Source organism: Epinephelus fuscoguttatus, linkage group LG7 (genome assembly GCF_011397635.1).
Source record: "Epinephelus fuscoguttatus linkage group LG7, E.fuscoguttatus.final_Chr_v1".
NCBI lineage: Eukaryota > Metazoa > Chordata > Actinopteri > Perciformes > Serranidae > Epinephelus > Epinephelus fuscoguttatus.
Window position 1 is genome coordinate 32436982 of NC_064758.1, and position 58151 is coordinate 32495132.

General features: G+C 40.3%; 3 protein-coding genes and 1 pseudogene across 3 annotated transcripts; 1 reads left to right on the forward strand and 3 right to left on the reverse strand.

Annotated features, from left to right (window-relative positions):
* Positions 1 to 239: 239 nt before the first annotated feature.
* On the forward strand, positions 240 to 29312 carry rbm38 (RNA binding motif protein 38). The gene is made up of 4 exons (XM_049581166.1): positions 240 to 755; positions 2150 to 2273; positions 5696 to 5750; positions 27711 to 29312. Exons 1-4 carry the CDS (start codon positions 534 to 536, stop codon positions 28060 to 28062), a joined length of 753 nt encoding a protein of 250 aa, XP_049437123.1. The 5' UTR covers positions 240 to 533; the 3' UTR covers positions 28063 to 29312.
* Positions 29313 to 34289: 4977 nt separating this feature from the next.
* Positions 34290 to 35536, reverse strand: LOC125891711 (lens fiber major intrinsic protein-like; annotated as a pseudogene).
* Positions 35537 to 37109: 1573 nt separating this feature from the next.
* LOC125891710 (lens fiber major intrinsic protein-like) lies at positions 37110 to 39161 on the reverse strand. Its single transcript, XM_049581164.1, has 4 exons — positions 38363 to 39161; positions 37891 to 38055; positions 37729 to 37809; positions 37110 to 37646 (listed from the first exon to the last, which is right to left on the reverse strand). The coding sequence occupies exons 1-4, from the start codon at positions 38720 to 38722 to the stop codon at positions 37461 to 37463; spliced, it is 792 nt and encodes a 263-aa protein (XP_049437121.1). The 5' UTR covers positions 38723 to 39161; the 3' UTR covers positions 37110 to 37460.
* A 3297-nt stretch (positions 39162 to 42458) lies between these two features.
* LOC125891709 (aquaporin AQPAe.a) lies at positions 42459 to 57542 on the reverse strand. The gene is made up of 6 exons (XM_049581163.1): positions 57481 to 57542; positions 56971 to 57162; positions 55134 to 55295; positions 54879 to 55043; positions 47284 to 47364; positions 42459 to 45820 (listed from the first exon to the last, which is right to left on the reverse strand). The coding sequence occupies exons 1-6, from the start codon at positions 57493 to 57495 to the stop codon at positions 45605 to 45607; spliced, it is 831 nt and encodes a 276-aa protein (XP_049437120.1). The 5' UTR covers positions 57496 to 57542; the 3' UTR covers positions 42459 to 45604.
* Between the last annotated feature and the right edge of the window lie 609 nt (positions 57543 to 58151).

The window sequence follows — 58151 nt, forward strand, 5'->3', positions numbered from 1 at the left end:
TATAGATATAGATAGATAGATAGATAGATAGATAGATAGATAGATGATCTTATGAATCATATCTTGGCAGTCTTAGCAATGGCATTTGGTGCAGGCTCATCAGTATATGAAATTATTCAACAGTTTCAGCTGCCGTGTGGGGGTTTCCTGTGTGTGTGTGCGTGCGTGTGCGTGTGTGCGTGCGTGTGCGCAGGGTGGAGCAGGAGGCGGGATGCGCCAATAAAAAAGACGCACCGCTCCTCTATTGGACCAGACGCGGAGTGGGCGCACACAAGACGCACCTACCGAGGCTTCAAGTCCTCGTTTTTTTTTTCTTCTTCTCCGAGACAGGAGACATGAGGTTCCGAGACACCTGTCAGGAGGACTACACATCCACAAGCTGTGTGTGATGCAACTGGAGGCTGTGTGTTTAACCATGGACGCGCTGTCATCGTTATCATAGCCTCTCGGCGACCAAGGAGCGTAAAGTTATTCTGCTGCTTTCTTGCTTTGCTTTGTGTTATTCCTCTTTTTTTAGCCCTCTCTCAAGCCGCATGAGTTCACCGCTGTTTTTAGGTCAGCTGGTCGGGGTCCCGTTAGAAATAATGCACCCCACCATGGAGAAAGACACGACTTACACCAAGATCTTTGTCGGCGGGTTGCCGTATCACACCAACGACGCTTCACTTCGGAAATATTTCGAGACTTTCGGAGACATCGACGAGGCGGTGGTTATCACAGACAAGCAGACGGGCAAGTCCAGAGGATACGGCTTTGTGAGTTCATTTAAGTAGTTGTTTTCTTGGTAGAATAAATGAGGAGTTAAACACATGCATGTGGAGTGAAATATGGGCTTTAATTAAGGTTTTATCAGCCGCTCTGACTTTAATTGGACAGTCAGGGAGGCTGGAGACACAGTAGATCATGTCTGTGGCAGCCAGTAATGAGTTAGAAGTGACTTTATCTTTTGTGGTTAATTGTATTTTCTTTTGTTATTGCCTCAGAGGCTGCACATACTGCCACTGTGTTCCAGCAAGCTGCAGACATGTGCAGTGTGTCTGGTGGTGGCAGTCACATGCTTGAAGCATGAGTAGCAGATTATTTCTTACAAGTGTGTCATCAATTATCTCTGTGGTCCCAAAGTGAGCAACAAATGAGCTCACAGATAGACACACAGTAGAAGTGTACAGTGTGAGGAGAAGCTGTGCAGAGAGGAGACACACAGACACACAAGTTGAGTTAAGCTGTGGACAGATGTCTTTCTGCTGTGTGTTTGTGTGAGACAGAGAGAGATGGGGAGAGGAGGGGGTCCTTGGTCACAGAGGTGTGACATGTCAGTTGGCTCTGCAAGATAAGGCTGCAGTAGTTTCATTTTGACTTCCTCCCGTGCAGCCCTTCCCCCCCCCCCCCAGAATGTGTTTGGTTGTTTCTGTAAGTGACTGAGTTTGTGTGTGAAAGAGAAAGAGATGAGATGTGAAATCAAAGATAAGCCTCTGCATCAGCTGAGGCGACTAGTGCCGTGTTGACTTCTGTAAGGACAGCAATGCTCATTTCATCCCTGACTTCCTTTCAGCGCTCTTAATTCCCTGCAGCAGCTTTTTGAACCCCCGGTGATCTCAAACCATCCGCCGGCTCTGTTTGCATAAGAGTCCAGAGTCCGACGCTGCGAAACGAAAGAAAGCGGGGGCAGTTTTACTTTCACTGTCCCATTTATTGGCACTGGAGCTGTAGTTTACCTCACATATTAAGTGTAACTGCACTGTGTGTGTCTTAACCTTCAGCACCCCCTTCCCACTGCTATCTGCCCACTCCTCAACTCACTCCCTCAAGGTAGATTCCTGTATCTCATCCTTGGCAGCCCAGTCTGAAATAACAGATCTGCCTCCCACATAAGCTCCACTGGAAGCATTAAAACACACTGATGGCTGTCTTCATGTGGTGGAGTCAGTGTCTCCTCATGCATTTAGCAAAAAGATTGAATCATTCGAGGAGAGACAAGGACAGCAGCTACCTCAGGGCCAGCCCCCTCCTCTCTCTGCCCGCTCTGGGTCTGCTGCTTCATCATGTTGGAATCACTCCTTCAACACTGGGTAGAGAAGCTTTCACATGCAATCATGCAGCTGTAAAGAGCGATTATTATTTATCAGTAATGCTTTGACTCTGTCAACAGGTGACCATGATGGACAGGGGAGCAGCAGAGCGGGCATGCAAAGATGCAAACCCTATCATTGACGGCAGGAAGGCCAATGTGAACTTGGCGTACCTGGGAGCGAAGCCTCGCAGCTCGCAGTCAAGTAAGTGTGTTAGATTGCTGCTAAACAAACAGGATGTACAGGGTCATGTTTTAACCAAGGGGCAATCTCAGGGGCTGAAAAATGTATCCAACATGAAGTCCAAAAAACTGCAGTTTCTCTAATGGCCACTTGAGGCTGGCTCCAAAAGCAAGTCAATCCACTTAGACCCCCTTGTTAAAATGCCCAGCTCTACATAGAAATAAACATGTTTACAGTCTAGGACAAAAACAGTTTTGCTGACAACTGCACGGGGGGTTAATTTTTAAATAACTCACCCGTTTACATTTTAATTAGGCTTAAAGTTACACATATTTGATTATTGCAATACATAATGACAGTCGCACAGTCTATAGCCCCCTTTACTCAGACTGCTTAAGGTGAGAATGTTGCACCACTATTCCGCCTCGCCATTCTGTATGAAACGTACAATTGTGGAATGGGGGGACAGCGTCGTTTGACCGTTAAGCCAGCATAGGTAGTAACAGCGCCATATCGATATCTGTGTGAAAGGGATAGCTAGTAGGATGGAGCAGGTGTGATGTTTTGAAGACATGTTATGTGTGCGACCTACTGCTAGGAGATTCAAAAAGCAGCTAGCAGCAGTTAGCAGCTAACTCAAAGAAGAACAGCAACCAAAAATGTCTGCAAACTGGGGATCCCGGAGCTCCAAGTAGAGGAGGGATGAACTGCCATATAACAGGGATGGCAAATGATTGTTACTGCCATGTTATGCTATTGTTACAGTTTAGAAAGTGCTCCCGATGCCTATGTTATATGTCACACTACAGGCTGATGCCGTTGTGTTACATGTCATGCACATCATGCCTCTTTTGCTTCCAGAATGCCAGCACGCCATGTGAAATCACACACTGGGGAGGCATGATGCCGCCACTGTTTGATTCTGTATAAAAAAAGGCAAAGCCGGTGTAATGACGGGTCTTTGTCGTGGCAGTGTCGTGGGATTTCTGGGTAAAAAGGGCTTTTGAGTCAGATCCACCATTCGATCCTTCCCAGCTCCACCTTCTTGTCCAAATGTAGTCACTTCTGGCTCAAAAATTCAAGATGGTGACGGCCAAAATGCCAGACTAGAGGCTTCAGAATGGGATTCCACAAAGTAACGTTGTGGTAGCCACATTTATTATCTTTATACAGTCTATTAATTTACCAAAAAAAACCCTACAAACCATGTAATGGATAAAGCTAGTAAGAGATCACAGCCAGGAATGTGTTGGTACTTCTCTGAATACTTTATCACTACTGTACTCTCTGTGGCACTCAGTCCTAAGCCCAAATGATTCCCACTGAAGAAATCTTTAAAAACAGGTCACACATATGTAGTTTCACTTCTAGAAAAGGCTGAGAACTGCAGTTTTGTAAATTGATGTCCTAACTTCCAGATAGTCGATGGCTTGCAGGGAGTTGAAGTTCTTACTCAAGAACTGCAGTCAACTGCAGTAAACATTAGGGCTGTCCGGAAACCATGGGGCTTCGAAGCTTCAGTGATAATTATCTGCAAATATTTGAGGCTTCAACTGGACATGACAGGAGTAGGGAGTGGGGGTTCGGGTAAGCAATCATATTTATTTAGGCTAATCAACCACCTAAACCCAACCTAGCTTTGGTCACACTTAGCTCTGCTGCGTGTGTGTGAGGCAGAGAGGGTCAAGAGAAGGTGAAGAGAAGGTAGACCATTGCATGAAATGTTTCTTTAAGTTAATAACTTGAACGCCGCGGGTCGGGCCGCATCACTAGGTGCAAAGCAAGCTCTTCTCTGCAGTTGCCAACCACACATATCCATCCACAATTCATTACATCTGTTCCTTTTCCTCATCAAACAGCCAACAGAATATCTTGAAGCGGGGGTCTGTGACTGCGCTGAGGATACTGACCTCATCCATGTCTGACACTTGCCGCCCCCTTTCAGCTTCCTCCACCAGCTAACTGATGAAAAAACAACAACAAAGCATTCGAATACTGATTTAGACGTCAGTTACCGTGGCAACGATTGAGGTTTCTGTGCTTCGAAACATTCAAGTCACCCCAGTAAACATGAAGGTTTCTGTATTTTTAGGTCACAGATACTGTTTACTCCTGCCTAATGGGAAAGCTTTTGCATTCACAAACTACTGCATGTTCTGGGGAGATTAAACCTGGAAGGACAACCTGGAACATCTGGATGTTTTTGGATGAATTAAGTAGTTTCCTGCATGAAAAGGTTTGGTGTTCAGAAGCTGGCTGTCACATCTCAAATATCACAGCATCCCACACCTGCAGCAAAGGAAATGACATCCAAATATTCCTTGCTTGTGACGACATTACCAAATGATGATAGCCTAACTTTGATGAAAGAATACAAGCGGCTAAATGGTCACAGTTGACAAATCTCGCCAAGTTTCAAGTCTCTACATGTTGGTTTCCGGGCTGCACTGAAATGAATGGAAACCCACAGCTGCATTGGAGAGCGGAAATCGATTTAAAAACCTGTACAAATGTTGAGGTTAGCAGGATAAAACATGCAAAACAACCTGTATCCTCCTTTTATCCAACTGTCTCTGCTCATTCCCACCATACATTCACTCTTTGTGTACTTGATTTAATGCACAGCTTTCATGCCGCTGGGCTTTTTCAGTGTTAACCACCAGCACACACGCTCCGTGCTTCCCCTCCAACATCTCGCTGCACACCAGACCTTGACAGCAGCACTTCCCTCGCTGCTTCATTTAAAGCTCGCTGGCTGAAATCCCGTCGAGTGTAGGTGTGATTGACAAACAGCAGCGCCAACAACAACTGACTGTGTGTCCTTATTCTGGGGCCGCCGCTCGCGACGCAATTCCCCAAGCATGCAGCTGATGGGAGATGGCAGTGCTTGGTATTTTGTTGTTTTGTGTGAGAGAGAGAGAATAGGAGAGGGAGAGAATAAGAAGAGCAGGAGGGGATGGGACTGTTAAGAGCAAGAAATAACAACGTGTCTGTGTCCTCTTTGTGCTACTGAAGAAAGAAAGTGTGCATTTAGATATAGGTTTTAACAAAAAAAGGGTGCTGATGGAGTCATGGCTGTGCTGTGAAAGGAGGAAGAACAGAATAGCTGCAGGAATGTTGACATGAAGTCAGAGGAGGGGCAGAGAGGAGGAGGATAGGTTTCTCCTGTCTTACCCAGCCTCAGCTGATTCCTGGTGAACTCTGGAGGCAGAGAGGTCACAGATGTTTGTGTTCAATAGAGTGCATTATTATTTGTGTGAGTGTGTTGAACATGTGTGTACGCTGAGGGAATAACAGATAGCCCTGTATACATGCAAACATCTGAGACAAACAAGCAGAGGCAGAGAGGCAGAGAAGCGGCTCTGTCCTTGTCTGCCCGTCTTTCTCGTTGTCTGTGCAGCCGGTAGCGAAAATATCCCTCCTCTCTTTCTCTTTGTCTGCAGGTCTCTCTGTTGGAGTTCAGCAAGTCCATCCTACGTGGGCTCAGAGGCAATATGGGTAAGACGGAGAAGAATCAATACCTCTATTTCCACCTCTCTCTCTCTCTCTCTCTCTCTCTCTCTCTCTCTCTCTCTCTCTCTCTCTCTCTCACCTGCCTCCTCCTCCTCAACACAATACATCTCACTCCTCCGTCCTTGACATTTGTGAGCGCTCGCTCCTGTTCTCCACTCAGGTTGTGGTAGTTAATGCCACTCTGCAATGTGAAAGAAAGGAGGGGAAAAAAGCCATCACATCCAGCACAAATGATGCTTCAAAGATGTGTTCAGTCCCTGCACCCCTATCTGTATCTCTACATCGTATTTGGATTTGTCTTCTGTTGTCTCTCTCTCTCTCTTTCTGGGCCATTAAACACGCGAGAAGCTCAATTCTGAATTTCTCTCTCGCATGACTTGGGCTTTACTGAGGCAACAAGCCATTTAGTCAAACTTCCCTGCATCCCTTCTCTCTTTCCTCTCCATACAGACACACACGCACTACTGCCATTATCTTACCTCTCTTTTCTCCTCATGTTTGTGCGTGCAGAGACATGCTCTTCATATCTATTTAATATCTGCGGGTGTACTGGACCACTGGTTCCCAACCTGGGGATCAGCAATCCCACAAGAGGTCACGAGCTGAATTCATAGTCCTGCGTTAAGGGGTTACAGATGTAGGCCTAAGATATGTTACTATACGCCAGGGCTACAGTGGCCACTGAGGTACAGTGCCACACGGAGACAACAAGAACTGTGATTGGCCAGCTTTTGTTTTCTCCATGGATTATGCTAATTGTAAAGAAAACATTAAGGAGGTTGAAGGAAGACTCTAACATTGTCTTCTCCTTTCTCCTGCAAACCTTCTTCTTAAAGGGAACCTGTTGTGCTTTTTCTTATTTTCTGTCATATGTATAAGGTTACAGTGTTGGATCCTCATATAAAACGTGGTCAGTTACGTAAATGTATGTATAAGTAATCCCTTTGAGCAAAAACCTCAGGCCTCAGACAGCTCTGAATACTCTGTTTCAACAGGTTTTTCTACTTTGGCTACAAGCTGATGTCAGCTGGACAGATTTCTCTATCTGCTCCATGCACGTTGCTGCAAGTGTTTACGTTACATACACTGCTACATATAGCGACATGCTAATGTCAGGGAAACAAGTCATCTGGTTGCTGGTGTTGTTAATTTCTCCCAGACCTCGTATCGTATTCCTTCTGGAACATGTGCGATTGTGCTGAGAAGATTTTATTGGTGATTTTTCACGGTAGAAAGTGCCGCTATACTCTATTACAATCATTCTCCGGCTGAAGGAACACTGCTACATGTAGCTACATGCTAACGTCAGGAAAACATGTCATCTTAGTTGCTGATGTTGTTAAGTTCTCCCATATTTCATATCATATTTGTCCTGGAACATGTCCGGTTGTGTTTAGAAGCTTTCATTGGTGTTTTTCACGATAGAAACTGCTGCTTTACTCTGTAACGGTCATTCTCCAACTACAAGTACACTGCTACATGTAGCTACATGCTAACGTCAGGAAAACATTTCATCTTAGTTGATGATGTTGTTAATTTCTCCCATATTTCATTTTGTATTCCTCCTGGAACATGTCTGATTGTGTTTAGAAGCTTTTATTGGTGATTTTTCATGGTAGAAAGTGCCACTAAACTCCCCAGCTGCAATGACGGTGCTGAGAGAACGCAGATACGAAAGACCTGTAAATGCTGACCAATCAAAGCAGACTTGGCTTTTTTTGAGAGAGGGGTTTAAAGAGACAAAATGGAGTGTTTCAGACATAAGGTGAATGCAGGTGTTGCAGCACAGACAATATGAGAAAAAATAATGTTTTTTGTCCATTAATGCATGTAAACGTGCTCTAATAGAAACCCAAAAGACAAGTAAGAACCTGAAAATGAGCGTAATACATGATGCATGTGTCTGTAGCATTACAGTGGTGCAATTAAGAGGTGAAATCCATCTGGCAGGACTTAAATTAACAGCTTGCATCAAACAAGGGGACACAAGATGAGCAGGATAACTGAATAAAATATTTCTGTAACACAGAATTATTTATATTGGTTTAATCTCCAGCTGTTTTTTGTGAAATACTGTATAGTTTTACCCTTTTAGACTTCTAAAGATGGTTTAAATCAAACAGAGAAGAGAAAATCGACAACCTGTGATGAGGGCTCATAGACCTGTATGACTTTGTGTTAAGGACTCAGAAGCAAAAATGGTCGGGCATCAGTGTATTCCACTATAGGCAATATTGAAAATCAATGATGACGGCTACTTTATGGCCATATTGGATTTTTATCTGAGTTTTGCAGCAATGTAATCAGAGCTGCAACGATTAGTCAGCCAATCAGCAACCATTTTTCAAGCAGAAACATCAAACACTTGCAGGACCTTGTGCTCTCTATTGTCATATATGTTAGTAAAATGACTCTTTGGGTTTCAGCCTTTTGGTAAGATAATAGAAGCAATCTGAATACATCTCCTTGGGCTGTGGGGAATTATAACAGGCGACACTCAATAAACAAAACAATTAACTGAGAAAATAATCAACAGATTAATCAGTGATGAAAATAATTATCTGTTGCAGCTGTTATTGTAATAAGGTAGCTTCACTTGTCAGGTGTTTAGTTTACTGGATAGTCAAAAACAGACTCTCCTGTTGGGTTGTTTAATCCAAAACCGCTCATTTGTCGATTTCCAGAAAATTTCCAGTATCTCAAAGTCTATCAGTGTCGCAGTATAAAATTACACCCACCCTGATGAAGGATTGTTCCTCCTAATGTTCTGGAAAGCTGAACAGTGTCATCATGGGAGCCGCCAGTGGTTTTTCAGAAACTTGACCAGCCCGGAAACTCGCTGTAATCCACATGTGACGGGCGTTCGGCCTCCTCATCCAGTTTCTCGATGTCAAATGTGAACTCAAAAGGAAACCTTAATGACTCAGTTCCTGAGTGAAGCATCATGCAGGGATGATTAATACCCAGGGCTGTTGCAGACAGCAGAGTGACGCTGCAGGTCGAACACCTACAACACCTACTGAGACTTGACTCAGATATTTGGTGTATGAGTGTTGTTTAGGTGATCTTAGACGAGGATACTGTCAACCAGTGTCGCAGCTGTTCTGTACATGTGGGCGTGTTGTTGACTTTAACAATGAAATATCTGCTCTTTGGAGAAAAGATTGCAAAACATGTTTTGGTCTTTGGTTGATGAAGTTTTACAGACTGGATCTTCTATATTTTAGAAGTGTTTTTTTTTTTTTTTTTTAATAATATGCATGATGTGGTGTCTTCACGCCGACTTTCTGGAGGATGACAAGTTTTGATCCTGCGGCTACAGAGAGTCCATTAAAAACCTCAACTGTTCTGAGTGCTATTAATATTGCAGTCCTCAATTTCTGAATGAGTGATGAGGGAATTGAAGCTGACCCAGATGAGTCTATGAATGAGTGATGATGGGTTGATTGAAAGCCTCCCACAGTGAAATCGGACGTTTTAAAGCAGAGGGAGTTTTAATCTCTGCTTCCAGGAAGAGTCGCAGAGCTTTGACACCTCACAAACCGAAACAAAAGAAGTAGACACATCACCTGGCACATTAACTAACTAACACGCCCAGAAGGCAAACACACAGAGAAGGCACTTTGTTTATCAGCTTAGAAACACCTGCAACTCCAAGCATTAAAGGGACAGTGTGTAAATGCATGGGTTCTTGACCTTTATGTCACATTTGTTTGGAGGATTATACGACAATGATTTAAACTGAAAACAGTAAACTTTAGTTGCGTTTTAGCCGGTCGTTTACAGGACAGCGGTGTTTTGGGTGCCTGAAAATGCAACGTTTTGAAAACGGGTTCCAGAGTGCAACTTCTTGGAAATGGCAGTGTCTCTGTTGTCATGTAAACTTGCAATATGCAGTTCCTCTGAAAACGGAGACTTTTCACACATGCGCATTACGGTTCCAGTCACTAGGCATGCGCGAGAAAGTCGACCGTCACAACAACAATGCCGAGCTCTGTTTGTGCTGCTCACCCTGTTGATTTGAAGTGAAGTGTAGATCTGTTACTGTAGCAACTCCACCTCGTCGTCCATCCAGACAAAGTTATCTGTGCGTGCTTTCGCCATTGTCTCTTCTTTGTTTTGGTTTGTAATCACCGCGTTGTAGAGGAAGGTGCTTCAGTGCAGGCGCATGGCGTCATGGCGTGTTGTTGCTTTGCAAATTTACACTGCCACCCTTTGGCCTGGCGTGCATACTACAGCGTTTCCAATAGATTTTGCGGCTCCGTGTGAACGGGGATCGTTTCAATAAGGTCGTCATATAAACGCAGAAGTTTTTTAAAACGCAAAAGACAGACTTCTCCATTTTTAGAGAAACCGTTGTTGTCTAAATAGGGCCTCAGTCAGAGGTACAGTTCACCCCCAAATCAAAATGTTTCCTCTCACCTGTAGTGCTGTTTATCAGATTGTTATGGAGTGAGCTGCTGAGTGTTGGAGATATCAGCCGTAGAGATGTCTGCCTTCTCTCTAATATAATGGAACTAGATGGCACTCAGCTTGTGGTGCTCAAAGTGCCAAAAAAATTAATTTGAAAAACTCAACAGCAATGTCTCCTCCAGGAAATCATGACTTGGTTACTCAAGATAATCCACAGACCTTGTTGTGAGCAGTTTCATGAAGGACTATTTCCTTTCTACTAGGGCCGTAACGGTACATGTATTTGTGTCGAACCGTTCGGTACGCAACTTTCGGTTCGGCACGACCCTGTACCGAATTATTGGGCGCGGGATTTTATTTTATTTTATTTTGTTTTGTTTTTTTTAATTCCGTTTTTGCGAGCCGAACCATTTAAAATATCTAGTTCTCCGACGGACATAATTGAGTGACGGACCAAGTCCGACCGTAAATCTCCGCTTTCACTTTGTGCAGCGCACTCTCGCATTTTGACAACATGGCAAGTGAGCCTGACGAACCTGAAGACCCACCCGCAAACCTTAAGTCCTCCGTTTGGGAACACTTTGGTTTCAGGGTAAAATACGAAGATGGAAATAAACAAGTGGACAAGACAAAAGCAGTGTGCCCACACTGCAGAACAGCAGTCGGGTATGTACTTGGAAACACGTCTAACATGCTAACGCATCTAAAGCGACACCACCCGAGTTTGAACGTTAACCGGCACAACTAGAAAAAGCAATCTGGTGCAAACTACGATATCGTTGTCATTTAAAAAGAAAGAGCGTTTCCCTGACCATCGCGCTAAAGAAATAACCAACGCCATTGGAGTTGAGTAAAATTGTTTAAGCTGCACTTTAGATATAAGCATGTTTTATTTACTGCACTTTAACAAAGTGGGAAAGCTAAGTAAGTTCCTAGTAAAACTGAATCTGAGCAGGCTTTAAAGCTGACCAGCTGCACTATACTTTTTATTTTAATTGAGTAAAACGGTTTAAGCAGAAATGTATATTTATATTTTTCATTCAAAAAATGTGTTAAAAAACAGCAGGATTTTATTTTTCACTTTATATTTCTATTTTCATTCAAACAATGTGAAAAAGCAGGATTTTATATATATTTGTTTCATTCAAAAATTGTGTAAAAAGAGTTAACTGCTATGGTGGTATGTTTTAATAAGGTTACCAATAAGTAAAAGATATTTAATAGTTGTCTATTTTTTTCATTACTGTACCGAAAAAAAACGAACCATGACTTGTGTACCGAGGTACGTACCGAACCATGATTTTTGTGTACCGTTACACCCCTACTTTCTACTAAATTACACCCGTCAACTGTATCGTTGCGCAGAAGGAAGTGTGCATCTACTGCTAGCTCGCCTAGCACCACTGAGCTAGCTAACGTTACAGCTCAGCCGAGGAGGACGCCATTAATGTTTACATCTCACGCTGTCACAAGCACAAGTCTCTTGTCCATGAGTAGATAGATGCTTCCTTCTACACATTTTTATGGTTGGCGGGTGTAGTTTGGAGCTTTGAGCACCACAAACAAAGTGCCATCTAGTTCCATTATGTGGTAGAGAAGGCAGACATCTCTACGGCTGATATCTTCAACACTCTGCAACTCACACTAAAGCAATCTAGGCTGATAAACAGCACTACAGGTGAGAGGGAATATATGAATGTTTGGGTGAACTGTCCTTTTAAGATGCTTGTAACAGATGTGTGTTTAAGCTCTTCTGTCCTATATTATCGTAAAGTGGATATCTTTGGACTGTTGGTTGGACAATGCAAGACTTTTCTACAAGTGATGGGCATTTTTCATAATTTGTTTAAATTTCACAACTCAAAAAAAGAGGAAATTGAGGAAATAATCAGCAGATTGACTGATAAAGAAAATAATCAGCTTGCCGTCTGCTAAACAGCACAGTAACACAATTCATTCAGACTGTTGATGAGGAGATACAGAAGACCTGAACTTAAAATTCTCACCAATTCTCCAAAAGCTGCTACCACTTCACAACCTGGCATGCTGTGAGTAATTGTATCAGTGATTAAAAATTAATTTAGTGCTTCACAGAGCAATAATATGCTGTTATGAAAAATAAAAAAACACAGAACTTGAAGAGTTGAGGATTTTTTTTTCCAACCATCATCTTACTGTTATTTTATTTATTTATTTATTTATTTATTGAAGCAATACCAAAGATGAATTTCTTACTACCAATTAATATGTCCGTTTTGATTAACTGATTAATCTTTTAGTCTATGAAACATCAGGACACTGTAAAAAAACAAGCTAAAACCTGAAGTGACATTTTTAAACAACCACCAAAAACACAAAGATGTTTAATTTATATTAATGCTAAAAAGAGAAAAGAAGCAAATCCTCAGAACGAATCACTAACACACAAAAAAGAGACAGAGCTCATGTATTGTATTGTGGGTTTTTTTTTTCAGTGTGTTTTGAGAGCTAGAAGTTTTGATTTTGACCTATATTAAAGAAGGAAAGTCAGAATATCTTGTCCTCTGCTGCCCTGATTTGGACAGTTTCTTTTTTTATGTATATATATTTCTCAAAAGTCGAACAACTTCGTGGAAGTGCATTGCATAACAACTTAAGTTCCCCTTTAATCAACTAATTATTTCTGTGGCTTTCTTTTTCAACACAACACACTCTGAGGGAGAAATCTGTTTGTGATGTATCTTGTGAACCTGAGTCAGTTTCGTTGTTTGTCGGCGTATTTGGGGGAAAATCTGTTGTGGAAGAAGAAGCGATACCAGTTTTTGCAACAAGTTTAACCTCAAGAGATCTCAGTACTGCACAGCTGCAAAATGTGTGGCACTTTGAGTAAATGGCAGATTCACCTTTTCTGGCAACAGGAAACTCTCTTATTGAAGTCACTGTTTTTATTTGTCTCTCCACCTACACGTAAATTGAACAGCCAACTAATGAAGGTGTCTTCCATGTCTGAGAGTTGAGGTAATATTGACTCTTTAAATGAATTTGCGACTCTCTTTGGTTTAATTCCTCTTGATAACAAAGGATACACACGTTGCATGTTTAAGTAAAGGATAAATAAACTGTACAGCGTCCCAAATCTTTATATTCCTCAGTGTTTTATACATGCAAAGGGCACATCTGTCCAGCTCTGATCTCTCTGCTCTGAGGCTAGATGTGTCTTTGACATGATCAGTATGACTGCAGTCAGATTCAAACATTTCTTGGCGAAGTGAAGGACTTTTATTTTGGGAGCAAGCTTAGGTTTTAAACAGGCCTGTGCAGCTGATAAAGAGCAGGAGCCTTTTTAGTCCTTCACAAAATTACCAAGGACACAACGATCCAGCTTCTTCTCTCACGATACAGATAACAAATCTGATACCAGCGCTCTCTTTTGCCTAATGTAAAATCTTTATACAGTAGAGATTTCTGTGGTGTTAAAGTGGAGGCACTTTTTCTGTTTACATTCATTAACATCTACATGTTTCATCTATTATTGACGTACGTTGTCGGATTTAATTATGGTATAAGACAGAGCAAAAACATTTCAAGGACAACAAAAACAAACAGGCACATACTGAGGCATTAACATTAAACTATATTTAATGTACCAGGAACCCTCTTGCTACTCAGGTTAAGGGGTTCGAACCCCAGGGTGGGGGAGCCCTTCTCTGTGGAGTTTGCATGCTCTCCTATGTCAGCGTGGGTTTTCTCTGGGTACTCCAGCTTCCTCCCACAGTCCAAAGACATGCAGGTTAATTGGTGACTCTAAATTGTCCGTAGGTGTGAATGTGAGTGTGAATGGTTGTCTGTCTCTATGTGTCAGCCCTGTGATAGTCTGGCGACCTGTCCAGGGTGTACCCTGCCTCTCACCCAGTGTCAGCTGGGATAGGCTCCAGCCCCCCTGCGACCCCCAACAGGATAAGCGGTTTACGAAAAATGAATGAATGAATATTTAATGTGGTTGTGTCACATCTGGTAATTTACTACCAATTACAGTAAGATTTTGACTATAGATAATTGTCCGTTTAACAAAATATGTCTTCAAATTTTGCTCCTAACTTTACACAATTATGCAGTAATAGCACTCAGTCCAGTGGTATGGCTTAAAAAAGCAGACAATAAGATTTATAGGAATATTTTGACATTTTGGAGAATATTCTTCCTTGTTTTTATTGCTTCGAGTTAGAGGAGACACTATTGTCATATCTGTCAGTTAAAGGGGCTATTTATTATTGATTCATTTTTTTGTAACCACTTACCCTGTTAGGGAGCCTATCCCAGTTGACGTTGCACTCACATTCACACCTATAGCCCATTTAGAGTCTTTGGACTGTGGGAGGAAACTGGAGTACCTGGAGAAAACCCACGCTGACGCAGGGAGATCATGCAAACTCCGCACCCCCACCCTGGGGTTGGAACCAGGAACCCTCTTGCTGTGAGGTGACAATGCTAACCATGGGGGCTGTATGTGAAAATCCAGGTGTATAAATTTACTGATCAGGGTTCTCAACATGGAGGTGGCTGAGCCTGCAGCCAGCAGCTAACGGTCCATATATAGCACTGAACAACAGCAACGGTGCTGACAGAGCTAACAGTGTTGACCAGAGGGGAACCGGAAGGTTGCCGTAACATTTTCACAAGGTTGTCGTCCCAATCGATGTGGTAACTGCCATATTAGCACAGTGCAGAGTGGTGGCAATGAGCCAACCAGTGGAAAACCCATGCACTATCATGTACAAGTGGCCGGACCTGCTTAACATGTCAACAAACAGAGAAGCTTGGATCACAACACCTACATTGGTAGCGTGACTTCTACTCAGGATGCCATTACTCCGCTATATCTTAACATAGCAAATACTGGTTAGCTGTTATATTGATGTAGCATACTGTTTATATAGCCTGCTTGTGTTTCTGCATGTACTGGTAGGAGTTTCAGTTTTGTATTTGTCTTGTAAACATGAGAACTGAAAGGTGCGACTGATTTGAATATGTCTGCAGGTCTGTTGTTGCCCTCCGTCTTCACCGCTGAGGGGCTCCCGGGGGGCTTCAGGGTCTGACACTCACACAGTAAACAGCAAAGCTCAAACAAAGCACAACTCTGTCTGCTGCTTCCGTGTATTTGCTTTAAGTTTTAAGAGGACAGAGGACGGGCTGATGCCAAATGTGGCTTTGAGGTACAGCTGAGTCGTAGGGGGAGGAAGGGAGGGCTGTTCTTGTTCGGGGGGGGGGGGGGACATCTGTCGCCCATGGCTGCTGCGTGCTGTCTGCCTTTAGCACCCAACGTCGGTTCTTGGCAGAAGTGAAATTTATTTTTTCTCAAAAAAAAAAAAAAGAATTCTGGTGTTTATTTTTGAGAGAAGAAAGGAGATGGATGTGTGGTGAGGCTGTTAAAGGTGGAGGGGTGGTAGTACTTCCTGTTGAAGCAGTGGAACAGAGAGGGGGAGGAAGAGGAGGAGGAGGAGGAGGAGGGGGGTGACACATACTAACAGCACACCTGTGGCCGGGTGTAGTTGTGGCTGGGTGCAGTGAAGCTTTAGGGTCGGTGGTGGATGTGACGCTGGAGCTTGTTTCTGTGTGTAAAATGGATTTATGGTCGAGTGAAAAATGAATCATAAAACAGCGCAGACGTGTTTGACTCCTTTGATACGTTCACATCCTCAACTGTTCTCTCTTCACATCTCTGTGATTTTTTTTTTCACTCTTCCTCTGGTTTCCTCTTTGGCTGCCTTCCTCCCCCTCTAAATTATCTTCCTCTCTCTGCCTGTAGTTATCACTCTTATCTGTCTGTCGAGGGGGTTTTAGGGAGACGGTGAATCCTCAAGTGTATATTTCTCTTATCCAGGGACCCAATTAGGAGAGGCACTTCTGTCGGATGAAAAACCTAATTTGAAAAACAAAAAGAAAAAAGGTCATGTTGAAAGCTTCGCATGGCGCAGAAAGCTCCCATTTTGTTCACTTGTCTGTTTGAGATGACACATTTTCATCTGCGTTTTGAGCTTGTGTTGTTTTCTGACACTTAAATCAGCTCCTGCTTCTCAATTTAAGAGCTTTGTTGCAGCAGTAAACTGATGTTGACAAAAAGTATGTACAATTAATCCAGATTAAGGCCGCATAGCTTCGGTATATTTCAACCTGGACCCTATTTTCCCATGTTTTTGTGTCTAAGTGACTAATAGGAATAACAATTTATTTTTTTTTAATTGGTCCAGTATTGAGTGACTGGGCTGCAGACAACAATGATGAAACAGGCTGCAGTGTTTGAGGCAATTATGCACCATCAATTCACATCCACTAAAAGTGTTTGTTTTTGCCACTGACAGGCTCAGATGGTTACTGTTAGTGTCTGACAACATTATGGAAAAGATCCCTACAGAGATAGACCTTTTGTTGAAGAGTAAGAGTAAGATCATTTTTGTTAAATCAGAAACATCTCCAAAACCACCAGGCTCCATTTAAATAAATCATGATTGTAGCGTGTATAAAAACAGCATATTGTCCCATCTAACTGGGTGAACCTGATTTGTTAACATTCAAACATTCAAAAATCCAAATTTCTCCAAGTGTAAGATAGTTTAGCTCGAGTGTCAAGGAAGGTGGTAGGTAGGCATACTCAGCAGACTTCTTGGCTCCACCAAAGTGTAAATTTATTTACAGTGCTTGCCATTACACATGCAAATTAGGCAAAAACAAACAAAATGCCAAACAAAATGCCAAGCACATAACTGAGGAAAATTAACTCATAATAAATCAAACAAAAGGGCACGTGTTCACAGCAGCACAGCCTCTCCTCTCAGCCTTGAGCTCAAACCTCAACTGCCTTTATATAGAGGGACTGACTAACACTTAGACTGCCTCAGCCCCTACCAAAACAAAAGGAGGTTGCAGTACACAGTAACCTTAACAAAAGGAAATAAAATAAACACGTAGGATTAATTTACAAGCACATTTACATTACTAAATGAACTACTAAAAGTAAATAATCCTAACCAGTTCCTTTAAACTGCACTAAACAAACAAAAGAAATATTCCTACAAAAAGAAAACCCCTCCACTTAGTTCAGCCCAATGATGTCATTGATGACATCACTAAAACTATAAAAGACAGGAAGTGCTGGGCGGCAGCCTTTCAAACAATCCTGCCTGGTGGGTCTGAACAAAGGAACAAACAATTCGACTAAGTTCAAACCTGAAACACAATAACAGTAACTGAAACCAGCTTATGACTGTGTGTGTTTGTTTTAATTTACTCATGTGCATTGATGTTAACTGTAACAAAACAAGAACACAAACAAATCCAGGATAGTAAGTGGTGTAATGTTACGAAAGCAATGGTAAATTATAGCAAAATAAACGTATGTAAAAGTGTAAAACATGGTATACTGTGTACAATGAGCATGTAAGGGACAAGTGGTGAGTGAAGGTGCATTCTCACCCACTTCGTCACACCAAGAATGAACAATGTATAATTAATTTTCTTGTTATCTTAGCTAGATTTTATATTCATAAAACAAAATACTTAAAGAAATTGCCCTCATATCCTCCTTTCAAGAATTCAGATCTGGACACATATCTTAAAATAATATCAAACTAAAATATGTAATAAAAAACAAACTAAACCTATTGATTTATGCAAATCTTACAACTTTATAACCAAATCCCTGTGTGTGTTCATTGTGTCTGTTTTATTTATTTATTTGTCTGGTTTTGTACGATAACATCTATTACTGTCACATTATTTTCATTTGTGGTTTTTGTTCATTGCTTTCCACTTTGTGTGCAGACTAGATTTGACCACTGGATGCATTGTGTTGAAACCATTAATACAAAGTTTAAAATGATACAAAAAAAAAAATGGGTGAATTAGGGTCTATTTGAATCAAACCAGAGTTGGTGATTGTTGGAAAAATGGAAAGACGAACCAAGATGGTTTTTGTGGGATTCATTTTGTTTCTTTCGACTTTGAAGTGTTTTGGAATGATAAAATAACTGTTTATTTAATGGAGTCTGGTGCGTTTGGCGATGGGGATTTCAGGGCTGTTTCTAGTTAAACAAAAAGGATATTACTCTTTAACAAAAAGGTCGACCTCTGTAGGGATCTTTCTCATAATGTTGTCAGACACTCGGAATAACAATCTGAGCCTGTCAGTGGCAAAAACATGCACTTCTAGTGGACATAAATTGATAGTGCATAACTGCTCAATACTGTAACAGTTTGAAAACTGTTGCTCCCTTTTGTCACAAAAAAACAACATGGTAAAACAATGGTCCAGGTTGAAAACTACTGAAATTACCCTTTAACAAGCTGTGAATACTTAGTATTTAAGGCTAATTTCATGTGCACGTCACGTGCCTGCAGGTGTTTCACAGCAAAAACCTCTCAACTGCCAGTAAAGAGTAAACATTTAGCATTAACATGTAGTATATTAATATGTCAAACCTTTTTTACACACATTAAAATGTAGTTAAAAGCAGATATAAGGATGTTTCTGGGTGTTCATAAATGTAGTTGTCAGCTATAAACAGTTACTGAATTATAACACTATAATATTGCTGCAGTCACATAGAATAATTTATAGTTACGCACGATCAGATCCTGTGTTATTAAAAATGTTAACTGTAATTCACATGTACAGATCATTCACAACCAGGTTTAAATGCCTAATTATGTCTACGATATTTATAAATCAATATGATAAATATAAATGATAAATACTAGGACGTATGTCCTATGAAAACAACTGCACACCAATATATTGTCCAATAATAATAAATGTTTATACTTAATTTACAGAGGCTTTATTAGGAGGAGTTTGACAAACACATTAATAAATGTTGTTAAAACTGCTTACAATAACACTATAGTGCATTACAAACTCTTTAAAGTTTTATAAACTGCTTGGAAAATGTCAGTAAAGGAAGTTAACATGAAGTGTTACTGACTTACTGTGAAGCAGCTGCAGACACGTGATGTCTGACAAACAGCTGCTTACTCATACCTCGATTAGTTGATCTAAATTTGAGATCAGATTTGTTTTGGTGGTTAGGTTCTTGTTAGTGGATGTTTTTAAATTCTTGTTGATGTGCATCAAGTGAAACTGAGATTACACTTTAAACACGCACAATCTGAGACATGTTGAAATGATCATATTACACCATAATGATAATATTCAGTAAATATGCCGCGTATTTTCCTCTGATCACGCAGCCCTGTGTGTATTAATATGTTGATTCAAATGTCTTTGTTGCTTGCTGACATGAGAGCTGAGTGTCCAGCGCTGATGTTGGCCTTTCTGTCTCTCACCCTCCCTCAAGCCGTGTGTGTGTGTGTTTATCAAGATGGTCATGTGTGTGCGCCTCCATGAGTGTGTGTTTGTCTCTTTGACTGACTCACCCTCCTCACATCCCTGATCTGAACTATTAAAAGCGTGGCTGTCCTACGGCATGAGGGATATGATGGCTGATCCTTCACCTCTCAGCATCTCTCCCTCCCGCTTGCTCCTCCTCGCCAAAGGAGTCCCAGCCTCGACCCTTCTTTTTTATTCAACGCGTCCTATCTCTGTTATGCTGCTGCCGCCTGGTTTTGAGGAAGGACAGTGAGGGGGAGTGCAGAGGAAGCTGGCTGTGAGGGAGTAAACCCAGCGAGGGGAGGGAGAGCGGAGTCGGTGGAGGTTATTCTGCTCTCGTGGGTCTGTTAGTGAGCGTACACCCATGCAGCTGCGCCAATTAGCCCTGCTACGCCTGAGCCCCCCACTCATCACACACACACACACAGACACACACCCACACACATCCACATCCTCTTCTAAGCTGCTTATCTGACGACAACAGCCTTTTAAGTGTTCATTATACTTGTTTCTTTCACACTTGCATGTTCTCTTTTTCTGCATGTCTGCTCTGTAACTGATTGCGTGCATGTACATCTACACCCCGTGTGTGTGCGTATATATATATAAATGTGTGTTTGACAGCCAGCGATGATGCCAGGCACTGTGAGGAGAGAGGCGAGGCGCAGCTCCCTCTCGTACGATGCCGCTGTCACATTGAATCAGTCAGACCGGTGCACAAGCAGGCAGCGGCACACAGCCGTGGGAATGACACTGCACTTCTGCTCTAGGAGAGACTGACGGAGTTCGAGTGAGGAGGGATGAGATACAGAGGGGTCGAGGAGGGCGCCGATATTAGCTTCAGCTGTGCTTTGAGTCAGTGTGCTGCTCTACTTCATTAGTCTGCAGGTTTTTACCTGCCTTGAAGACCCTGGAAGCGTTGTTCCTCAGTCAGCGTCTTACTCTGACTGATGGGGTTTCACTTAAACATGGAATTTTCTGCCAGAAAGTTTTGGTTATTTCACACAAGAGGTTTCTGAACGCTTGTGTTTGTGTGTGTTTTTTCTGCTCAGTTGGAAAAAGGTGATGTTAACATATCTCTCAACAACATTTGAACCTAAATGTGATAACAGTTGTGGGGTTGTTTGCTGATGTTGCCAGGCCTATATCAGCCCCCTGCCTCACTCCCAAACAGCCGGTGTGTTCAGCCTAAAGGCTGAGCCAAAATCCAGATTGCAGATTCAGCACAACACAACATTTCTCGCTGGGCTTAAACACAGTCCAATAAGGCAGTAAAATATCACAGTCAATCTTGTTATCAAAAACTGGAAGCCATCGTACTGTTCTACCAATAAAAAGTGGCACAGGCATATTTCTGACTGACTATTGCACGACTCTTAGAAGCTAAATGATTGTGTGCAACCTTATTGTCTTCTTGAACACACAGACGTGTCCGAATTTACTGAGAGTTTCAAAAAAGAGAATCTACATCTTCAGTCATTTACACTCAGTTTATAAAAATAGACATTTTTGGAAATACACTTGTTTGCTTTCTTGTGGGGAGTTAGGTCAAGTCCACATGTACAGGTTTTTTTTTTTTTTTTTAAATGTAGCTTTTGGCCATTTGTCCACACAAACTATGTTCTAGGTCACTGAAAACTGGCCTTTTGTAAAAGTCCTTCCAGGGTGAAGATGTTCAAAAACTCCATTTTTAGTGGTGACTTGTAGACACAGAAAACTGAGTTTTGGGCTTTTTTTTTCAGGCTTCTGATTGACCATCATCTTCTTCTTTTTCTTTGCAGGACTGGCTGACATAGTTTTAGGGTTAGGGCACGGTCACACAAGACAATTAACACCGGTGAATATTAGCTTCCTGTTCACTTCCATTCAGTGCAAACACAGGGACGAATAAAACATTCAGGTGACAAAGCAGATTTATATCTCTGCATCACATGGAGTTCAACTTTGGTGGACTTTGACCGGCAAGGCCGCAGTTTTAACTAGCAGCAGAGACGTGTGTGTGTGGAGGAGACATCCCTTTTTACACACAGATTGTGTTACAGAGGCGCCACAAAGTCCCTTCTTCATGCTACCTTTGCATTTTTACACAGAAACAAATGGCTGCAGCATCACGCTGCTCTTGTGTGTGATTGTAGACTGCATCCTGGCATTGTGAGATCAAAAAAGGTGTGAAAGGCATGACATGAAACGCAACAAGGCAATCCAGGATCATCATGTTTTTTTCCAACTTGCCGCCATTTATGCTGCTGTTCCTCTTTGTTGAGTAAGGCACTAGCTGCTACCAGCTGCTTATTAAATCTCCTGCAATGGGTTGCATATCTAAAACATGGTCAAAATGTCTCACCCATGCCACCCATGATCCCATCCTGCTGGCTGTGCCATTCATACAGATATGGTTTTGGCGGCTCAGAGATGATGAAAATTAGAGAATAACCCATGTGAGAGATGCTGGCTGGCTGGCAGTGAGTCGAGAGACCTAAGAAAATGGAAGATGTGCCGAAAAACATTTTAAGAGGAGATTTCTTTTTGTGAGGACATATCAAGTAGATTGTCTTGTTTTTCTCTGCTCATTATTTTGCAGCTACATAATTTAATGTTCACTACATTCATACATTATTTATATTTTATTTTGCTCCTCACATTACATTTGGGAACTATTAAATATCCCTCACCTTACGCACAGGTAATAAGAGTTGTTTTGAAGTTCGGCGGAGTGATATATGGGATGTGAGATGTCACTCTAGTTGTCAATTTTCAGTTTTCCTATGTTCTTTTGGGAGATTAAGGTGGATCAAGTCACTCCTGAAAAGCGTTGCCCATGCTCTTACTTGACCCACAGCCCTTTGATAGATAATTCAGTAACTAGTAAGTTTATACTGTAGATAAGACAGGAGGAAGAAACCTGCCTTACAATATTTTTCTGTATTTATATGTATTTCACTGTATCTAGCTAACATTAGCTAGCAAGCTAGCTTTATGTGTCCTACATTCGGCATGAATATTGCCTCGGCATGTGATGGTCACTCACCTGCAGTTGCTCATGTGGGACCGTACCATAAGGGTTTAATTGCTGCCTGTTGGTTTGGCATGCCCTTGACAGCGCTTTTTGCTTGTGTGGACAGGATTTTGGTTTTATTTAGCGAGGGGAAAAAAAACAGTTTTCAAAAATACCCATATATGGGAGGACCAGGCCTTAGACGAGAAGATAGATACTGCAGATAATTGTATCTGCTCTAACTACGCTTTAATTTGGAGACGAGAGATGAGACCTTTTATTTGAAATTCGTGCTTCAAAAATACCATCTGCGTCAGAATTACAGTTAAATGTGTAAAAAAAACCCATCTACAATTAATCAGTTTTCTGTGATAGCGCAGCAGTAATTGTCTTGAATAAAGTATGACTTAGTTTGGCTTAAATGAAAACAGGCTGACACATAAATCATCATCAGGCAAGCATTTAAGGAGAATTTTAGGATTCCTCAGTCTGACAGAGTGGGGTTAAATAAGTCCATAGAAGAGCCAAGTAGGGTTGAATAACTTTAAAACTAAAATGTGGGTCGGAGAATATTAGCAGACAATCTGCACATACTGGTGTGTGCCTGTGTGTGTTGTGTACACAGCAGAGTGGGTGTGAACAGGCCCAGTCCCAATATATTTGTTGTGTAAGCACACCTGATCCCTGCTCTTGCTCTGTTTAGGGGTAAGCAGCAGCAGCAGGCCGCCTCCCGCTGCTCTGCTCACCTGTTCAGACTCTGTGACAAGGTTAGTGTCAGGTTAGTGCATCTGACTGATCACAGGAGCGCAAGTGTTAAATACTGTCATGTTCTGTTGTTTTTACTTAAGCAGCATGACCCACTTCCTCTGATATGATCGCTGTAGCTGTTGCCAGATGTAACTGAGGCAGTTCAGGTTAAGTGGGCAGCCCGAGGCAAGGGCATGAGTGAATACAGGAGGACAGCCGAGCACTTTTTTCTCTCATTACTGCCGTGGCTCGGAGTATCAACAGTCTCATGCACTGCATCTGTTGTGGCAGCTTGTGTGAGTGAGTGTGAATGAGTGTGCAGGCGTTCAGCTCAGAGACCACGGTTCTGATTATTCATTTCAGAAATACAACTCGTGATTAAAAGTTATCGCTTGTTATTTGGTGTTTTTGAATGGGTGATATTTCATTTGGAACAAAGCGTTTCTTTTTGAGCATTTCTCTGGCAGTGTGCTAATTAAACTTAAACACAAGGGAAGAGGTCTATTTTGAGGCAACAGTGCTGATAATTGCTCTTAAAGGAAGACGTCATTATAGGACTCAAGTTGGGATATTGAGAAAAGGAGCTGTTACTGAATAAACTGCAGTATGTTTGTGTTTAAACATGCGACTCAAAATGAGCGTGTGTCTCTGGTTACTGATGTTCTTGTTACAGTGACACTCGATAATCAGATTTCACTCAGAGTGGCAGCTCTGAACACATTAATCAGATTTTCTTACTCGTTATTGGATATTCAAACAGATATGAATGTGGTCAGGCCTGCTTGTGTCATTTTTATCCTCTCTATCACACTTATTTTATTCTTCAGGCTTTGCTTAGCATGAAGATGTTTTTGTTGTTGATTTGCTTTTGTACATTCTAAAGGACAGTTCACCCCCAAATTAAAAATACATTTTTCCTCTTACCTGTAGTGCTGTTTATCAGTCTAGATTGTTTTGGGTTGAGATGCAGTGTTGGAGATATCAGCCATAAAGATGTCTGCCTTCTCTCTAATATAATGGAACTAGATGGCACTCTGCTTGTGGTGCTCAAAGTGCCAAAAAATGCATTTGAAAAACTCAACAGCAATGTCTCTTTCCATAAATCATGACCTGGTTACTCAAGATAATCCACAGACCTTGTTGTGAGCAGTTTATGTAGGAACTATTTTCTTTCCACCAAACTACACTCGCCAACTGTATCACTCCGCAGAGTAAGGCGTGCATCTACTGCTAGCTCACCTAGCACGACTGAGGTAGCTAACATTACAGCTAATCTGAAAAGGATGCCATTAACCCTTTGGGAACTTAGCAAATTGGCTTGATCTCTTTTAAAAACACAGTATGAAGGCATTGAGCAACAAAAGAAGAAGTGACCCCCCCAAAAATAGCAAGAAATTATTAAAAAGAGAAAATTAAAAACAAGACAATTAGTTTAAAAAAAAAAAGCAAGTAAGAAAGAAAGTTAAAAACAAACAAACAAAAAAATGACCTGGAAAGAGTGCTTTCAAAATTATAATAATTCTGTAACATAACTTTAAAATGTAATAACAATAATTAGGAATATTTTTCCCCAGTTTTTTTTTTTAAATTTTAAATAATTTAATAATAATTCCATATTTTTACATATTTTTTTGCAATTTATGTGACATGTCTTACAAAGTTGCTCATTGCCTTTTTCCCCATGAAGAAATCACACACAAAAAAAAGAAATCACACCAATTTCCTCAGGCTTCAAAGGTTTAAATACTTACGAAATGTGTCTGAAAGCAGCACAAGAAAAGTGACGTTGCTCCAGGATTCAGATGGTTAATTTTTACTTCTTAGGCTGTCACAAGTATGAGCCTCTTGTCTGTGTATAGATGCACACTTACTTCTGCACTGTCATACAGTTGGCAGGTGTTATTCAGTAGAGAGAAAATTGTTTCTCATGAAACGGCTCTCAACAAGGTCTGTTGATTATCTAGAGATCCCGGGTCATGTTTTATGGAAAGACGCATTGCTATTACGTTTTTCAAATGTATTTTTGGCACTTTGAGCACCACAAGCTGAGTGCCATCTAGTTCCCATTATATTGGAGAGAAGGCAGACATCTGTACGGCCGATATCTCCAACACTCAGCAACTCACACCAAAACAATCCAGACTGATGAACAGCACTGTAGAGGAAATATGTGTGTTTTTGATTTGGGGGTGAACTGTCCCTTTAACTGTACCAACAGAGGAGAGCAATCCTCCAAACACATGTGACATAAAGGTCAGGAACCCACAGGTTTACACAGTGGCCTACCAGCTGAAAATGCAATAAAAAAGAACATAAATAACATCATACATAGAAACAAGAAATGAAAATATGAGGCACACAAAATGAGAATGCAACTTGAACATTCAAAAGAGCTTCATTGTCATGATCTCAACAACAGAATTGTAGTTCAGTCACCTGCCAACAAGTCATTAAGAGATCTAAAAATAACAATATAGAAGTGCCAGAATATCCAATATAAAAAATGCAGGCCAAGAACAACATGACAAAGTGTCTTAATGTATTTTAGGTTCTGGTTTTACAAAATAGAAAGTAATTGTCCTGCAGTCTAGTTCGAAAGTGAAAGTTAAAAGAAGTCACTAAGAGATGATAAGATAGAAAATGGTAAGAAGACACAGGCCTACAGTATATTTATATATAAACATACAAAGACTGCTGCCACGCAGGTTTGTCCAGTTTTATGTGGAGCTGTGAGCGTACAGTATAATTCCCAAACTAGGGCTGTAGTTAATGATTCTTTTCTCTACTCATCTGCTCATTATTTTTTTAGCTTCTCACAATTTCTTTGTCCAAGCTGTCAGATATACACAGAGCGAAAATAAAAACGCAACACTTTTGTTTTTGCTTCAGTTTTTAATGAGTTGAAATAAAAGATCTGAGACTTTTTCTATGCACACGAAAAAAAAACCCATCGCTCTCAGATTTTGTGCATGATTTTGTTAAAATCTGTTAGTGAGCAGTTAGTCAGCATGATTATAATCCATCCACCTTACAGCTGATGCAACAGTTGGTTTGCACAAACAAACTCCTTCTGCACAAACTGTCATAAACCATCTCAGGGACGCTTGTGTCAGCGGCTGGTCTTAAATGAACTTGAAAATGAAGTAGACAGATGTGGAGGTCCTGGGCTGACTCACTGGCTCCCTGTCCTGACAGAAAAACGCGCTGCTTGTGTATAAATCACTCTGTGGCTGTACACCCAAAAATCTCTCAGACATGCTTGTGACATGAAACATTTAGGACCCTGAGGACATCTGGGGCCATCCCAAGAGTCAGAACAAAACATGGTGAAGCAGTGTTTTGTTATCATGCAGCACAAACCTGGAATAACCTCCCAGATGATGTCAGGCCCTGACTCTGACTCTGCCTGCTCCACCCTGTGTGACTGTTAAATTATTTTTAAACTCTGTTTTAAGTCATTTTAAATAATTGTTTTATCTTTGTACTTCTTGTCTGCACTTATGCTTTTTAATTGTGATTTAATACTCAAGATCAACATGCCAACCTAACCCTGTCTGCATCTACAAGATCACAGTCCAAAATGTATGTACCAACACTGTTACATCTCCACACGTAGTAGTGCTCATGGTATTTTTTGTCAATCAAATAATTTAGTAATTAATTTTATCCTTTATATCTTTTTTCTTTACTCTTTTACTGTAAATATGTATCCTTTATTATGCTCTGTAAAGCACTTTGAAGTACCCTGGTGTATGAAATGTGCAATACAAATAAAGCTGCATTGCCTTGCTTTGCCGAGATCATTTGGATACACTGCTAAATTCTTAGAGACATATTATGGTCGTGAAATGAACTTTTAATTCGCGGGAAACAGCTCTGGTGGACAATCCTGCAGTCAGCGTGACAACGACACACTCCCTCAAAACTTGGGACATCTGTTGCAATGTGTCTCGTGATCAGACTGCTCATTTTAGACGGGCCTTTATCGTGACCATGCCAAGGAACACCTATGTAGTAATGATGCTGTTTAATCAGCTTGATATGCCACACCTGTCAGGTGGATGGGTTATCTTGGAGAGGCGCTGATTAATGCAGATTTACAAATTTGTGATCAGAATTTCAAAAACAGTCTTTTGTGTGCATAGAAAAAGAATCAGATCTTTCATTTCAACTCATGGAAAATGTGAGCCAAAGTGTTGTGTTTATATTTTTGTAAAGTGTACAGAGCTTGTTTTGTTCGACCAAATGCCCAAACCTCAAATCTGTTCACTTTACTGTCCATCAAATAGAGCTGGTGGACTTTTTTGTGAAGAAATGACTGAAATTATTAATCTGTTATTCAAATTGTTGCTGATGAATTCTCTTTTGCTCAGCTAATCAGTTAATTGGCTGATCATTTAACCTCTGGCCCGTGTCCCTCTGTCTGCAGGCTCACCCAGCAGTACGTCTACCCCCAGGCGTTCCTCCAGCCCAGCCTGGTGCTGCAGTCCCAGCTCAACCCCACAGCCGCAGCCCTCGCCTCCCCTTACCTGGACTACAGCTCTGCCTACAGCCACTACGCCCCCACAGGACTGGAGCAGTACCCCTACACCCCTTCGCCGTCGCCCTCTGCTGGCTACCTCAGCTACAGCTTCTCCCCCGGTACGCCGGCGCCAGCCCTCACTGCATCCCCGACCCCTCCAGCCGCCATCCATCCTCCTCTGGCTGCACTCACCACCATGTCTGCCGCCCCGCAGGCCTTCCTCCACTACCCTCTGCACCAGCCCGACCGCATGCAGTGAGCTGCTCTGGGTGGAGCTGCAGCTGCTAAACTGATGATTTAAAGCAGCGTGACTGTTGACCTGTGACATCATCGGGATAAGACTAACCAGGGAGAGAGTGTGATGTAATCAAAAGGGCTTTTAGAAAGCACTCTCATTCCTGTTTTTTATATATATTATTGTTGTTGTAATAGTTGATGAAAATGTTCTACTGCTACTGTCATCAGCACACAACCTGAATGTTTTTCATACATGAGGACGTCAGGGACCGGAGTGAGACGACTGGTAATCTTCTGGACGTTTCTGTCATACCGCTGACCCCTCAGCGCAGAGGCTGGAGGCAGGCCGACTGCTGGAGAGTGGACAGGTAAAGACAACAAGAAATATGTCTGCTTGACATGATGCTGCGGCTGCAGTTTCTCCAAAGGTACTGAGCTGAACGCTGGATATAAGCCAAGCTGGGAGCCAGTTCCTCTTTCAGAAACCAAGGTCCAATTACCTCCTCTTCAAGGTTACCTTTCTGTCTATGGCCTTAGAGATCTCTCTCTCTCTCTGTCTCTCTCTCTGTACCTGGTTCAGTTTGTCGTTTTTATTAGCCTCTCATCTCAAATGAACAAAATGTTTATTGTGCTCCCTTTTGTTCCTTTTATCTGCCGCTGGCAAGTCATTACACGGTGATAATCAACAGTTAAACAGAATATGTAAATGTGGTGATAATGGATGAGCATGAATAAGGTAGACAACACTGGTATTTTGTTTTTGTATTGCAACTGCTAGAACATTACTGAGACTTTGTTAACACTTCAAACACAATAGTCATCACATGAAATTCCTGCAGTGGCTCATTAGGCTATTTCTGACCCGTAACTTTTGGAGCAGTGTCTGGGTTTGGGGACTGTTTGGTTTTCTGATACCTAAATTACAAAGTTGTCAATACATATCAAGTCAATGTGTCTGGGTGTAGGTGATGTTGTTCCTGAATGTGTGTGAGTGTATTTGGTGTCTGTTTTCTCAGTGTGTGAGTTGAGTGAGAGAGAAATAGAGCGATGCAGTATACGCCAGTGTCAGGACCGAGCTCCATTTCCAGCCCATTGTACTGCTCAGTTGTTTCTTTGTTTTCTTTTTTTCCTCCAGCTGCAGAATACAGACAGATGCTTTAGCGATGATACTGGAGTCTCACGGTGCTGTGGCGCCAACTTAGTAAAGTCATGAACCAAGCCATACGTCACATTTAAAACAAATATGCAAAATAAAATGAATATTTCTAAGTATGACATGCTATTATTCTCTGAGTGTGGTCGAATTACAGTAACTGTGGTTAAAGATCTGGTGGAAACAGCTGCTGCATGAGACTGTAAGGCTGCACAGTCACACATGAGTCATGGAGGACATTTCATTGTGTCTGTGAGATACTTCTCTGATGGACTGGTAAAAGTGTTGACGTGAAGCCGCACTGGTTATAGGACTAGTTCAACATGTTGGCTTTTTTGTTGAGTATCAAATAAGAAGATCATTCCCAGTCTCATGTCTGTATAGTAAATATAAGTCTACAGCCAGCGGCCAGTCCGCCCACTAATCACCTAAGTTGTGGTTTTATGCTGGTTACCTCCAGTCGCTGGGTGGCGTCCAAGAAAGTCTGGCACATAACCCCCTGTAAAACAGTGAATTGTTGCTTTTACGCTTTTGTGTTTGTACAGATTAAACAAACAAGACATACAGAAAAAATGGTAAAGCTGTGGTAGGCAGAAATCTGGAAAAGGCACAAAAACAATAAAACAGTCGACTCTGAAAATACACCCTCCTCCTTCAGCTCTCCCCTCTGTCCTGAGCCCCTCCCACCAGACAACCACAGGCATATGTTTACACTCCATACAGAAACCCAGTGTTTCCTATTTGTTCATTTACAGCTCATCTGCTATGCCTCTCTTTGTCCTGCTCACTCTCTCTGTTTATCAGACCACAAGTGAGACAAGAATTAGCTAGTCACCCCACAGTTCCTCCGCCTCATTCCCCACCGCTGTGGACTGCATCACCGGGAGATCAGGCAGCAACTCCGGAGACAGACAGGCAGGCTGTAGTGGCTCAGATCCACCCAGTACAAACGCCCCAGTGCCAGGTGTCACAGCGGGCTAGTAGCCAGCGGAAGAACTGGGTTTTACCTGTGTAAAGGCAGCAACAGAAAGTTTGCTCAGTGTTGTCCCCTGGAGTTTTGCACTGGGTGGATTTTGGTTGCTGCAGGCGCTGACTGGGGGTTTTGTGTTTGGTTTTATGTTTGCACAATTTAAAATACATAAAATGACAGTGATGAATGTTATAAATAACACTATATAGCGCAGGATTTTATGAAGAACAGAAAACTTAACACACACACACACACACAAAAAATAAGGACAATGTTAAAGTGATAGCAAACCAAACTGCTCTCCTTCCAGTGAGGTGGTCTGTAGCGGCGGGGAGTGAGGTGGAGGACACCCTGCGATTTGAAGTTCTACCCAACATAAGCTACATAAATGTAAATTTGAGGCTGCAGCCATGAGCCTCTAGCTTTGGTTAGCAGAAGGCTAAACTATTAGCGACATTTTCTCTTAATCTGTAAAATGCCTCATTGATATTGCCACATTCTTTGGACACTCTCTTTTTGATGAGTCCATCCTCCTTTTTGGGGTTGCTTTGCAGTGTAGGTAGTTGTTACAAAACGCTAGAAGAGCAACTTTCACCTTCTCTCTGAAATGACCCAATCTCCCTTCAGAGGCTGGACTTTCTAAAGTCTGAAAACAGAAGTCTCATTGCCTCTCAAACCATTTGAATAACAATGTGCTAAAAGTTCATTATGGAGTTTTTAACCTATTGACGCCAAATTTAAACTCATTTCATTTCATTTATTTTCATTTCATTTATTTTTCCTTTTGACCCCTCCCCGGGGTATAAGGGGCAGACAACAAAAAATAAGATTAACAAATCAGAACAGGCAGCAGCCAATGCACAGCAAAATAAATAAAACAGAATTTGTGTACATACATACAAGCCAAAGCAAATCAAGAGAAACTATTCAAGATTTTCTTTAAAAGTTTCAACAAATTTAACAAGACCTTTACTTTTCGAGATGACATTAACTTTTGAAACTTATAAATATTTGGATTTGCTCTATAGAACTGTCCGACCAACTCTCTTCTCTCTTTATCAAAAAAAGAACACACAAGTACATAATTATATTCGTCTCCTCGATTGCCAGTCAAACAAAGAGTACATTTCCAGGGGACATTTTCACAATCATACCTGCGCTCAGAGATAGGTAACTTATGATTTCCACACCGAAACTTAGACAAACAAACTCTTTCGGCAGGTCTTAACATAATCAGATAAGGTTCAAAGGTGAAATCAGTTTTAAACAATTTATAACTATCACATAAAGGGTTACTTTGTAATTTCTCATGCCGTCTCTGTAGTTCCATATCAGATAATCTACGTTCAATCATTAATTTTAAATATTTAGGGTTCATCCGCCCAGCGTCATGCCATAACTACGATAAACCACAATCATCAAGAATATTTTTAACTTTGGAAATCCATTTACACTGAAAAATATTGTCATCATACAAAGTCTTGAAAACAATAAACACAGTCAAAGAGATTTTTGCTGTATTATGACTAATTAAATGTACCCAAAAGTTAATCATTCTCATGTTTCCCTTTAAATCTAGACTATTTCGACCAAACTCTCCATAAATAATACAATTTGCTGTGTGTTTATTAACATTAAGTAAACGTTTCAAGAAAGATCTGTGAAGCATTTCAATTTGATCAAGTTTATGAAATCCCCAGACTTCACTTCCATATAAAAGAATAGGCACTATAAGCTGGTCAAACAACTCATATTGTATATCAACAGGTAACTGTAATCTAGTAACTCTGTTTTTCAAGGAGAATAAAGCTCTTTTAGCTAGTTTAACTTGCTTAGCTATTGCTTTATCAAATCGTCCATTAAAATTAAATAACGTTCCAAGATAGTTGTACTCAAAAGTAACTGCCTACCCCAGCTTTAATTTGTGAGCTTCATTGATGCTGGTAACCAGATTCTGTTTCATTTTTACGAAGCCATGTTGTTTCCCTGTTCTCAGGCTTTATGCCAATTACTTGGCAATTACTGCTATCAATTTTCCCATTTAACTCTTGGCAAGAAAGCAAATGACTGTACTTCCTCAAATGTTAAACTATTCTTTAAACTAGGCCCAGCAGACAACGACTTTTTACAAAGCTTTGATTTATGTGATTCCATGCCGGTGACGGTGGCCATTTTCTGGTTGTCCATTCTCATGAACATAATATCTTAAGAATGCCTCGAGGGGCTTTATTTAAATTTGGCAAAAAAAGTCCACTTGGACTCAACAATGACCTGATTAGAATTTGGTGGTCAAAGGTCAAAGGTCACTGTGACTTCACCAAACATGTTTTTGTCTGTAACTCAATCCACACACTAATTATGACAAAACTACACACAGATGTCTAATACAATGAAATGATGAAATGGTGACATTTCGCATCCATAACGTCCAAGGTTAGCTTCACTCTGACATCATAATGGTCTACAAAAACACTTTTCTTGTCATTACTCAACACCATAACTCAGGAACAGAAGGGGAGACATTTGGTCAGATAATGACTTGGTGACGTTAATCTCGGGTGTCCACCTTGAAACTGTGCTGATTGTATAAATCTTATGTGCTGCTGGGTTGAAGATGTGTGTGAAGCATCCATGTTTTAGGATATGATCTTTCTTGGCAGCAACATTTGAAGCGTTATCTTCGGTCATGGCTACATACAGTATGAATCTGGACAGATGTGGGTGTAAACTACAACTTGACTGGTTGACTGGCATTTTTTGGGGCATCATTTACTGTACATTATGGCTTGTAATCGCTAATTTGACTGCACTGGAGACAACATCTCTTTCCCACCTGCCATGAAACTTGAAGGATAAGGCCAGCGATATTCCATATTTTTGTTGATGTCAAAAAAACCTTCAATTCAATAGACCAAAACCTACAATGCATTATTTTGTTTTGTTGTATTTCATTTTATTTCATTTCATTTCATTTTTCTTAACCAACTTCCAGTGGGTAAAGTAGGCGTCACGTACAAAAGCAATGTGCTTGTCACAGTGGCTGAAGGCTCAATTCCAGCCTGTGGTCCCTTGCTGCATGTCATCGCCTCTTTCTTCTCCCCTTCATACTAACACTGTCCTATCAATTAAAGCCAAAAAAATAATATTAAAAAACATATGTAAATATTTTCCCAAAGTGGAGTAAATATTGTATTTGTTGGAAACTAGTTTCAGCTGTGGATTGATTCACATTTCCCAGCAGCAGGATGGTCAGTGGTGTAATGGTGGGTTTATGCGGGCATACGGGTACACCCACCTCTTTTCATGGCACTTTACAGTATACCCACCTATCAGACAAAAAGTCATTGGAATATATATTCACCTTGGTAACCTACCCATTGACCTAGTCGCACACTTACCTCATCAACAACTGCTACACCACTGAGGACGGTGTATGTGGGAGCTACTCAAAATAAACTACAGCGCTCAGGTTCATTTTAATGAAGGGACAAGTCACCCAGTGTGGCTCATTGATGTGTTTTATTTATAGGTCTTATGCAACATTAGAGCTCCAGAGCACAGATGAATAAGATAAGAGACAAATCATTGTTGTTTTGATGGTTTTGTAGGCTTTCTTGACCATAAGAAAAACGTAGAATATCACCAGACCTGTGCTTCAACTGTCTTTGTTTGTCAGGGCTGTAGAGGTGGAGTCATGCTGTAGTTTATCAGCTGTGATGCACAGGAACAGAAGAGGGAAGATAAATAAATGTGCTGCTTATCAGACATGAGCAAAAGTCCCCTTTGGGTGAAGCCTGTCTTTCTCAAACAACCCCTCCCTGAACTACACCTCCAAATGTACCTCAAACATAATCTATTACAGCATTATGTCTCTTAAAGCAGACTCACCACAGTGAGTGATCACCTTTCATGATTCATTTTTGCCTTCAAGTAATTTAAATTTAAATGTGAGAGTCGCCCTCTTCTGGCTGAAACGATTTAATGCAGCTGAAATTTTTCCTCCATGTTCAACTCAACAAAATGCAAACTTTAAAGAAACAAAAACGACCCAAACCTTGTATCAAGTTTTTATGTTTATTATCATTGAAATATTTATTGAAATTCTTTGTGTAGTGGGGTGAAGGGGACAGGGGCAGGTTTATAGGGCTTGCGTCTTGAGCTCGATTGGCTCTGTCTCACTCTCGGGGGGCCGGCTGCCCTTCAGTGTGGCCAGGCGCTCGGACAGACCTCTCATGCGTGGGAACAGCATGAAATCGTACTGGAGGGCGCCTATTGCACCTCCTATCATAGGCCCGACCCAGTACACCTGCCGAAAGCAAACATCACTTAACACAGTGTTCTGACAGTCCTGATCAGATTGATGTGGACGGTGTGACTGCAGGTCTTACCCAGTGGTTGATGAAGTTCCTGAAGAGCACAGCAGGGGCGAAGGACCTAGCAGGGTTCATTCCAGCACCGGTGTAGTACATCTAAAACACAAGACACTCACTGTTGTGTGTGTTCTAAAATATTTAATTGTCATTTGATATCTGTGTTTTTGAGTGTCTCACCCCCATGAGGTGTCCAATGGTGACAGAGAAGCCGATGGATAGGGCGGCAGATCCCAGGCGTCCATTTCTCCTCTCATCAGTCACGGCGAAGATGCACACCACCAGCTGCATGGTGAGGAAAACCTCCACAGTGGTGGCCATTCCCAGACTGATGCCCGGCTGCAGCTGGAGGTTCACAGACAGACATAAAAACCTTTGCATAAGTCAAAGAAATCTCAGAGCTGCACTGAACATATACGACTGAATTTCACTTTTATTTCAGAAAAATTGTGTCACTTTAAACAAGTACACTTACAGCATTTGTTTTTGGTGTTTTATTCCATGGTTTTGATAGATGGCCTTCAATGAACTGAACCTAAAACTCTACATTTTTTGCCACGTGTTCCATGGATGGAAAAACTTCTGCCTCATCCCTCTCAACATTGCTGCACTTGGTTCCTAAACCCCCGTGTTGGGGCCTTACCGTGTTCATTGCCATGTTGCCTCTCATGTTGCCAGGTGTGACTCCCTATAGCACAGCAGCCCCGGCTACAGCACCCAGGCACTGGGCGGCCATGTAGAAAATGGCGCGGAAAAGAAACATCTGTGAGCCAACAAGGTAGGCAAAGGTAACGGCAGGGTTAATGTGGCCGCCGCTGATGTGGCCGATGGACTGGATGAGAGTGGCAGCTGCCAGCCCGAAGCACAGGGCCACATGGAGGACACAGTGAGGCCCGGTGGTCCATAGCATGGCAGCACTAATGCCGAAAAATACAAAGAACATGGTCCCGAAGAACTCTGCGAAGACCGCCCGCCAAAAATTCATGAACCGGAACTCCCACATGGTGACTGTTCACTTGAAGATTCTTTAAAAAAATAAATCAAGGTCTAGAAAAGGTAAACGTGTACCTTTCCGGTCCTCTTCAAACACCCCAAAATAGCAAAAGAGGATCTTCCTTTAGTAGTCAGCTAACTCTGGAGCTCCAGAGCACAGATGAATAAGATAAGAGACAAATAGTGGTTCTGATGGTTTCGTAGGATTTGATGACCCCAAGAAAATGCACAATATCACCAGACCTGTCTTTTGACTGTCTTTATTGGTCAGGGCTGTAGAGGTGGAGTCATGCTGTAGTCATGTTGTGATGCACAGGAACAGAAAAAGGAAGATAAATGAATGTGTTTCTTATGAAACATGAGCAATAGTCGCCCTTTAAGTGAAGCCTGTCTTACTCAAACAACCCCTCCCTGAAACACACCTCCCAATGTACCTAAAATATACTCTATTACAGCATCGTGTTTCTTAAAGCACGCTCACCTCAGTGAACTATCACCTTTAATGATTCTTTTATAATACTAATTCAAATTTCAATGTGAGTCGTCCTCTTCTGACTGAAATGATTTAATGCAGCTGACAATTTGTCCTCCATGTTCAACTCAACAAAATGCAAAATTTAAAGGAAGAAAAACGACCCAAAACTTGTATCAAGTTTTTATGTTTATTATCATTGAAATGTTTAATGAAACGCCTTGTGCTCCCAGTAAGGATCAAATAATAAAAGGAGACTCAATGTAAAGCTTGCACAGCCGATCTGCAGTGAACAGACCTACTATCAAAGTCTGGGATACAACATTTCCTTTGGATTGCGCTGGTTCAGAACAAAAAAAGCAGATGGTTTATGTAAAAATGAATATCATAGCAAATACCACAGTGAGGGGAGGAGAAATGATCATGTCTTAAAAATTGATGACAAAATGAAACACAGTTAATGGTACGAAACAGGAGAGCGGTAATGAAAATAAAACGAAATAAAAAGTACTGTATCTGCAATCTTGATCACACGTACACACATATACACACTCACTTGCAAACACACTCGTACGCACACGGGCAGGCGCACACACATGCACACGCTCACTCTCACGCACACACTTGCACACACACACACACACACACACACACACACATGCTGCAGAGGTATCCACACACACACAAACACAAACCCACAGATAAAATGTAGTGATTGAAAATAGTGAAACCCTGGTAAAATCTAATGGTATCATACATCCACGTCTTGTGTCTGAAGTGCAGAAAACAAAATGAACCTAAAAATTAAAAAAAAAAAAACTAAAATGGAGATAAATTCAGATGAATAATGAAAAGCATGCCCATCTTCACTGGTCTAACCCAACTTGAAACGACCACAAACCCAGAGTGTTGCCCTCTCTACCCTACCCAAACCCCAACCCCCACCCCTTTACTCCACCCTCACCTGCCCCATGCCCTCTTACCCTTCTCATATCATACCCACATCCCCGCCTCACCCTCATCCTGCCCTCGCCCCCTCCCCTCCCTCCAGAGCACCTCAACCTTTCTGCTCAATTTCAGCATTTCCTCTGAGTTGCAGATTAGAGCCCGTCTGAGAGGAGGAAGCAGGCAGGTCGGCGGAGAGACGAGGCGGCTGCTGGTTCAAGCTCTGGTCACCATTTATCAAAAACACAATGTGCAGTTCAGAATACAGAGTGAGGACTGGGGAGTAGAGGAGTCTTGTTGTGTGTTGAGGTTGAAGGTTGTGAACCTGTTTGTGTTTTTACAGTGGAAAAAATAATCTTATCGTGTGTTAGTCTAGATGTGAGTATTTGGGTTAGTCTTGTGCGGTGTTGTGTGTGAAGGCATGTTGTGGGGGGTGGCAGTGGAGGTGGGGTTGGCGTAGCTCAGGGCCTTGTCCCTCATCCCTCGGCCCCAGTCGGAGAAGGGGGCAGAGGCAGGTTTATAGGGCTTGCGTCTTGAGCTCGATGGGCTCTCCGCGGGTGTCCTGCTGGGTCTCACTCTCGGGGGGCCGGCTGCCCTTCAGTGTGGCCAGGCGCTCGGACAGACCTCTCATGCGTGGGAACAGCATGAAATCGTACAGAAGGGCGCCCATTGCACCTCCTATCATAGGCCCGACCCAGTACACCTGCCGAAAGCAAACATCACTTAACACAGTGTTCTGACAGTCCTGATCAGATTGATGTGGACGGTGTGACTGCAGGTCTTACCCAGTGGTTGATGAAGTTCCTGAAGAGCACAGCAGGGGCGAAGGACCTAGCAGGGTTCATTCCAGCACCGGTGTAGTACATCTAAAACACAAGACACTCACTGTTGTGTGTGTTCTAAAATATTTAATTGTCATTTGATATCTGTGTTTTTGAGTGTCTCACCCCCATGAGGTGTCCAATGGTGACAGAGAAGCCGATGGATAGGGCGGCAGATCCCAGGCGTCCATTTCTCCTCTCATCAGTCACGGCGAAGATGCACACCACCAGCTGCATGGTGAGGAAAACCTCCACAGTGGTGGCCATTCCCAGACTGATGCCCGGCTGCAGCTGGAGGTTCACAGACAGACAAAAAAAACCTTTGCATAAGTCAAAGAAATCTCAGAGCTGCACTGAACATATACGACTGAATTTCACTTTTATTTCAGAAAAACTGTGTCACTTAATAATTATAATAATTACACATACAACATTTGTTTTTGGTATTTTAATCCATGGTTTTGATAGATGGCCGTCAGTGATCTGAACCTAAAGCTCTAAAAAAATTTGCCACGTGTTCCATGGATGGAAAAACTTCTGCCTCACCCCTCTCAACATTGCCGCACTTGGTTCCTAAACCCCCGTGTTGGGGCCTTACCGTGTTCATTGCCATGTTGCCTCTCATGTTGCCAGGTGTGACCCCATATAGCACAGCAGCCCCGGCTACAGCACCCAGGCACTGGGCGGCCATGTAGAAAATGGCGCGGAAAAGAGACATCTGTGAGCCAACAAGGTAGGCAAAGGTAACGGCAGGGTTAATGTGGCCGCCGCTGATGTGGCCGATGGACTGGATGAGAGTGGCAGCTGCCAGCCCGAAGCACAGGGCCACATGGAGGACATGATGAGGCCCAGTGGTCCAACGCAGGGCGGCACCCATGCCGAAAAATACAAAGAACATGGTCCCGAAGAACTCTGCGAAGACCGCCCGCCAAAAATTCATGGACCGGAACTCCCACATGGTGACTGTTCACTTGAGGCTCTCCACCAGATGAAGAAGGTTCTTTAAAAATAAATCAAGGTCTAGAAAAGGTAAACGTGTACCTTTCCGGTCCTCTTCAAACACCCAAAAATAACAAAAAAAGGATCTCCCTTTAGTAGTCAGCTAACTCAGCTGACCAAAAACACTCAGAGAGTCAGTTCAAAGACGAAACAGGATTTCAGAACGTCAACAGACGAATCCACTCAAGGGATCTTTACCAAGCCGTGAACCGGGTTGGTAAAGTCAACTCAGCTGCTTGCCACCTCTGTCCACCTGTCGCAAAGACATAGGTGTGAGATAATGTGGGAGTGTGGGTGGAGATCTCAGGTGGGATGAGTTGTCAAGAGGAGGTGGGCATCAATGCTAAAGGGGTGTTTCTAAAGTAGAGACGGGGATAGACAGAGTGTCCGGTGGACCTTTTAGCCTCTCTGACGGAGGGGAGAGGGCCAGACAGGGGCTTTATAATACCCCCCCAGGGGCCCCAGGTGACGCCATAATCCCCCTGTAGGGCCAAGGGCGGGGGGCGGCAGTGCTGGACATCCTAAATCAAACAAACTTAACCCCTCTGTCGCCCCCCTTTAACAGAACCAAAAGAGAGGCAGTGTATCCGAGGAGAGAAACAGATAAAGCGAGAATGAGTGAAACCCATGAAAAGCATTTTGTGGGCCGTAGAGACATTTTCGAATAAGGAGACAACAGGAGGTGTAGTGTCTTATATTCGGGGGGTGGGAGTGGAAAACAAGGAGAAACAGCCATGTTGAAGAGCAGCTGGAGCTGCGAGGAGAAAGTTTTCTTTGGGGCGTATGTCATCTGTTGACATATCATAACTGTCATAATCAGGGGACACAAATGCTGATGGACAAGGACAGAAAATACACACATGCATGCACAAAGACACACACACACGCACATACACATATACACACGTGCAGATAATACAGTTGGGGCCCCGGACGGAAGTGCCCAAAGCTAACAGCGCTGAACTGACCCATACACTGAAATGCCTGACCCTGTGAAACCATTGTCTGTATGCAGCATGTGGGCCACATATGGACAAAGACAGAAATACATATTAAACTAAAGCACAGAAGCAACAGCTAACTAAGCTTTGCCGTAAATTTGCAAAGCCACGGCCAAAGTTGGTGATGTTATTTATTGCTTTTGTGCACAATTACACCGCCAAGCCCTGCCAATGATAATCAGTCATGTTTAAGAGGAGGACAAAGTGGCAGCAGTCACCGCAGAGGCCTGTGATTGTGAACACTAAGACCTGAACTTGACATTGCCTCAGAGTTCAGAGCCGTCACTGGCACTGCTCCACAGCCAATGGCAACAAAGTGGAGTCAACAGAAGGTGGGGAAAAAAACGTTAGAGGGGGTATACTGTGAACATGGAGGAGTGGAAAAACATCAAGCAACGAACTAATAATAATTCACACAACACAGCGGAATGTATCTTCTGTTGTTGCTTCCAGGAGGTGCTCGGCACAGGTTTGCATTATGTGAGAGTTTGTGTGTGCTGCAGGAGGACATACGACCAAAGCCCTGAAAGTTCTGCGTGTGTGTGTAGGGAGCTGGGGTAAAGGGAGAGGTGCAGCAGGGCAACAGGGATGTGTAGGGGGACGGTGGGGTTACTGAGCAGCACCGGGGGCATCGCGCTGGGGGGGGGGTTCGGTGAGGGGGGTGAGAGGGTGATGAATGCAGAATGCTGTGGTTGCCGTTTTGACTCCCTTTTATACATGTTAGAAAGAACACACACAAAGCAAAATGCTGGCGGCACTGTGGCAGTTATAGCTATTGTGCACATTGTGTGTGTGTGTAAATAGTTTATGTATATGTGTGTGTGAGTGTGTGTTCAATAACACTGCTACATTGATACTGAGTGTTAACATGGTTTTATTTCATTTTATTTTGCTGTCATATCCAGATCATACAGTGTACAGTACATATATCTCAATTATGAATCTTGAACTTTGTATTATATTCATTTTAAAGGGATGATTCATTAAAATTACAAAAGAGACAAATATCACAAACCAAATTTACCTGCGTGTCTATACACCACTAACATTACTGAGAAGCTGTGATGGGTGAAGTGACCCTCTAAATTACATGCAAAACATATTTTAAAGGGTAACTCTGCTATTTTTTCGACCTTGACCCTATTTTCTGACATTTTTGTGTCTAAGTGTCTATTGGGAATAAATATTTTTAAACTGGTCCAGTGCTGAGTGAGAGGGTCGCAGCAAAACAGGCCACATTTTTGTCAATTTACCTCCACTAAAGGTGCTTGGTTTTGCCACTGATAGACTCAGACTGTTCGTAACATCTCAATGCTGACACGCTGACCTCTAGACAGGATTATGGTAGCCTGGAAACATAATCTGGGACTTATATCTGAGGACTAATGGGTCTCTATATGCTTATTGCAGTTTTTGTCCAAGTTTAAGCTGTCTAGCATCTACCCTGATACAACCCCCACCTGTGACAAATGCAAAAACAATGATGCCACCCTGATACATATATACTGGCTGTGCCCTCACTCACAAACATTTTATAAAGATATCTCCCATACCCTTTCTAAAAAACATTAGACCTAGACCCTATTGTTGCCCTGTTTGGCTTTGCTGATGGAGACAACCCTAACCTGACATCTGCAGAGCACCTTATGGTGACTTTTGCTCTGCTCTTGCACAGGCCATCTTGCTCAAATGAAAGGAGGCTGCCCCGCTGATATCCGGCCAGTGGCTTCAAGACGTAATGTCCCAAACAAAATCAGCTCTGAATGCATTTTGATTTAGCCCTTGATATAAAAAAAAGTAAAAGTCAACTCCATGGATGTTGTTACTCTAGACATTGTGGCTTAGAGATAAATAGATAGATAGATATTTAAAGGAAGGAAAACTTGGGGATATGAGGATGGGTGGCGAGTGGGAGGGAAGAGCATATAGGGTATTACTGTAATTGCCTCAGAGTCATGTCTGTTTCTGTTTGTTCTGCACACTGGTGTATACTGTGTGGCGTTGTGGAATGTGTCTGCCCAACCCTGGCATTTTTTGTGTTAGAATTGTCTGACAACATTATGAAAAAGATCCTTAAAGAGGATCCTTTTTGTTTACCAGAAATAGCCCTGGAATTGCCACCAGACTCCATTTAAATAAACACTAATTTTATCACTGTAAAACACATTTCATTCTAAGTCACCAGAAACAAAATAGAACTCACTAAAGCCCTCTTGCTTTGTCTTTACACTGTTCCAACAATCACCATGGAGATGGCTGAATAAAACCCTTAACTCACTGAGTCAGATGTGAAAACATGCTGAATCAATACACACTAAATTACTGTTTATTTAAATGGAGTCTGGTGGGTTAGGTGATGGCGATTTCAGGGCTGTTCTGGGTTAAACAAAACAGATCTTACTCTTAAAACATAAAGGTCTATCTCTGTAGGGATCCTTCCCATAATGTTGTCAGACACTTAAAATAATAATCTGAGCCGGTCAGTAGCAAAAGAAGGACTTTTAGTGGATGTAAATGATGACCTGAGTAGTAACATTGCAGCCTGTTTCATGGTTGCTGGCTGCAGTGCTCTCGCATAATGCTGGACCAGTTTCAAAAACAAAATTTCAAAAGAAAAATAGCAAAATTACCCCTTAAGACAAGACAATAGCACAAGTACAAGCACACATTTACACACATTTATTGTATCCACGTTATGTTACAAAGCTGTCATATTACAAACTGTGTTCTTTCTTTAGAGCCATTACAGGTATGAAGGTCCATTTGATTGTGAATAGGACTCCTAAGAAAAGAGGCGGCCGCTGACAGCCACAGACATGAGAGACACGCTGGACTGATTGAGAACATCACTGAAACCATGATGCAGGGCGAGGACCTCTTTAGCATTTCAAAGCATTCACAGACATTAGATGAAAATGAAAACAGCACAGATGAGGCTGTTTTTCAGCAGGGTTTCAATGAGTCTCCATTGTACAGTTTAATGATGTGCAAATTTGAAAGTGACAATACAGAATCTCACACTATTTGGCTACACCTTTACACACACTAATGACAGCCGACTAAGACCTCAAAGGTCACATTAAGCTCCTTTAAAATGCAGCATTCTCTCCACACATGCAACAAAAAGCAACAGGGAAAGACTTGTTTCAATGTGTTGGTGATGTTTTAGTGGAGGGACACTGAAAAGATAACTGAACTGAAATGTGCCAGTTGGACATGGTGATGGTTTGAAAGTAACCTTCGCTTTGTTAGTTAATTTATTGTCACGTGAGCAACATGATTTTTTTTACATTTACTTAAGTCTCTTGAAAAGAAAAAAAGAAATACACCTTTAAACACAAAATGCTTCAGCTTATTGGAAGCCAGCTACTCTTAATCAAGCCAAATTAGTTAAAGGAGCTCTGTGATATTCAGTGTGTATCTTCAGCAGTTGTCTGCACATGGTTCTCAACATGGTCGTGGCTTAGCTGGCAGCTAGCAGCTAACAATGCTAACAGCACAAACAGTGCTAACAACAGCAACAGTGCTGACTGGCTAATGATATTAGCTGTGGTGGAACCAGAGGCTGGGCGCTATGCTTCTGTAATGACGCCGTCCCATTGTCAGCTGTAACTGTTGTTTGAGTGCGGTGTAGAGCGGTGGCATTAGCAAGCCAGTTGGATAACCGCATGTGCACACATGGTCAAGAAGGTATAACTGCAGCTGGAGCAGCTACATGACCCACCCTCAAGCTATACTACAAGACTCGCCCGCTTTAACCTACACTCAGTCCATGACCAGCCCCCTTCGCTCCTTGGCCCAGACGCGGAGATCCTGACGGAATTCTTTAGTTGGCAATTAGCTAGCCATGAAATTTTACGTTAAAAGAGAGGTGGTTGAGGTTAGGATACAAACAGGACGTCTACATCTTGTTATCTATGTTAATGCTCATTAGCAATTAGCTCACGTTAGCTATGCAGTATAATGTTAAAATAGAGGCGTTTAAGGTCAGGATAAGGGTAATGGAAAGGCCACATCTCATTACATATGAAGTGAATCACTTCTTCATGTATTGTGAATTATACAATGGATTATTGTAACATTTGGTGCCATTTGGGCGGCTGTGGCTCAGAGGAAGAGCAGGTCTTCCATCAATCGGAAGATCGGCGGTTCGATCCCAGGCTCCTCCAGCCTACATGTCAAAGCATCCTTGAGCAAGATACTGAACCCCAAATTGCTCCCGACGGCTGTTCCACCAGTGTGTGAGTGAGTTAAAAACTGAGTAGCAGGTGGCACCTTGTATGGTAGCCTCGGCCACCAGTGTGTGAATGGGTGAATGTGACTCGTAGTGTAAAAAGCGCTTTGAGTGGACGGATCTAGAAAGGTGCTATACAAGTCCATTTACCATTTATTCACTACATTGTAGCAGGGTTCAGATAGCCATCGCGTTGGTGGGTGTGTTTTGTACTATTGTGGGTGCGGTTTGTAAGGGCGTGTCGTGTACGCCACAAAGGAATTGTGTCTGCAGCTATATATGTCTCCCTGTGGCCGGACTGTCTATCAGAGAAGCTGATTACAACATATACAGAGGATGCGTGACTTCATACCCTGCCCTGGATGACATTACTCCACCTAATCTTTACAAAGGCCAAGCAAATAGTTGTTCACTGCTATATTAATGGTCTGAATGTCGTGTAGAGTTCCTTTGAAACATAACTTTGAAATAAGAAATAACACATTATTTTCTTTCAAACAAACAAACAAACAAACAAAAAAATCATGATCAGTAACATATACTCAACTAAATACACTCAGGGATTTAGGGTACTTAGTCTGATATAACCAGTATCTTTTGTTAGCTCATGCTGGCAAACTTTATAACTCTTCTCTGCTTGTGCCACTGTTATTCATTTTAGCAGATATCAGCATCACTTAAAGACCAGTTGTGGCCACAGTGACCAGCATTTTGAATTATTTGTGTTTACTTCCATAAGTAACGGATCAATTTTAACCAAGTTTTCAGGTACGTTTATTTGGTAAAGTATTTCCATTTTGTGTGACCTTCTGCATCTTCTCCACTAATCCACATTATCTAAAGCAGAGGATGCAATCTTTCAGCACTGAACATATCAGGTTTTTCATCAGGTGTAAAATCTGCTGTCTCCAATTATGAGGATTTTCATTATGGATGTTACTGCATCAATAATATCATTCTGTAGGCTATTAACTGCGACTCTTTTAATTATTAATTATTGATAAATGGCCAAACAGCCTCTAAAATGTGTTTTATATCATAAACTGAATATTTTTGGGACTTTAAAGTGTTAGTCATCCAAAACAAGACATTTAAATACTTCATCTGTGGCTCTAGGAAATTATAATGGCCCTTTCTCACAACTTTCTGACCTATAGAAACAATACATTAATTTATGACATACACATTAGATTAATCACATTGGGATGCATTTGGGGTTCAGTGTTTTGCTTTAAGACACTTCAACAGGTAGAGCTGGGGATTGAACCTTCAGTCTTACCATTAAGAGACAACTGTTCAACTGCTCTCCCACCTGTTAAATTTTCTCTTGAGGTGTTTCTACTTTCAGTTACGTAAAGGATTTTTAGTTTTTCTTCATCACTGGTGAGATTTCATATTAACGTGCTTTAAAAATTGAAACAATAACACTGAATAATGAATGAGCCCCTAAATCCATTTTCACATAAGACCTTTGGCAGCTACTGTATAAGCCTGTCTCTGTCGAGCCTGATCTACACGACTGATGAGCTGCACACTATGCGCGTCCATAACAATCACTGTGATGCTGCAGAATGAGTTTCTATGTGGTTTTTTCATGCATGTGTCCTCAGTTGTTTTCTTGTTTGTTGGCCTGCTTGGCTCTCATGGCGTTCTGTGTGACCGTGGACAGAGATGATCCCGTCATGCTGGCCGTCTCCACAATCCCAATGTCCCTACAGGTCAGACACGCCACCAGCTTCTGACGAGAGGCGCTGCGAGCGAAGAAGAACTCATGGGACACTCCAGCCAATATAGCACCTATTGCTGGGCCGAGCCAGTAAACCTGAGGGTGGGGATAGGAGAAACAGGATATTAATTTAGGGTCAGGAGCAGGGCCATGCCTCAAACACACCTCAACCCATCCTGCTCTGTGTGTCTCAGATGTCTCAATCCTCCCTACCTCGTCCCTACCCACCCTCCTTCATCCTCTCTTCCCTTCTCCCTTCTTCTCTTTTTATTCATTCTGATGCATACCTCTCCCATGTCTCATTCTAGGTACCGTCTGGGGTCCTGTAATCAGCTCGGGTGGAAAAACACCTGAGACAGATCCCCCACATTGACTCTCCCTCTGCCTGATCTTCAGTTCATCCTCCCAGACCAACCTAATGGAAGACATCCCTCTTCCACCTTCACCCTCACTTACATCCATTCATCAGTCCTCAACAACTAACACTTCCTGAATTACAAATAAACCTTTAAACAACAGGTTGTGGCGTGGTCCTTTCTAGTGAAATAAGATTTAAGAGATGTGTAGACAGAGAAATGCTTTCATTTTATCTGGATGACAAATAGACAACAAAATAAAATCACCGGAATAACAGCTGAGCTTTGCAACTGTGGTCATTATAATACTTGTGCTGGAACAATATTCAGACACTTCATTTAAGTAAAATGCAATACTTTAAATGCACTTCATTACAAGTAAAAAGTCTTGCATTCAAAATGAAATGTGAATACGTATTAGCAGCTGTTAAAGTATCTCGTTCTGCACCTGTGACTGACATTTATCACATTTGATGCTGATGCTTCTGTGTGTGAGCAGCATTTAAATATTGTTGCTGCTCAAGGTGGAGATGATTCTTATCTCTTGATACACAGATTAGTTCAGTGGATCCCAACCTAGGGGTCGGGCCCCTGCAAAGGGTCACAAGATCATCTGAGAGGTGGTGAGATGATTAATGGCTAAAGAAAGAAGAAAAAACTAATTTCTGCAACACTATGTATATACATTTATGAGACTTTTCTCTAATCGCCACCTCAAAAAAATACATAATTAGAACACTTTGAGCCTTGACAAGTTATTTAAATGAAACCATCTGGGAAGTTTAAAATAAAAAGGTCTGTTTGATGGAACTTTGAATAACTTATAGACGTCTTAAATATGCGACAACGGACCCCAAAGGTCACTAGCCAAAAAGGTAATGTCATACTTAAGTAAATTAGCACTAAATGTAAATACTCAGCTAAAGCATAACTCAAAATGATGATTAATTACAGAACTGTGGTAAATGTGCTTAGTTATTTTCCGTTATTCAATCAAAGTCAAATATCCACTAAATCTGATTATTCAATAACTGATATTGCTTTGATAATGATGATGATGATAATGGTGATGATGATGATGATGATGATGATGATATGAACTCTGTCTGTAATTGGACAACAAATATAAAAGTGCATTATTAAAATCAGCTGGACGTCAGTGTTTCCATGGGGACAGATTTGGATTTTGAGGCGTTCTTTCACCCAGTGGTGTTCCCAGAAGCCAGTGATGATGGCCGGACCCAGAGTACGTGCAGGGTTCATGCTAGCACCGGAGAACCGTGCCTGGCAGGAAGAACAGCACACACAAACCACACACATGAACAGGTACACATTTAAATATGTCATAAAAATATTATTAGTCATAGTATAGTGTGTAGTAAAAATCTCTATAAAAAAATATCAGTATAACTTATCCAGAAAAATATTATACGATGCCATGTAACATAATAAGAATTCATAGTATAGTATGTCAGAAAATAATTTTAGAAAATCATAGTATAGCATGTCAAAAATAGAAAAAAGAGAAAGGTCATAGAAAAAAGAAAATCATGAAAAAATGTCACAGTATATTATATCGTCAAAAATCACAAAAAAATGTTATAGTATAGTATGTCGTCAAGAATCACAAAAAACATGATATTAAAGAATGTACTCAGCAATCACAAAAAAGAAGTCATAGTATAGTGTGCTGTCAAAAATCATGAAAAACAGTCATAATATAGTGTGACTTCAAAAATAATGAAAAAGAAAATTCATAGTATAGTATGTCATCAATAATATCTTTCAAAAATAATCATAGTATAGGATGTGGTCAAAAATCATGAAAAAAAGTCACAGAATAGTATGTCATCAAAACTAATGAAAAAATGTTAGTATAGTATGTCGTCAATAATATCTATTAAAATAATCATGGTGTAGAATGTGGTCAAAAATCATGAAATAAGTCCTAGTATAGCATGTTATCGAAAATAATGACAAACAGTCACGGTATAGTATGTCATCAAAAATCACAAAAAACGTCACAATATAGTATGTCGTCAGAAATCATGAAAAAATGTCGTAGTATAGCATGCTGTCAAAAATATAGTGTGACGACAAAAATAATGAAAAAATGTCATAGTGTAGTATGTCATCAATAATATAATTCAAAATAATCATAGTATAGTATGTGGTCAAAAATCATGAAAACAAGTCATAGTATAGAATGTCGTCAAAAATCACAAAAAACATCATAGTATAGTGTAATGTCAAAAATAATGGAAAAAATGTCATGGTATATTATGTCGTCAATAATATCTTTCAGATTAATCATAGCATAGTATGTTGTCAAAACAAATGAAAAAATGTCATGGTATATTATGTCGTCAGTAATATTGATTAAAATGATCACAGTACAATATGTGGTCAAATGTCAGGAAAAGAAGTCATAGTATAGCATCATAGTATAGCATGTCGTCAAAAATCATGGAAAAATGTCATAGTATAGTATGTTGTCAATAATATTTTTAAAATAATAATAGTATAGTCTGTCTTCAGAAATCATGAAAAAACGTCAAAGGTTCGTGTACCGCTGCACTTTGGTTCATAGAGGATAGTGTGTAGTCAATAGTCACACGAAATGTCATAGTACAGTAGGTCGTCAAAAATAATGAAAAAATGTGATACTGCAGTATGTTGTCATAAATCATGTCAAAACATCATAATATAGTATGACATCAAAATTCATGAAAAATAAGTCATAGTAGAGTATGTTGTCAAAAATAATAAAAAAAAAAGTCACATTATAGTATAGTATGTCGTCAGAAATCATAAAAAAGGTAAGAGTACAGTATGTTGTCAGAAATTATGAAAAAAAGTCAAAGTATAGTGTGTCGTCAAAAATAACAAAAAACGTGATACTGCAGTATGTTGTCATAAATCGTGTCAAAACATCATAGTATAGTATGACATCAAAATTCATGAAAAATAAGTCATAGTATAGTATGTTGTCAAAAATCATGAAAAAAAAGTCACAGTATAGTATGACATCAAAATTCATGAAAAATAAGTCATAGTATAGTATGTCGTCAGAAATTATGAAAAAAAGTCAAAGTATAGTATGTCGTCAAAAATAAAAAACGTGATATTTCAGTATGTCGTCAGAAATGATTTGAAAACATCATAGCATAGGACGTCCTCAGAAATCATGAAAAAATGTCACAGTAAAGCATGTCATTGAAAATCAAAAAAAATGTGATATTTAAGTGTCATCAGAAATCATGAAAAAAGTTAATTGTATAGTATGTTGTTGAAAATAAGGAAAAGAATTCATAGTATAGTGTGCCATCTAAAATAATGAGAAAAAATCATAGTATAGTTTGTCGTCAAAAATTAAAAAAAAAACATCATATGATAGTTTGTCTTCAGAAATCAAAAAATAACATCACAGTATAGTGTGACGTCAAAAATCATGAAAGAATTTCATAGTATAATATGTTGTCAAAAACCAGTAAAAAACGTCATAATATAGTATGTCATCAAAAATCATTTAAAGCATCACTTGTCTTCAAAAATGATGAAAAAACATTCCATTACAGTATGTCGTCAAAAATCATGGATATAAAGTCATATAGCATGTGGCCAAAAATCATGAAAAAACGTCATAGTTTAGTATGTCGTCAAAAATCATGAAAAACGTCATAGTATAGTATGTCGCCAGAAATCATGAAAAACGTCATAGTATAGTATGTTGTCAAAAATCATGAAAAACGTCATAGTATAGTATGTCGCCAAAAATCATGAAAAAAAATCATAGTATAGTATGTCGCCAAAAATCATGAAAAAAAAATCACAGTATAGTATGTCGCCAGAAATCATGAAAAACGTCATAGTATAGTATGTTGTCAAAAATCATGAAAAAGAGTCATAGTATAGTATGTCGCCAAAAATCATGAAAACCGTCATAGTATAGCATGTTGTCAAAACCATGAAAAAGAGTCATAGTATAGCATGTTGTCCAAAATCATGAAAAAACGTCATAGTATAGTATGTCGCCAAAAATCATGAAAAACGTGATAGTATAGTATGTTGTCAAAAATCATGAAAAAACGTCATAGTATAGTATGTTGTCAAAAATCATGAAAAAACGTCATAGTATAGTATGTTGTCAAAAATCATGACAAAACGGCATAGTATGTCGCCAAAAATCATGAAAAAAAGTCATAGTATAGTATGTTGTCAAAAATCATGAAAAAACGTCACAGTATAGTATATTGCCAAAAATCATGAAAAAAAGTCATAGTATAGCATGTTGTCAAAAATCATGAAAAAACGTCACAGTATAGTATATTGCCAAAAATCATGAAAAAAAGTCATAGTATAGCATGTTGTCAAAAATCATGAAAAAACGTTATAGTATAGCATGTTGTCAAAAATCATGAAAAAAAAGTCATGGTATAGTATGTTGTCAAAAATCATGAAAAAACGTCATAGTATAGTATGTCGTCAAAAATCATGAAAAAACGTCACAGTATAGTATATTGCCAAAAATCATGAAAAAACATCATAGTATAGCATGTTGTCAAAAATCATGAAAAAACGTCACAGTATAGCATATTGTCAAAAATCATGAAAAAAAGTCATGGTATAGCATGTTGTCAAAAATCATGAAAAAAAGTTATTGTATTGTATGTTGTCAAAAATCATGAAAAAACGTCATGGTATAGCATGTTGCCAAAAATCATGAAAAAGAGTCATAGTATAGCATGTTGTCAAAAATCATGAAAAAAAAGTCATAGTATAGCATGTTGTCAAAAATCATGAAAAAAGAGTCATAGTATAGTATGTTGTCAAAAATCATGAAAAAACGTCATAGTATAGCATGTTGTCAAAAATCATGAAAAAAAAGTCATGGTATAGTATGTTGTCAAAAATCATGAAAAAAAGTTATCGTATTGTATGTTGTCAAAAATCATGAAAAAAAAGTCATAGTATAGTATGTTGTCAAAAATCATGAAAAAACGTCATGGTATAGTATGTTGTCAAAAATCATGAAAAAAAGTCATGGTATAGTATGTTGTCAAAAATCATGAAAAAAAATCATGGTATAGCATGTTGTCAAAAATCATGAAACAAAGTCATAGTATAGCATGTTGTCAAAAGTCATTAAAGAAGTCATAGTATAGTATGTCGTCAAAAATCATGAAAAAACGTCATAGTATAGCATGTTGTCAAAAATCACGAAAAAAAGTCATAGTATTGTACGTCGCCAAAAATCATGAAAAAACGTAATTGTGAGAAAGCCCTACAGGTCAAGGTCCAACAGCACCATCTTCTGGCGCAAAGAGAGCTGGCAGTGAACACGTCAGAACATGCCCAGTCACACTGACAAGTAGCAGACCAGTCAGAGAGCAGACCATGTGAAGCTGCATGGACTTTCTGTGTGTTTCCCTAATGATGTGTGTGTTCTTTAGGAAATGTAAGTGCTTTCTGCTTTTTAGTTGTGGATAATCTGATCACTATTCCAGTTTGTGTTGTTTTACATGGTAATATGTTGTGTGAGATTGAGTTAGCTAAGTAGCCTGTGTCTCAGTACTAGCTAGCTGTCTCTTGCTAGCTCTGCAGTTACATTTGGATGCTTGTGAGGATTTGATGATATTTCGTTTGTAACGCCAACATTGCAACTCAGTTTATTTGTGTGATTGTGACCATGCTTATTGTTAATAGAAGTTTAAAGGTCGAAATATTTACTGTGGTCAACATTCAATATGTAAGGCTCCTATGCTGTTTAGAATGCTTTGCTTCTGCTTGTGTTATGTTGGACATTGTACTGCTTATTCCACCACTAACATTGCATTTCTGCTGTTGTATTATGTTTAAGTAGCGGTTTGCATATAAGTTATGGATATTACTGGTGAACCTTGATGTAACTGCTGAATAATATGCAGAGTATTTGTTGTAATACAGTTTATTGCTTTTCTTTATTTTCAGACCACACACACACACACATACGTTGTACACCAATGTTAAAGTCCAACAACCTCATGAAAAGAAGATAAATCAGATCTCTCTCTCCAAGTGCCTTGATTCTCTAACCGGAATCATAGTCCATAATCTGCTGCCTCAACCAGCAATCCTTTTACTGAGGCTCGCCCTCAAACAGTAATAGTATGTTGTCAAAAATCATGAAAAAAACGTTATCGTATAGTATGTTTTCAAAAACCATGAAAAAAGTCATAGTATCGTATGTCGCCAAAAATCATGAAAAAAATTCATAATATCGTATGTCGCCAAAAATCATGAAAAAAAAGTCATAGTATAGTATGTTGTCAAAACCATGAAAAAGAGTCATAGTATAGCATGTTGTCAAAAATCATGAAAAAAAGTCATAGTATAGCATGTTGTCAAAAATCATGAAAAAACGTCATAGTATAGCATATTGTCAAAAATCATGAAAAAACGTCATAGTATAGTATGTTGTCAAAAATTATGAAAAAAAGTCATAGTATAGTATGTTGTCAAAAATTATGAAAAAAAGTCATAGTATAGTATGTTGTCAAAAATCATGAAAAAACGTCACAGTATAGTATGTTGTCAAAAATCATGAAAAAACATCATAGTATAGCATGTTGTCAAAAATCATGAAAAAACATCATAGTATAGCATGTTGTCAAAAATCATGAAAAAACGTCATAGTATAGCATGTTGTCAAAAATTATGGAAAAAAAGTCATAGTATAGTATGTTGTCAAAAATGATGAAAAAAGTCATAGTATAGTATGTTGTCAAAAATGATGAAAAAAGTCATAGTATAGTATGTTGTCAAAAATGATGAAAAAAGTCATAGTATAGTATGTTGTCAAAAATGATGAAAAAAGTCATAGTATAGCATGTTGTCAAAAATCATGAAAAAAAGTCATAGTATAGCATGTTGTCAAAAATCATGAAAAACGTCATAGTATAGCATGTTGTCAAAAATTATGGAAAAAAAGTCATAGTATAGTATGTTGTCAAAAATCATGAAAAAAAGTCATAGTATAGTATGTTGTCAAAAATCATGAAAAAAAGTCATAGTATAGTATGTTGTCAAAAATCATGAAAAAAAGTCATAGTATAGTATGTTGTCAAAAATCATGAAAAAAAAGTCATAGTATAGTATGTTGTCAAAAATCATGAAAAAAGTCATAGTATAGTATGTCGTCAAAAATCATGAAGAACGTCATAGTATAGTATCTCGTCAAAAATCATGAAAAAACATCATAATATAGTATGTCGTCAAAAATCATGAAGAACGTCATAGTATAGTATCTCGTCAAAAATAATGAAAAAACGTCATAGTATAGTATGTCGTCAAAAATAATGAAAAAACGTCATAGTATAGTATGTTGTCAAAAATAATGAAAAAACATCATAGTATAGTATGTCGTCAAAAATAATGAAAAAACGTCATAGTATAGTATGTTGTCAAAAATCATGAAAAAAAGTCATAGTATAGTATGTTGTCAAAAATCATGAAAAAAAGTCATAGTATAGTATGTTGTCAAAAATCATGAAAAAAAGTCATAGTATAGTATGTTGTCAAAAATCATGAAAAAAAGTCATAGTATAGCATGTTGTCAAAAATCATGAAAAAAGTCATAGTATAGTATGTTGTCAAAAATCATGAAAAAAGTCATAGTATAGCATGTTGTCAAAAATTATGGAAAAAAAGTCATAGTATAGTATGTTGTCAAAAATTATGGAAAAAAAGTCATAGTATAGTATGTTGTCAAAAATCATGAAAAAAAGTCATAGTATAGTATGTTGTCAAAAATCATGAAAAAAAGTCATAGTATAGTATGTTGTCAAAAATCATGAAAAAAGTCATAGTATAGTATGTTGTCAAAAATTATGGAAAAAAAGTCATAGTATAGTATGTTGTCAAAAATCATGAAAAAAAGTCATAGTATAGTATGTTGTCAAAAATCATGAAAAAACGTCATAGTATAGTATGTTGTCAAAAATTATGAAAAAACGTCATAGTATAGTATGTTGTCAAAAATTATGAAAAAAAGTCATAGTGTGTTGTCAAAAATCATGAAAAAGAGTCATAGTATAGTATGTTGTCAAAAATCATGAAAAAACGTCATAGTATAACATGTTGTCAAAAATCATGAAAAAACGTCATAGTATAGCATGTTGTCAAAAATCATGGAAAAAAAGTCATAGTATTTAAGTTTAAGTTTTAAGTTTAAGTTTAAAATCATGAGAAACAACATATTATACTATGACATATCATGAAAATAGTAAAAAACGTCTAGTATAGTATTTCACCAAATGACATACTATACCTTTACTTAACCATAATAATATAGAATATCAAGTCATTTATAGTATATCTTAAAATATATCCTAAAATCATTAAAAGCGGCATAGTATAGTGTACATTAAAAATATATATAGAATGTTATGTAAGAATGAATGTGTCCACTTTTCCTGCTCAGGCCTATGATGGCTCCCTGATATGGCACTGAGTCATTAAAACATTCAGACCCTTTGATGTAGGATTTTTGGTTCAGAACATTTTAAAATGGTCAGTTTAGCTGTTTTTTTTGTTTGTTTGTTTGTTTGTTTGTTTTAAATAAAATTGGCTACAGAAAGCAACCATTGAAAATGTTTCCCTTCAATGTATATTTTTTTATTACAGCCCTGTATACATTAGAAAGTGAGAAAGTTCTGTTAATTTGTCTTTATTTTATTTATGAAACCATCTTAGAACCAATACAAAATCTGAGTTGACTAAATGTGACACTAATCATTCTGTATGAAAGCTCCTCTTACCCCTATCAGCACTCCAGCAGTGTGTGCTAATCCAATGGCCAGGTTTCCTGGTTCTGGGCTTTCCCTCCGCCGCTGATCCTCCACTGAGAACACAGTGAAGACCAGCTGGAAGGTGCACAACACCTCGATGCCCAAAGCCTGAGCTGCATTCAGCTCCATGGGAACCTGAGTGAGGTAAAACAGGAGTAAGAAGACAGAGAGAGGGGCAGGATAAGAAGGAATATTTTGTTGTAATGTGTTTATCAATAATCTGACCTTGTTGACGAAGTGGTCTGCAGTGCTTTTGACCGGCAGGGCCAGGTAGAGCGCCCCGGCTCCTAAAGAGGCCCCCAAACACTGTGCAGCCACATAAAGAGCGGCCCTGAGGACATCCAGCCTCCGAGTGGTCAACAGAGCCAGAGTCACTGCAGGGTTCACCTGATCAGAGGGCAAACACATATTTACTTATGAACAAAGTTACAAATACTGAAAAACAATTTAACAACAGAAAAACTCAATGCCAGTGGTGAAAGGTAACTAAGTATATTTACTCAGGTACTTGTACTGTTGTACACTTGGCTACTTATAATTATTTATTACTTTTAACTTTTCAGTGTTTGTGGTGAAAGCAAATACCGTGAAACTCGGAATATAAGTCGCACTGGCATATAAGTCGCAGTCTTTTTTTTAAGGTCTCAAACAGGGAAAACAAGGTTTTATATTACTGTTTGTTAATAAAAACGTTATACAAGTTATTCCTACACTGTGTCCCTTTATTTTTAATTTGAAACACATTCAAAACACAATGATCTCTTAAGCAGCTTTGGTTACTTTTCAGATTGCAATTTATCAAACAACCTCTTCAGGGAATAAAATTACAGTATAACAACATCTGAGCCATAAAAATGAGTTTAAATTAACGTTAAACTTCTTTTGTGTGGGTCAAATTACCTATGTCAGCATTTACCTTGGTCTATAGGTTGCACCGGTCTATAACCTGCACCCAACTTTTTAAATGAAAAAAAAAGGGAAAAAAGTGCGACTTATACACCAAGTTTTATAGTAAATCTGTCCACACACTAATAAGTCCTCTATTTTCCTCCAAGACTTTTTCATGGAGCCCACACTGTAACTAACCGCACTCCCTGAAGACATCATATTTTTGGGAAAATGAAAGAGTGATTCCAGAGAGAAGCAGACAGAGGGGTCTACAGTCTGTGTTTGAAGGATATATCCAGGATGTCAAACTGACTCAGCAGCAACAACAGGTTAAAAAGACAAAGATAGTTAGAAGCTAAAGCCGAACTATAGCCTACAGATCACAGTGTCAAAGTGAACCACCACATCACTGCTGATCGCCACAGAACACAATGAATATAAAGGGAAACTTTGCTGATATTGAACCAGCTGTGTGGCATCACAGTGCGTGCAGATGAACTGGTTCCTGTACAGCAGAGTCGGTCTTTGTTTCACTGTTATAATCATTACAAAGCAAAAGCAGCATGTGTATACATTCAGTAGGCTGTATCTTCAGTAGCTAGCTAGTTAACCCTACACTTTTCAGGGTTTGATTTTGGTTTTGGAACAGGGAAGAAACGTATATCTTTTTCCAACCTCTCCAGGTAACCAGTATCATTAATACACGACGTGCCCCAGGCACAACATTTAGCTCCAAATCCACAAAACCAGTCTGAAAATCAATGGAGCACAGCTGTGTTGTTGTTGGACCTTGGTCTGAGCCGGCCCAGTGCTATGCTATGATTGGCCAGTCTGCTTTAAAGGGGTCGGACTTAGTGAAGGTCAGTTGTAGAATGCAATCTTAAAATCTACATCTACAGCATGGCAAATGAAAATCTAAATGTTGGAGCCACATGGAGCCAGTGGAGAAGGTCTAAAGAGCTGCAGGCGAGCCATCAGTGATGATATATGAGTCTATACATTGTTTTTTAGGAAAATACTGCACTGTATACCTTTAAGTAATATCTTAAATGCAGGACTATTACTTGAAATTAATTGTTACTCAAGTAAAAGATCTGAGAACTACCCTGTTACCACCAGCAAAGAGTTTCAAAGATTCAATAAGAGGAAGAAAAATAAAGTGAATGTGTGTCACCTGTGCCCCGCTTATTTCTCCAAAACAGTGTCCCAGTGCAACAACCACCACCCCCACTGCCACTGCAGGGTACAGGGGTCCCATGGGGCCCTCTCCAGGGCCTGGCACAGAGGCACCCAGCACAGCACTCACTAAAATCAGGGTGCCGAGCAACTCTGCAACTATGGCGAGCCAGAACTGCCGACTGCGTAGCTCCTCAGAGAAAGGGGATATAAACAAAGGTGGCCTACATTTAGTTCACCAAAATAAAATTATTCAAAGCCTGATAAGTGCTGGGATCTGTTTTAAAAACATGATAAACTTATTAATATGATCACATGTGGACAATATGCTGAAGAGTATCAATCTGTTTGTTAAGACAGTCCAAAAACGGACAGAATTGACACAAGAAACAAACATAATATTTTTCTATCACTGTATCTGACACAAACAAGTCAAATTGAAATAAAAAATTAACACCTACATATCCTGTGAAATGTCAACACACAGGAAATTAAATAAGATGCTCACCTCACGCCACGTCATTTCAAACTCTGTGTTATTCCTCTGTATGTCGTCTGTTTCTCTGCCCGTTTGTCCGTCTGTGTGTAGCTGTCGGGGTCTGAGGGCTTCAGGGTCTCTGCTTCATCCCTCATTACCTTGTAGAGTCTGAGAGCTCCTTTGATGAGAGCAGCCTCCCCCCTCCCTCCCTGTCTCCTCACCCTCTCCTTACCCCACACCTCAGGCCCTATCACCTCCTCCTGTGCACAAACACTAGTCAGTGGAAGCCCTTGAAACGATGTCTCTCTTCAAGGTTGCATGCGTAACACACTGAACCCTGCCAGTTTGCAGCTGACACATTCTGCCGATCTTGAGCAATTTAATGCATCTTCAGGAGCCTTTCACTTATCTCCGGACTGAAGTGATTGTGGCCACTTCAGAAGGGGCAGTCGGGACATAAATTGTTATAACCACTTATGGAAAAGGACTGAAATCACAAATATAAGCACTGCAGTGAAAGTAGGTCATATAAAGTTGAGGTTGAACGCCTGTTAGTAGCTTCAGACGACGTCTGTCAGTTGGTGTTTTACAGTAATACTCAAAATTCAAAGCTCAAAAGAGGCTGAACCATCTCTCAAAATCCGACCAAGTTTCCAAAATGTATTTACAGAAATGTGTCAGATGGGATCGAGTATTGTGTC

What these genes read in the sequence shown, in the direction of transcription:
- rbm38 (XM_049581166.1), top strand. Translation starts at nt 534, where the DNA reads ATGAGTTCACCGCTGTTTTTAGGTCAGCTGGTCGGGGTCCCGTTAGAA. An exon ending in GCCTCGCAGCTCGCAGTCAA is followed by an intron (nt 2,274 to 5,695) that starts GTAAGTGTGTTA and finishes CTTTGTCTGCAG; the next exon opens with GTCTCTCTGTTGGAGTTCAG. An exon ending in TGGGCTCAGAGGCAATATGG is followed by an intron (nt 5,751 to 27,710) that starts GTAAGACGGAGA and finishes CTCTGTCTGCAG; the next exon opens with GCTCACCCAGCAGTACGTCT.
- LOC125891710 (XM_049581164.1), bottom strand. Translation starts at nt 38,722, where the DNA reads ATGTGGGAGTTCCGGTCCATGAATTTTTGGCGGGCGGTCTTCGCAGAG. An exon ending in GCAACATGGCAATGAACACG is followed by an intron (nt 38,056 to 38,362) that starts GTAAGGCCCCAA and finishes GTGAACCTCCAG; the next exon opens with CTGCAGCCGGGCATCAGTCT. An exon ending in CCATTGGACACCTCATGGGG is followed by an intron (nt 37,810 to 37,890) that starts GTGAGACACTCA and finishes CTTGTGTTTTAG; the next exon opens with ATGTACTACACCGGTGCTGG.
- LOC125891709 (XM_049581163.1), bottom strand. An exon ending in GAGAAATAAGCGGGGCACAG is followed by an intron (nt 55,296 to 56,970) that starts GTGACACACATT and finishes CCCTCTGATCAG; the next exon opens with GTGAACCCTGCAGTGACTCT. An exon ending in CTGCTGGAGTGCTGATAGGG is followed by an intron (nt 47,365 to 54,878) that starts GTAAGAGGAGCT and finishes TCTTCCTGCCAG; the next exon opens with GCACGGTTCTCCGGTGCTAG.